At 36.5% G+C, this 72,089-nt stretch overlaps 1 protein-coding gene across 2 annotated transcripts; it reads right to left on the bottom strand.

The window, feature by feature from the left end:
- Positions 1-29,078: 29,078 nt before the first annotated feature.
- On the bottom strand, positions 29,079-62,410 carry epc1a (enhancer of polycomb 1a). 2 transcript variants are annotated; one of them, XM_030123040.1, is made up of 15 exons: positions 62,143-62,410; positions 61,230-61,350; positions 51,741-51,900; positions 50,087-50,232; positions 49,506-49,712; positions 49,140-49,288; positions 47,491-47,644; positions 45,867-46,025; positions 45,559-45,648; positions 45,188-45,336; positions 42,387-42,808; positions 37,229-37,353; positions 35,648-35,789; positions 32,636-33,041; positions 29,079-30,724 (listed from the first exon to the last, which is right to left on the bottom strand). In XM_030123040.1, exons 3-15 carry the CDS (start codon positions 51,838-51,840, stop codon positions 30,652-30,654), a joined length of 2,322 nt encoding a protein of 773 aa, XP_029978900.1. In that variant the 5' UTR covers positions 51,841-51,900; positions 61,230-61,350; positions 62,143-62,410; the 3' UTR covers positions 29,079-30,651. The 2 variants fall into 2 exon arrangements, with proteins under 2 accessions (XP_029978900.1, XP_029978899.1); XM_030123039.1 differs by lacking the exons at positions 61,230-61,350; positions 62,143-62,410 and adding an exon at positions 57,339-57,787.
- Between the last annotated feature and the right edge of the window lie 9,679 nt (positions 62,411-72,089).

Raw genomic sequence — 72,089 nt, 5'->3', positions numbered from 1 at the left:
TGTGAGAAAACATCAGATTAGCAGCATTAAAAATGTTTTTATTTCATAGTTTTCACACAGAATATCCGTCAATACATGTTTCTTTGCTTCTAAAATTAAACGTATGGTGTCCAGCTGGGTGGACATTTTTGTGATTCCATGAAAAAAAGTTCATAAAAAAATCAATTGCATTTTTTTTTTCATGCCTAAAGAGGAATAAAAACACTCCAGAAAAAAAATCTTGATTAAGGCTCTCATAATTCATGCATGAAAGTGTTAAAAAAAGAAAAAATACTTATAAAAAATATATGGTGAGTTGAGAGAGACGATCAGAATCCATAAAAGACATGACAAACTCTGAAGCTGAAACTGAAGCACTGTGGTTCTGTTTATCTGTCAAATGTTCATTGTGGTCAGTTTCAGATGCTGCAGCTCTTTCATAATTCATAGTTTGAGTTCTTGTTTGTTCAGTATTAATTGTCAGCCTTGGAAATCCAAGCTGGACTGACTGTACATATCCTGACCAAGGAAAATCAAATTCTCTCTTTGTGCAGTAATCTACACCTGGCTTTTCTGCCTCCGTCCATAATAATATACATTATATAGACTAAATGTCGCCTAAAATTAATGTTCATTTGCAACATATTATAGCAAACTATTACATGATCAAAAACAAATTCATTTTAGCAAAAACAAAAAAAACAAAAGTTGTCTCCATTTTGAATATCTGGGGTCGCCAGAAACTTGTGATGATAAAATGGGGTCACAAGCCAAAAAAGGTTGGGAACCACTGATCTAGGACCTCTGGCCATAATAATATACATTATATAGACTAAATGTCGTTTAAAATTAACATTTATTTGCAACATACTATAGTAAACTATTACATGATCAAAAACAAATTAACTTAAGCCAAAAAAAAAAGCCTCTGTCTGGGGTCTTCAGAAATTCGTGATGTTAAAATGAAGTCATGAGCCAAAAAAGGTTGGGAACCACTGCATTACAGATTACTTGTTAGTGTTATTAAAAAGTAATTCCTTACCTTACTATATTACTGTCTCAGAATTGTAATGCGTGACATGACTCCTGTATTACTTTTGAGTTACATACATACTCTGGTCATAAATGGTGCATGTGCAGTAGAACCCAACCACCCCCAAAATTACAAGAGATAGGAGAGGACCCTGAAGTACATGTGGACGGATAGCTCAGTAACTAATGCTACGGACTACGATGTTTGAATCCTAGCTTACATTTTTTTCAACATTTTACATGTTCAAACAGGGGGCGCGGCACTGAGGACACCAGTAGATAAATCTACAATTGCAAAAAAATTCTAACTAGTCTGAGCTCAAGTCCTTGCCATACCACCTCCAAAAACAAAAGTCAGTTAATGTATCATGTATATTATAGAAATCTAGAAAATTTGGAGTGATGATAATTAGAAGAAGGAGGAGGAGAGAGAGGGAGAGCTGCACTGACTGTACATATCCTGACCAAGGAAAATCAAATTCTCACTTTGTGCAGTAATCTACACCTGGCTTTACTGCCTCCACCCATAATAATATACGTTATATAGACTAAATGTCGTTTAAAATTAACATTTATTTGCAACGTAGTATAGCAAATTATTACATGATCAAAAACTAATTTTAGCAAAAAAAAAAAAAAAAAAGTCTCTCTTTTGAATGTCTGTGGTTGCCAGAAATTTGTGATGCACTGTAAAAAAAAACAAAACTGTAATTTAACAAAATTTTCACTGTTTATTTTACAGATTTTTCCTGAATTTTTAAGATACAGGAAAATATCAATGAAAGCACAAAAATAGACTGTGATTTTACACGTCAAATATAGTATAGCAAACTATTACATGATCAAAAACTAATTTAAGCAAAAAAAAAAAAAAAAGTCTCTCTTTTGAATGTCTGTGGTTGCCAGAAATTTGTGATGCACTGTAAAAGAAAAAAAAAAATCTGTAATTTAACAGACTTTTCACTGTTTATTTTACAGATTTTTCCTGAATTTTTAGGATACAGGAAAATATCAATGAAAGCACAAAAATAGACTGTGATTTTACACGTCAAATATAGTATAGCAAACTATTACATGATCAAAAACTAATTTTAGCAAAAAAACAAAACAAAACAAAAAAAAGTCTCTTTTGAATGTCTGGGGTTGCCAGAAATTTGTGATGCACTGTAAAAAAAAGAAAAAAAAAATCTGTAATTTAACAGACTTTTCACTGTTTATTTTACAGATTTTTCCTGAATTTTTAGGATACAGGAAAATATCAATGAAAGCACAAAAATAGACTGTGATTTTACACGTCAAATATAGTATAGCAAACTATTACATGATCAAAAACTAATTTAAGCAAAAAAAAATAAAAAAAAGTCTCTCTTTTGAATGTCTGGGGTTGCCAGAAATTTGTGATGCACTGTAAAAAAAAAACAAAACTGTAATTTAAAAAAATTTTTACTGTTTATTTTACAGTTTTTTCCTGAATTTTTAGGATACAGGAAAATATCAATGAAAGCACAAAAATAGACTGTGATTTTACATGTCAAATATAGTATAGCAAACTATTACATGATCAAAAACTAATTTTAGCAAAAAAAAAAAAAAGTCTCTCTTGAATGTCTGGGGTTGCCAGAAATTTGTGATGCACTGTAAAAAAAAAAAAATCTGTAATTTAACAGACTTTTCACTGTTTATTTTACAGATTTTTCCTGAATTTTTAAGATACAGGAAAATATCAATGAAAGCACAAAAATAGACTGTGATTTTACACGTCAAATATAGTATAGCAAACTATTACATGATCAAAAACTAATTTTAGGAAAAAAAAAAAAAAAAAGTCTCTCTTTTGAATGTCTGGGGTTGCCAGAAATTTGTGATGCACTGTAAAAAAAAAAAATAAAAACTGTAATTTAACAGACTTTTCACTGTTTATTTTACAGATTTTTCCTGAATTTTTAGGATACAGGAAAATATCAATGAAAGCACAAAAATAGACTGTGATTTTACACGTCAAATATAGTATAGCAAACTATTACATGATCAAAAACTAATTTAAGCAAAAAAAAAAAAAAAAAGTCTCTCTTTTGAATGTCTGGGGTTGCCAGAAATTTGTGATGCACTGTAAAAAAACAAACAAACTGTAATTTAACAGACTTTTCACTGTTTATTTTACAGATTTTTCCTGAATTTTTAGGATACAGGAAAATATCAATGAAAGCACAAAAATAGACTGTGATTTTACACGTCAAATATAGTATAGCAAACTATTACATGATCAAAAACTAATTTTAGCAAAAAAAAAACAAGTCTCTCTTTTGAATGTCTGGGGTTTCCAGAAATTTGTGATGCACTGTAAAAAAAAAAAAAAAAATCTGTAATTTAACAGACTTTTCACTGTTTATTTTACAGATTTTTCCTGAATTTTTAGGATACAGGAAAATATCAATGAAAGCACAAAAACAGACTGTGATTTTACACGTCAAATATAGTATAGCAAACTATTACATGATCAAAAACTAATTTAAGCAAAAAAAAAAAAAAAAAGTCTCTCTTTTGAATGTCTGGGGTTGCCAGAAATTTGTGATGCACTGTAAAAACAAAACAAAACTGTAATTTAACAAAATTTTTACTGCTTATTTTACAGATTTTTCCTGAATTTTTAGGATACAGGAAAATATCAATGAAAGCACAAAAATAGACTGTGATTTTACACGTCAAATATAGTATAGCAAACTATTACATGATCAAAAACTAATTTTAGCAACAAAAAAAAAAAGTCTCTCTTGAATGTCTGGGGTTGCCAGAAATTTGTGATGCACTGTAAAAAAAAAAAAAATCTGTAATTTAACAGACTTTTCACTGTTTATTTTACAGATTTTTCCTGAATTTTTAAGATACAGGAAAATATCAATGAAAGCACAAAAATAGACTGTGATTTTACACGTCAAATATAGTATAGCAAACTATTACATGATCAAAAACTAATTTAAGCAAAAAAAAAAAAAAAGTCTCTCTTTTGAATGTCTGGGGTTGCCAGAAATTTGTGATGCACTGTAAAAAAAAAAAAAAAAAAATATGTAATTTAACAGACTTTTCACTGTTTATTTTACAGATTTTTCCAGAATTTTTAGGATACAGGAAAATATCAATGAAAGCACAAAAATAGACTGTGATTTTACACGTCAAATATAGTATAGCAAACTATTACATGATCAAAAACTAATTTAAGCAAAAAAAAAAAAAAAAAGTCTCTCTTTTGAATGTCTGGGGTTGCCAGAAATTTGTGATGCACTGTAAAAAAACAAACAAACTGCAATTTAACAGACTTTTCATTGTTTATTTTACAGATTTTTCCTGAATTTTTAAGATACAGGAAAATATCAATGAAAGCACAAAAATAGACTGTGATTTTACACGTCAAATATAGTATAGCAAACTATTACATGATCAAAAACTAATTTAAGCAAAAAAAAAAAAAAAAGTCTCTCTTTTGAATGTCTGTGTTTGCCAGAAATTTGTGATGCACTGTAAAAGAAAAAAAAAAATCTGTAATTTAACAGACTTTTCACTGTTTATTTTACAGATTTTTCCTGAATTTTTAGGATACAGGAAAATATCAATGAAAGCACAAAAATAGACTGTGATTTTACACGTCAAATATAGTATAGCAAACTATTACATGATCAAAAACTAATTTAAGCAAAAAAAAAAAAAAAAAGTCTCTCTTTTGAATGTCTGGGGTTGCCAGAAATTTGTGATGCACTTTAAAAAACAAAACAAAAATGTAATTTAACAAAATTTTTACTGTTTATTTTACAGATTTTTCCTGAATTTTTAAGATACAGGAAAATATCAATGGAAGCATAAAAATAGACTGTGATTTTACACGTCAAATATAGTATAGCAAACTATTACATGATCAAAAACTAATTTTAGCAAAAAAACAAAACAAAACAAAAAAAAGTCTCTTTTGAATGTCTGGGGTTGCCAGAAATTTGTGATGCACTGTAAAAAAAAGAAAAAAAAAATCTGTAATTTAACAGACTTTTCACTGTTTATTTTACAGATTTTTCCTGAATTTTTAGGATACAGGAAAATATCAATGAAAGCACAAAAATAGACTGTGATTTTACACGTCAAATATAGTATAGCAAACTATTACATGATCAAAAACTAATTTAAGCAAAAAAAAATAAAAAAAAGTCTCTCTTTTGAATGTCTGGGGTTGCCAGAAATTTGTGATGCACTGTAAAAAAAAAACAAAACTGTAATTTAAAAAAATTTTTACTGTTTATTTTACAGTTTTTTCCTGAATTTTTAGGATACAGGAAAATATCAATGAAAGCACAAAAATAGACTGTGATTTTACATGTCAAATATAGTATAGCAAACTATTACATGATCAAAAACTAATTTTAGCAAAAAAAAAAAAAAAGTCTCTCTTGAATGTCTGGGGTTGCCAGAAATTTGTGATGCACTGTAAAAAAAAAAAAATCTGTAATTTAACAGACTTTTCACTGTTTATTTTACAGATTTTTCCTGAATTTTTAAGATACAGGAAAATATCAATGAAAGCACAAAAATAGACTGTGATTTTACACGTCAAATATAGTATAGCAAACTATTACATGATCAAAAACTAATTTTAGGAAAAAAAAAAAAAAAAAAAGTCTCTCTTTTGAATGTCTGGGGTTGCCAGAAATTTGTGATGCACTGTAAAAAAAAAAAATAAAAACTGTAATTTAACAGACTTTTCACTGTTTATTTTACAGATTTTTCCTGAATTTTTAGGATACAGGAAAATATCAATGAAAGCACAAAAATAGACTGTGATTTTACACGTCAAATATAGTATAGCAAACTATTACATGATCAAAACTAATTTAAGCAAAAAAAAAAAAAAAAAGTCTCTCTTATGAATGTCTGGGGTTGCCAGAAATTTGTGATGCACTGTAAAAAAACAAACAAACTGTAATTTAACAGACTTTTCACTGTTTATTTTACAGATTTTTCCTGAATTTTTAGGATACAGGAAAATATCAATGAAAGCACAAAAATAGACTGTGATTTTACACGTCAAATATAGTATAGCAAACTATTACATGATCAAAAACTAATTTAAGCAAAAAAAAAAAAGTCTCTCTTTTGAATGTCTGGGGTTTCCAGAAATTTGTGATGCACTGTAAAAAAAAAAAAAAAAAATCTGTAATTTAACAGACTTTTCACTGTTTATTTTACAGATTTTTCCTGAATTTTTAGGATACAGGAAAATATCAATGAAAGCACAAAAACAGACTGTGATTTTACACGTCAAATATAGTATAGCAAACTATTACATGATCAAAAACTAATTTAAGCAAAAAAAAAAAAAAAAAAAAGTCTCTCTTTTGAATGTCTGGGGTTGCCAGAAATTTGTGATGCACTGTAAAAACAAAACAAAACTGTAATTTAACAAAATTTTTACTGTTTATTTTACAGATTTTTCCTGAATTTTTAAGATACAGGAAAATATCAATGAAAGCACAAAAATAGACTGATTTTACATGTCAAATATAGTATAGCAAACTATTACATGATCAAAAACTAATTTTAGCAAAAAAAAAAAAAAAAGTCTCTCTTTTGAATGTCTGGGGTTGCCAGAAATTTGTGATGCACTGTAAAAAAAAAAAAAAAAAAAAAATCTGTAATTTAACAGACTTTTCACTGTTTATTTTACAGATTTTTCCAGAATTTTTAGGATACAGGAAAATATCAATGAAAGCATAAAAATAGACTGTGATTTTACACGTCAAATATAGTATAGCAAACTATTACATGAGCAAAAACTAATTTAAGCAAAAAAAAAAAAAAAGTCTCTCTTTTGAATGTCTGGGGTTGCCAGAAATTTGTGATGCACTGTAAAAAAAAAAAAAAAAAATCTGTAATTTAACAGACTTTTCACTGTTTATTTTACAGATTTTTCCTGAATTTTTAGGATACAGGAAAATATCAATGAAAGCACAAAAATAGACTGTGATTTTACACGTCAAATATAGTATAGCAAACTATTACATGATCAAAAACTAATTTTAGCAAAAAAACAAAACAAAACAAAAAAAAGTCTCTTTTGAATGTCTGGGGTTGCCAGAAATTTGTGATGCACTGTAAAAAAAAGAAAAAAAAAAATCTGTAATTTAACAGACTTTTCACTGTTTATTTTACAGATTTTTCCTGAATTTTTAGGATACAGGAAAATATCAATGAAAGCACAAAAATAGACTGTGATTTTACACGTCAAATATAGTATAGCAAACTATTACATGATCAAAAACTAATTTAAGCAAAAAAAAAAAAAAAAGTCTCTCTTTTGAATGTCTGGGGTTGCCAGAAATTTGTGATGCACTGTAAAAAAACAAACAAACTGCAATTTAACAGACTTTTCATTGTTTATTTTACAGATTTTTCCTGAATTTTTAGGATACAGGAAAATATCAATGAAAGCACAAAAATAGACTGTGATTTTACACGTCAAATATAGTATAGCAAACTATTACATGATCAAAAACTAATTTAAGCAAAAAAAAAAAAAAAAGTCTCTCTTTTGAATGTCTGGGGTTGCCAGAAATTTGTGATGCACTGTAAAAAAACAAACAAACTGTAATTTAACAGACTTTTCACTGTTTATTTTACAGATTTTTCCTGAATTTTTAGGATACAGGAAAATATCAATGAAAGCACAAAAATAGACTGTGATTTTACACGTCAAATATAGTATAGCAAACTATTACATGATCAAAAACTAATTTAAGCAAAAAAAAAAAAAAAAAAGTCTCTCTTTTGAATGTCTGGGGTTGCCAGAAATTTGTGATGCACTGTAAAAAAAAACAAAACTGTAATTTAACAAAATTTTCACTTTTTATTTTACAGATTTTTCCTGAATTTTTAAGATACAGGAAAATATCAATGAAAGCACAAAAATAGACTGTGATTTTACACGTCAAATATAGTATAGCAAACTATTACATGATCAAAAACTAATTTAAGCAAAAAAAAAAAAAAAAAAGTCTCTCTTTTGAATGTCTGGGGTTGCCAGAAATTTGTGATGCACTGTAAAAAAAAAAAAAAAAAAAATCTGTAATTTAACAGACTTTTCACTGTTTATTTTACAGATTTTTCCTGAATTTTTAGGATACAGGAAAATATCAATGAAAGCACAAAAATAGACTGTGATTTTACACGTCAAATATAGTATAGCAAACTATTACATGATCAAAAACTAATTTTAGCAAAAAAAAAAGTCTCTTTTGAATGTCTGTGGTTGCCAGAAATTTGTGATGCACTGTAAAAAAAAAAAAACTGTAATTTAACAAAATTTTCACTGTTTATTTTACAGATTTTTCCTGAATTTTTAAGATACAGGAAAATATCAATGAAAGCACAAAAATAGACTGTGATTTTACACGTCAAATATAGTATAGCAAACTACTACATGATCAAAAACTAATTTTAGCAAAAAAAAAAAATCAAAAAAGTCTCTCTTTTGAATGTCTGGGATTGCCAGAAATTTGTGATGCACTGTAAAAAAAAAATAAAAAAAAAATCTGTAATTTAACAGACTTTTCACTGTTTATTTTACAGATTTTTCCTGAATTTTTAGGATACAGGAAAATATCAATGAAAGCACAAAAATAGACTGATTTTACACGTCAAATATAGTATAGCAAACTACTACATGATCAAAAACTAATTTTAGCAAAAAAAAAAATCAAAAAAGTCTCTCTTTTGAATGTCTGGGGTTGCCAGAAATTTGTGATGCACTGTAAAAAAAAATAAAAAAAAAATCTGTAATTTAACAGACTTTTCACTGTTTATTTTACAGATTTTTCCTGAATTTTTAGGATACAGGAAAATATCAATGAAAGCACAAAAATAGACTGTGATTTTACACGTCAAATATAGTATAGCAAACTATTACATGATCAAAAACTAATTAATTTTATTAAAAAAAAAAAAAAAAAAAAATCTTACTTTTGAAAGTCTGGGGTTGCCAGAAATTTGTGATGTTAACAAGGGATCACAAACTAAAAAAGGTTGGAAACCACTGATTTAGGGCCAGGTAATAAAATGAACTAGACATGTGCACATTTCCTGAAGAAAATATAATCTGTGTTCTTACCTGTTGGATTTGTGGACTTGCGGCGAGGTGTGATACAAAAGCAAGAAACAGAACCGAAGAAGGACTGGTTATAAATAAAGTTAAACAACAAAACAAACTGCACAAAAACCATGAAAAGGAGTCAAACAAATAAAGGAAAAAGAAAAAGGAGACTGAAAATATAATTTATAATCACCCACTGAGACAGATTAAACAAAACCATGGGCCTTAAACAGTACTGAAAATGGGAGTCAGTGATCAGGATGTGGGTGGGGCAAACTGAGGTGGGAGGGGCAGTCTACTTTTAAAGACTTCAACTGACCAATTACAGCCAGGTGAGGAGAAACCTGGCAGATGCACCTGATAAGCACTAACGACCTGTGGACATGATCCAATCAAGAAGGAAAACAACTGTAGGATCTGAGTGTGGAACACATGACACTGAGAAGAAGAAGAAGGGAATTCACTCCCAAACACACACACAGTTTATATTAGTGCTGTCCGTTAACCCTTTCATGCATGAATTATGACAACCTTAATGAGTCCAAACACAGTAATGTCCAGTCAGAGAGAAAATTTTAATTGATTGCCATGCCAGCGTTGATTTCAATATAAAGTAGCTCCTTGTTTTGGATAATCCCTTATGGTCCAACTGAAGCAAAAATGAATGTAAAAGTAAAAATGTGGCTCAAATTGTCTCTAAAATGTCCCTTCAGAGAGATTTTCAATACAATTTTTTGACCCTAATCGAGTTATTTTTCCAGAGTGTTTTTATTCCTCTTTATGCCTGAAAAAACAACAATATCCCTTATGCAAAGAAAATATATTTCTCTATATTTTGACTGTCAATATATTACTGACTGAAAAATGTATTACTGTAAAATATATATTTATATTCAAAATATACAGAATAATATATTGTGTCAATATATTTTGTGTTATATTACAGTATATTGAAAAACACATAGGGAATTGCCACCTTCCATATATTGAAACATATATGACAATATATTTACTTATATATGTAAATATGTCATTATATATTTAGTAATACACTTCATAATGCATGTATGCATATATACATACATATATTGTCTAGTGTAATACTAAATATATGTAATTATATATTTAATAATACACTTCAAAAAATAGGTATATATATATATATATATATTTACATACAAGGGCCGTTCAATAAGTTCATGGCCTCACCCAGAAATACTGGTTGTTATAATACAGGATGTTACATTCTTTCGTGATGGGATAGTGATGCTTGAACATCGATGGACCAAGTGCATTGCTGTAAATGGAGATTATGTTGAATAATAAAATATAAATTATCAGTCTGTGTTGTTCTGGGTGAGGCCATGAACTTATTGAACGGCCCTCGTATATATATATATATATATATATATATATAGTCTTTTTCATCCTATGTTGCCAAAATGACTAAGAAGGCATCTTTTTTCAGTTAACACTTTTTTCATGTATATCACGATGCATATTTTCATGAAATATGTTATTATGCATACCAAGTAATGTAAGTGTTGATAAATATCTCCTTTATGTAAACTTGTGTCAATGGAAAGAAATTGAGTTTCAATAAAACTATATGTAAAAATATAGGGCAGTTTTTGTCTCCATTGCAATATATGTTTTATATGTATCAATATATGATTAAAGCATATATTGCAGTATATTGGAAAATATATGCACTACTTTCCCATATATGGAAATGTATTTTTTAATATAATGCATTATATTTTTCAATATATTGCCATATATTTTGTTTCATAAGGGACGATCGAGAATTTTTTAATAAACCTATTTTTCATGGAGTTGCAAAAAATATCCACTCAGCTGGACATCATGCATTTAACCCTTTCATGTATTAATTGTGAGAACCTTAGTCAAGATTTTTTTCGTCAGTGTTTTTATTCCTCCTTAGGCATGAAAAAAACAACGCGAACAAGTTGTTTTTTTTTTCTGTGGAGTCACAAATATATCCATGCATTTAATTTTTGAAGTAAAGAAACACATGTTTAAAATCCAATATCAGAGAGGGATATGAAAACAGTGAAAAAAAAACAAAACATGTTTAATGCTGCTAATCTGATGTCGTCTCACATTTTAACATATTCTAATGCTATTAATTCCTCACTTCATCGAGATAATGTGCAAAAAAAAAACCTTCTTGTCTAACAAATAACAACTGATTTACACTCAAACATGTTAGTGCAGATCAGGTTTATCAAGAACAGCAAAGTTACAGTAATGGTATGAATGTCAGGATATGAGATGATGCATAAGTGTCCACTGTGTTGGCTGATATGGAACTAAAACAACTAAACCCATTAATGTACAAGAGAACAGCTGGAGAAGAACTGTCCACTGGAGTGACTTATGCATGAAAGGGTTAATTTTTGAAGCAAAGAAACATGTATTTACTGATACACTAAGTGGAAACTATGAAATAAATTTTTTTAATGCTGCTAACCTGATGTTTTGTCACATTTTAACATACTCTAATATTAGTTATGAATCACTTTATAGAGATAATATGCATAAAAAAAACCCTTTTTGTTTAAGAAAAATGGTTAATTACAGTCTGTTAACAATAACAAGCAATTGATTTACACTCACATGTTAGTGCAGATCAGATTTATCAAGAACAGCAAAGTTACAGTAATGGTATGAATTACAATGTATGGGATGATGCTTTTTTTTTTTTTTTTTAATTTTATTTCGAACATGCAAAGAAAATAAGACATAACAAAGCAAATTAAGACACAAAAAAAAATAACATTTAAATGGACAGAATCTGTCTTCAAGCACATATAAGTCTGAATTTTGCATGGTCGAAAAGGAGTAAGAAGAAGTATAAACTTTGCATAAGCATAAGCGTCCACTGTGTTGGCTGATATGGAACTAAAACAATAAAAGACAGTGTATGACCAATTAGTTTATTGAAAGTCATGAGAATTTATTTGCCATGAGAAAATTGACATAATAGAAAATGTTTTTATTCTATGTGTCCTCCTTCTTTCTCAATAACTGCCTTCACGCGCTTCCTGAAACTTGCGCAAGTGTTCCTCAAATATTCGGGTGACAACTTCTCCCATTCTTCTTTAATAGTATCTTCCAGACTTTCTCGTAATAGTTTTGCTCATAGTCATTCTCTTCTTTCCATTATAAACAGTCTTTATGGACACTCCAACTATTTTTGAATCTCCTTTGGTGTGACGAGTGCATTCAGCAAATCACACACTCTTTGACGTTTGCTTTCCTGATTACTCATATGGGCAAAAGTTTCTGAAAAGGTATGGATAATAGTGTTAGGTATGATTATGACATCAATATATATTTGGTTTCAAAACAATTGACGTAGTGCCTGCTGAGAAAAAACAAGTAAATGTTCATTGTAAATTTTGCTTATGCATGAAAGGGTTCAAATCTTTAATCAGATTAATCACAGCATTGCTATGGATTAATTTTGATTAATCACAATTAAATATCATTTATTTTTAATCTATATTAATTGTGTTTCATTTCGCATGAGCAAGCATACTCAAGAAGGAAGGGAATATATATGCACTTAACATTTTTTTTTAAACATCTTCAGTAGTTTCAACAAAACGACTTGAAATAAAACAACTTGAAAAAACTGTTCCATCTTGTTTTTTTGTTTTTTTTTTTGTCCTCATATTTCCATCCAGAGCCAATGTGCTGTTTGTGTCTTCCATCTTTATGGGTTGGTTCTGCTGCCTGTCACTACCGGATCAACTGACCATTTATTCATGCATGACGCTAACTCTACTTGGACAAACTGCTTGAAATGCATTTGCCAGAGACGTTCAGAGTCATTCTGAGCTGCAGATGGGTTAATTACGTTAAAAACTTTAATCAGATTAATCAGGATGGTGGATTAATCCGCATTAATGTGTTAATTTGAAACCCCTGATAGATAGATAGATAGATAGATAGATAGATAGATAGATAGATAGATAGATAGATAGATAGATAGATAGATAGATAGATAGATAGATAGATAGATAGATAGATAGATAGATAGATAGATAGATAGATACACATGCATATTTGTAAGTTCACATACAAATAAATAAATAAAGGGAAAGAAAATTAAAAATAAATGAATAAATGTAACCCTCTGGTATCCCGTCCAGCAAGGCCCTTACTAAGCACCAAGTGTGCCTTTTTGGCACACATGTGGAATGATGTCAAAAAAAAAAATTTCATACAGTTTGGTTTTAATTGTTTTACACTTTTTTCTATTTCATCAACTTGAGCCGTAAATAAAAATACCAAATACTCAATAACTGTCACATTTTTTAACCCTTTAAATGTCGTGTTTGTAATGTAAACAAACCTTTTTTTTTATGCAAAAAAAACAAAAAATATATTTTTTTCAATATACTACATAAAAAGTGGATCACATATTATTTGATTTTTTCATCCTGGCATATGTCAATGATAAACTCCAACACTAGTTAATTTGCATCATTATTTTTGGCACTAGGTCAAATGTTCAAAATTACTAGCATCTGTTACCAAGTGTGCTAAAAATGCACACCTATAAATCAAATTATTAAATATTATATATTGATTTATTTTTCTGCTGTAATTTGATTTTATTTTTGCAACTCAAGGTCAGCCCTAATCATACATATCAAATGGAAGAAATAGTGCGTTTTAGGCACACTTGGGAGACAGATGCTAGTCTTGTAATTTTCTTTTGTTTACAATGTGCACATTTTAGTTGGTGTCCAGAATTTTAAAGATCATGCAAAAATGAACAACTTTTGAATTCTAACCTTATTTAAATTGTGAAAAATAATATGAAGTTTTTTAACACAAAGTGCAAAGTGTGCCTAAAAAGCGCACCCGGATACCAGAGGGTTAAAAAAAAAAAAAAAAAGTAAAAAGGTATATATATGTGTGTGTGTGTCTGTTCATATATACACGGGGGGAAGAGGGTTTATATATTTTTGTATGTAAGTATATTATGTCCGGCTGTATATAAACTTAACAAAGGTCCAGTACTAAGGGTGGGTGGAGTGGGGTGGGGGTGCAGTTGGATAGGAACTGGATACAACAGTTTCATGTTCAAGTTGTATGTTTCTTCGTAGACATTTGAAAAATAAGAATGAAACAGACCTTGATTTAAAAAAAAAAAAAAAGGCACAATACTGAGCCTAATATTAGACTAAATGGTGATATAATCACTTAAGAAAGGTTAAAAAAAAGACTTATATGTTAAGATTAAAAAAAAGATGAGTTTGATAGAAAATGTGATAAATGGATTAGATTTAAAAACAGACATGAGAACTGAAAAGGTAAGTAAAGTAAATTTTATTTATAGAGCACTTTTCACAGACAGAGTCACAAAGTGCTTTATCAATTCAAATCAGAATCAAATTAAGTCATGGTGACACCCTTATTTTCCTTTTATTGTATTATATATGGATATGTTTTGTTGAATACTTTAATCCTGAACTGGCCTTGCTGTACTGCTTGTTGTATTTTATGTTCATGAACATTTGAAAAAAAAAGAAAGGTTAAAAATTAAAAAAAAAAAATGAAAAAATGACTAATACCTTAAGATTAAAAAAAAGATGAGTTTGGTAGAAAATAGGATAAATGGATTAGATTTAAAAACAAAGACATGAGCGCTGAAATGGTCATGTGACGCCTTTATTTTCCTTTGTTTGTATTATTTATGGATATCTTTTATTGAATACTTTAATCCTGAACTGGCCTTGCTGTACTGTTTGTTGTGTTTTATGTTCATGAACATGTAAAAAAAAAAGAAGAAAGGTTAAAAATAAAAAAAAATGACTTATACCTTAAGATTAAAAAAAAGATGAGTTTGGTAGAAAATGGGATAAATGGATTAGATTTAAAAACAGACATGAGCGCTGAAATGGTCATGTGACGCCCTTATTTTCCTTTTATTGTATTATTTATGGATATGTTTTGTTAAATACTTTAATCCTGAACTGGCCTTGCTGTACTGTTTGTTGTATTTTATGTTCATGAACATGTAAAAAAAAAAAAAAAAAGGTTAAAAATAAAAAAATGTAAAAATGAAAAAATGACTTATACCTTAAGATTAAAAAAAAGGTGAGTTTGGTAGAAAATAGGATAAATGGATTGGATTTAAAAACAAAGACATGAGCACTGAAAAGGTCATGTGACACCCTTATTTTCCTTTGTTTGTATTATTTATGGATATCTTTTATTGAATACTTTAATCCTGAACTGGCCTTGCTGTACTGTTTGTTGTGTTTTATGTTCATGAACATGTAAAAAAAAAAGAAGAAAGGTTAAAAATAAAAAAAATGACTTATACCTTAAGATTAAAAAAAAGATGAGTTTGGTAGAAAATGGGATAAACGGATTAGATTTAAAAACAGACATGAGCGCTGAAAAGGTCATGTGACGCCCTTATTTTCCTTTTATTGTATTATTTATGGATATGTTTTGTTGAATACTTTAATCCTGAACTGGCCTTGCTGTACTGTTTGTTGTATTTTATGTTCATGAACATGTTAAAAAAAAAAAAAAAAGGTTAAAAATAAAAAAATTTAAAAATGAAAAAATGACTTATACCTTAAGATTAAAAAAAAGATGAGTTTGGTAGAAAATAGGATAAATGGATGAGATTTAAAAACAAAGACATGAGCACTGAAATGGTCATGTGACGCCCTTATTTTCCTTTTATCGTATTATTTATGGATATGTTTTGTTGAATACTTTAATCCTGAACTGGCCTTGCTGTACTGTTTGTTGTATTTTATGTTCATGAACATGTAAAAAAAAAAAAAAAAAAAAGGCTAAAAATAAAAAAATGTAAAAATGAAAAAAATGACTTATACCTTAAGATTAAAAAAAAGGTGAGTTTGGTAGAAAATAGGATAAATGGATTGGATTTAAAAACAAAGATACCAGCACTGAAAAGGTCATGTGACACCCTTATTTTCCTTTTATTGTATTATTTATGGATATGTTTTGTTGAATACTTTAATCCTGAACTGGCCTTGCTGTACTGTTTGTTGTATTTTATGTTCATGAACATGTAAAAAAAAAAAAAAAAAAGGCTAAAAATAAAAAAATGTAAAAATGAAAAAATGACTTATACCTTAAGATTAAAAAAAAGGTGAGTTTGGTAGAAAATAGGATAAATGGATTGGATTTAAAAACAAAGACATGAGCACTGAAAAGGTCATGTGACACCCTTATTTTCCTTTTATTGTATTATTTATGGATATTTTCTGTCGAATACTTTAATCCTGAACTGGCCTTGCTGTACTGTTTGTTGTATTTTATGTTCATGAACATGTAAAAAAAAAAAAAGGTTAAAAATTTAAAAAAATTAAAAATGAAAAAAATGACTTATACCTTAAGATTAAAAAAAGATGAGTTTGGTAGAAAATGGGATAAATGGATTAGATTTAAAAACAGACATGAGCGCTGAAAAGGTCATGTGACACCCTTATTTTCCTTTTATCGTATTATTTATGGATATTTTCTGTTAAATACTTTAATCCTGAACTGGCCTTGCTGTACTGTTTGTTGTATTTTATGTTCATGAACATGTGAAAAAAAAAAAAAGAAAGGTTAAAAATAGAAACCATTCATTTGGGACGTGCCACAATAGCAGCACTGGGTCTTTGTGGGTTCAGATCATCACCTGTTGTCATAACGTCTGTCAGTCCAGTTGCAGCGAAACCATTCAAAAACACCCACGTGGCTGATTCCATTGTCAACGTCCAGGTGAATGTGAAGGTTTCGCAGATGAATTTGTGAATTCCTTGAATGTACTGGATAATAAAAGGAAGCGGAGATGGTTTTCTGTGTCATTTCAGAGGTTTTTTTTTTTTTTTTTTCCTCTCAATGCCACAGCCGTACACAGTGTCTCAGTGCAGAACAGCTTCAAGGATGGAACATTTCACCTGCGCTTTACAGCCTCAGTACAAGCTCTTTGTACTCTGTCACAGAAACACTACTTGTGCTTCACCGCTGCTGTTCTGCACCTCAGCGTCCACAGCCTGTGACTCATTTCCTTTTACAGAGGGTCGGAGTACTTGAAAGACAAAAATACGCTCTTCTATCTCCAGCAGAGAAAACACACTCCCCAGTGTAACATGTTTGGCTGGTTCCACTCTGCTATCGCCATCTAGTCTGTAATTAAGTGTGTGTCATTTCCTTTGGTTGATTACCCTGAAAGTGGAGTCACCTTACACAGAACCAGACCGTCAGTCACCTCTTCCTCTTCCTCCTCTTCCTCCTCCAGCCTTGGCCTCACACCTGTCGACACACACAGGAGCGTGAACAGTGTTAACAGGCCTGGACCGGCGCCGGACCAATCACAACGCGGGCCGGGACATCCGATCCAGTGGTGGCGAACAGCTGCACCCTGCTGTTCAAACCACTTCTCAGATCTCCCAGCATGCCTTGGGAAGGATTACACTGGGTTACAAAAAAATGTTTTTTGCAAGTTGTCTAGGTTTTTCCTCAACTGAATTAGGACCATTTTGCACCGCTAAATCCAAAAATGACATCTGTTTTTCTCAATCAGGTCAGGATTTTTTTTTACCTCCGCCAAGGAGGTTATGTTTTTGCCAGGGTTTGTTTGTCTGTCTGTCTGTTTGTTTGTCCATTAGTGTGCAACATAACTCAAAAAGTTATGGACAGATTTTGATGAAATTTTCAGGGTTTGTTGGAAATGGGATAAGGAAGAAATGATTAACTTTTGGGGGTGATCCGGAAGAAATCCTGGATTCTGGATCACTTTGAAATTTTCGTTAACATTGTGGTAAATTGGGCCAAAATTTTCGTTTCCCAATATCTCGCTTAATTATTGACCAAAACTCATGAAATTTAACTCAGGAATTGACAATGGGGTCCTCTATCACATTTCAAAGGCTGATCCGGATCTGATCCAGAAGGCGGATTTTATTTTAAACTAGAAAAGCACTCGGAGAGCGCAGACCTCCGCCAAGGCTGATCAGTGGCCCCCCCTGTGGGCCCCCCCACGCCAAGGAGGTTATGTTTTTGCCAGGGTTTTTTTGTTTGTTTGTTTGTTTGTTTGTCTGTCTGTTTGTCTGTCCGTTAGTGTGCAACATAACTCAAAAAGTTATGGACAGATTTTGATGAAATTTTCAGGGTTTGTTGGAAATGGGCCCCCCCGTGGGCCCCCCCACCCCCGATCAACACCAAAATTTAATAATTTCTTCCTTATCCCATTTCCAACAAACCCTGAAAATTTCATCAAAATCTGTCCATAACTTTTTGAGTTATGTTGCACACTAACGGACAGACAAACAAACAAACAAACAAACCCTGGCAAAAACATAACCTCCTTGGCGGAGGTAAAAATAAATGTAGGATTTGTATCACCGATTATGTGGGGAATTTTTGTACTTGGCGGAGGTCTGTGCTCTCCGAGTGCTTTTCTAGTTTTGCTAATTTGATTTTGAAAAATTTGATCTTCTCACAAAATTGATTACATTTTCATTTAATTAACCCTTTCATGCATACTGGTCACTACAGTGGACAGCTATTCTACAGCTTTGGTTTTGGTTTTTGGTTCAGGTTCCACATACAGACCAATGTGATCTCAAGTAAAAATAACAACACAATAACGACAACTACAAATTTTCTGTGGAAAAAATTATGTGGAAAAAATTGAATTACACTGTGGAAATATTTACATTTACAAAACTATTCTTTCACAATAAAATGAAAATAAATACATGAATATAAACAAATAAGAACAACCTGAAATGTGCAAAATTTCAACAATATTCTGCCTGTTACTAAATGTTTTGTGCATTTATGGATCCACTGTGATCTGTAGTAGTGTTAATAATAAGAGATGTAATATTGTAGATAGAAATTGTTCAAATTTTAGTTCCAAACTCCAAAATTTTAACTATATTCTGCCTGTTACCAAATGTTTATGTAACATTGTGTGTACAGGGTGGGGAAGAAAAATTTACAATGAACATTTAGTTGTTTTTTCTCAGCAGGCACTACGTCAATTGTTTTGAAACCAAACATATATTGATGTCATAATCATACCTAACACTATTATCCATACCTTTTCAGAAACTTTTGCCCATATGAGTAATCAGGAAAGCAAACGTCAAAGAGTGTGTGATTTTCTGAATGCACTCGTCACACCAAAGGAGATTTCAAAAATAGTTACAGTGTCCATAAAGACTGTTTATAATGGAAAGAAGAGAATAACTATGAGCAAAACTATTACAAGAAAGTCTGGAAGATACTATTAAAGAAGAATGGGAGAAGTTGTCACCCGAATATTTGAGGAACACTTGCGCAAGTTTCAGGAAGCGTGTGAAGGCAGTTATTGAGAAAGAAGGAGGACACATAGAATAAAAACATTTTCTATTACGTCAATTTTCTTGTGGCAAATAAATTCTCATGACTTTCAATAAACTAATTGGTCATACACTGTCTTTCAATCCCTGCCTCAAAATATTGTAAATTTTGCTTCCCCACCCTGTAAATATATAGACATGAACACAGATTATACATATGTGTACGGTTTATTGCACAGAATTATGTGGAGAACTCAACGCGTAAAGACCCAGTGCTAGTTTTGTGTCAGTTTCCAAATTATTTTTCTTTCTAGTTAACCTTTCTTAAGTGATTCATCACCATTGATGCTCATATTATCCTCTATATTTTGCATTTTTCACTGTAAGTCATGTATTTTCCTATATTTAATTTCCTATATTTAATATAGATGTTCATGAAACACAGTTCATTTTAAAGGTTATATCAAAACAGAGAAAACGGAAGATAAAGTGAATTTTTCAGCAAAGATATGGCATTATCCTCTGTATTTTGTTTTTTTTTTTTTCTGTGTAAATCAAGTATTCTCCTGTATTTAATTCACTGCTCGTGTCGATGTTCATAAAAGCTCAGATTCAGCTCAAATTTTCTTGTGGCAAATAAATTCTCATGACTTTCAATAAACTAATTGGTCATACACTGTCTTTCAATCCCTGCCTCAAAATATTGTAAATTTTGCTTCCCCACCCTGTATATTCATAGATTTTGTTGTTTTCGTTGTTTTTTTTTCACACATAACTTTATTAAAGTTTTAAGACACTACATATCTTTTCTGACATGAACTGGTAACATTATGTAGATCTCTCCTGAGCATAAACCCCCAGAATCACAAGACCTCCCCATAGTTTTCACACAATTTATTAGTAAATACATGTTTCTGTGCGTCAAAAATTAAACGTGTGGTGTCCAGCTGAGTGGACATTTTTGCAACTTCATGAAAAATAGGTCCATAAGAATTTTTTTTTTTCATTATTATGTTTTTTTGTATATTTTTTTTTACATTTTTTTTCTATTATTTTAATTTAATTTAATTTTTTTTATTTATTTTTCAGAAGAAAATTTTATGTTGCATCGTTTTTTTCATGCCTGAAGAAGAATAAAAACACTCAGGAAAAAATTTTGATTAAGGTTCTCATAATTCGTGCATGAAAGGGTTAAAGTCTAATAACAAGTAGCAATTGATTTACACTCAACATGTTACTGCAGATCAGATTTATATCACAACTGTGAGTGTTCGATCTGCACTTTTTTATTTTATTTTCATTGATTACTATTTATGTTTATTGATTATGTTTAATTGTAATTGTGTGTTTTTAACCTGTCTTTTCCATTTTTGTTAAAGCATGTGTATGAAATGTACTATACGAATACATTTGCCTTATCAAGAACAGGAAAGTCACAGTAATGGTCTGAATGTCAGTGTATGAGATGATGCATAAGTGTCGACTGTGTTAACTGATTTGGAACTAAAACAACAAAACCCATGAATATACAAGAAAACAGCTGTCGAATAACTGTCCGCTGGAGTGACCAGTAGGCCTGCAACGGTACACAAAATTTTCGGTTCGGTACGTTTTCGGTTTTGAAAGCCACGGTTCGTTTTTTTTTCGGTTCGGTACGGGAAGAAAGAAAACCCCTCAAAATGTCTTTAATACATTTATGAAGTTTTGAAAATTTTTCCCCAATTTTTGGACACAATGGAATATAGAAAAACAGGAATAATATAATTCTGCTGCTATAAATCAAATAGAAAATAAAATTAATTATTAATATTACTAAATGTATTTTAAACATTAGTATTGCACTTTTCCCTGAAAGGTACTTTTGAACAAACAAGAAAAATCTAATCACAGTTCTGTCAGTTTGCATTCTGCAGAAAAATACAAAAAAAATTCCACATGAAGTGCAACATTAACAAGAGGACAAACTGGTATTCTGTTTAAACAAACTGAAGAGCAACATTGACAACAAAAAATTAACTGAATTATTTATTTTAGGACAGATAACAAACTTTTTAAGACACTTTGTGTACGTGAGAGTGATTGTGCAGGGTGCGATTTGTCAGGGGGATGTTTTTGGTTTTTTTTTTTGTTTTTTGGTCGGAGCCAGGGGGGTGGGGGGGTCCATAACTAATATAACTAACGTTGGCGTGAAATGAAAGTGAAACTTTATATACTTTCAACGTCCAACTCCAGGTTCTACTCCTTTGTTATACAGCGTGTGTGTGTGAGAGAGAGACACAGACAGAGCTAGTGTCAGTGTTTTAGAACTACCATAGTTCATAGGCGGTAAACAGCGTCCGTCTTATTAACCCTCCGGTATCCCGTCCACCAAGGCCCTTACTAAGCACCAAGTGTGCCTTTTTGGCACACTTGTGGAATAATGTCAAAACATTTTTCATACAGTTTGTTTTTAATTCTTTTACACTTTTTTCTATTTCATCAACTTGAGCCGTAAATAAAAATACCAAATACTCAATAATTGTCATATTTTTTAACCCTTTAAATGCCATGTTTGTAATGTAAACAAACCTTTTTTTTGGATGCAAAAAACAAAAAACAAAAAAAAAATTTTCAATATACTACATAAAAAGCGGATCACATATTATTTGATTTTTTCATCCTGGCATATGTCAGTGATTAACTCCAACATTGGTTCATTTGCATTGTTATTTTTGGCACAAGGTAAAATGTTCAACATACTAGCATCTGTCACCAAGTGTGCATAAAATGCACACCTATAAATCAAACTATTAAATATTATATATTGTTTTATTTTTCTGCTCTAATTTGATTTTATTTTTGTAAATCAAGGTCAGCCCTAATCACACATATCAAATGGAAGAAATAGTGCATTTTAGGCACACTTGGGAGACAGATGCTAGTCTGGTAATTTTCTTTTGTTTACAATGTGCACATTTTAGTTGGTGGACAGAATTTTAAAGATCATGCAAAAATGAACAACTTTTGAATTCTAACCTTATTTAAAATGTGAAAAATAATATGAAGTTTTTTAACACGAAGTGCAAAGTGTGCCTAAAAGGCGCACCTGGATACCGGAGGGTTAACATCTTTTTCCTCGTTGTTGTCTTTCACCTGAACCTGAACTGATCCCAAACTGGACTGTACTGATGGTGGAGGGTCTTCAGTCTCTTCCTTCCAGGTTCACATCATATTTGTTGTTTTTTTTTTACCTTATATCAGCTGCTATTTCATATTTCAGGTCAATGTGTGCATCCTTCAATATGTCCATGTGAAACTTGTGCGGATTTAAAGTTCTGCATCAAACAACGTCTTTCAGTCCTTTTTCTTTTTCTCATCAGACTGTGCCGTTTTGGTACAGCTGTGTACCGAACCGAACAGGTGTGTACTGAAACGGTTCGGTACGTGTACCGTTACAGGTCTAGTGACCAGTATGCATGAAAGGGTTAAAGTACCAATCAGGTGAAATTGGACGATCTTCCACGGCACACCTGATGATTTCTCATGGCACACTTCCGGCACCGTGGTCGGGAACCACTGTTTTAGGGATGTCCGCCAAAATCGGAGCCCCTCCTCGGTGCTGTAGTTTTTGCGTAATCCTGCTGAGAACACAAACCCACAAACAAACATGGGTGAAATACATAACCTCCACAGCAGAGATAATTATAGCAGCAAGGAAGGGAAACAAACTGCAGATTCTTCACGCACATGAGTCATTTTACAGGAAGAAAAATGTGTACGGAGTTTAATAGAAAAAAAGCAGATATGAGCTACAGGAGCAGCTATCTCCTGCAGAAGACATCAGTGATTTATTTGGGCTTCAGAACAACTTCATTTCGAGTGTGTGTCGAATCTGGACCCTTTAGTAATGAGCGTAAACACCTACCTGGCAGAGTCAGAGCCGGGCCTGTTGTCGTACCGCCGTGTGATTTTTCTCCTGCGACATAAATAATGTTTGGGTGAAGAAAGCTGGCGGCGCTCCAGCTGGGCTAAATTGAAAACCTTGGGAGTAATTTGGCTGCTGATGAGAAAGTGATCTGTGCAGCTGAGTGGCCACACAAAACTTTTATTCTTCATTTTCTATTTGCGGTGAGTCACTGATGCGGCGTATGAGGTGAGCAACCTAATGAAGACATGAATACATGAGTAGTTCGCACATCCACGCTTGTGTTTTCTTACAGTGTTGAACAGGTTTTCAGGCTCCAAATGCTGAACACTGCAAAAATCTAAATCTTACCAAGTGTATTTTTTTTCATTTCTAGTCAAAATATCGCATCGCACTTAAAATAAGACATAATCATCTGAAGAGTAACTTGTTCAGTGAGATATAAGAACTTATTTTTAAACAATAGATATTGAAAATTTTCTTTCAAGAAATCTTACAAAGATAATTTTCACTTGTTCCACTGGCAGATTTTTTGGCGTGAATTAAGCAAAAAAAAACAAATCTTGAATTAAGCACAAAAAAATATCATGATTTAAGCAAAAAAATATTAAATTATGAAAAAAAAATCTTGAATTAAGGAAAAAAAAATAAAACAACAACAACCTTGAATTAAACAAAAAAAAAAAAAAACCTTTAATCAAGCAAAAAACTCTTGAATAAAGAAAAAAATATTGAATTGAGCAAAAAAATCTTGAATTAAGAAAAAAAATCTTGAATTGAGTTTTAAAAAAATCTTGAATTGAGCAAAAGAAAACTTAAATTATGCAAAAAAATCTTAAATTAAGCACAAAATTTTTTTTTAAATTGAGCAAAAAAAAAAAAATCTTGAATTAATAAAAAAAAAACTTGAATTCAACAAAAAAAAATCTTGAATTAAGCAAAAAAAAAAACACCTTGAATTAAGCAAAAGAATCTTAAATTACACAAAAAATCTTGAATTAAGCGAACAAAAAAATAAAAAACCTGAATTAAGCACAAAAAAAAACTTGAATCAAGCAAAAAACTCTTGAATAAAGAAAAAAAAATCTTGAATTGAGCAAATAAAATCTTGAATTAAGGAAAAAAAAAAATCTTGAATTGAGTTTAAAAAAAATCTTGAATTGAGCAAAAGAAAATTTAAATTGTGCAAAAAAAAATCTTGAATTAAGCAAAAAAAAATAAAAAATTTGAATCGGCTTGTGACTGAAGGATCGCCGGTTCACTTCCCAGTTCAGACTGGCAGAAACTTGTTGGCTGACGTGCCCTAGAACAAGGCATGATCACAATTACATTGTCCAGTTTTATTTTTAAATTTAGTCTTAAGTTTTATTGCTTGTTTTATACTCTTCTTGTTAACTGTACGGTGTCCTTGAGTGCCAAGAAAGGTGCCTATAAGTAAAATGTATTATTATTACCTCCGCCAAGGAGGTTATGTTTTTGCCAGGGTTTGTTTGTTTGTTTGTCTGTCTGTCTGTCCGTTAGTGTGCAACATAACTCAAAAAGTTATGGACAGATTTTGATGAAATTTTCAGGGTTTGTTGGAAATAGGATAAGGAAGAAATGATTCAATTTTGGTGGTGATCGGGGGTGGGGGGGCCCACGGGGGGGCCCATTTCCAACAAACCCTGAAAATTTCATCAAAATCTGTCCATACCTTTTTGAGTTATGTTGCACACTAACGGACAGACAAACAAACAAACAAACCCTGGCAAAAACATAACCTCCTTGGCGTGGGGGGGCCATGGGGAGGGCCACTGATCAGCCTTGGCGGAGGTCTGCGCTCTCTGAGTGCTTCTAGTTAGATTTATTATGATTTGCTCCAGGGGTGCTTTATATGGAATCCCCACTGTTCCTAGTTCTGCAGTGTGTGGTGTGTTCATGCATGTTCTAGTGATGGCTTAAATGCATGAGTTCAATATCAGTGTGTGAGGCATGTGATCTATATACTGACAAAATAAATAGTTACCTCTGCCAAGGAGGTTCTGTTTTTGTCGGCGTTGGTTTGTCTGTCTGTCTGTGTGCAAGATAACTCAAAAAGTTATGGACGGATTTGCATGAAAATTTCAGGAAATGTTTATACTGGCACAAGGAACAAATGATTAAATTTTGGTGGTGATTGGGGTTGGGGCCACTGATCTGCTTTGGCGGAGGTCTGCGCTCTCCAAGTGCTTCTAGTTTATATATAAAAGAGTTAATCAAGGTTTCAAAACCCTGTAGTTCGGAAGTGGTTGGAGATAAAGTCATACTGTAAATGACAAAAATATTGGGTATGACACAAAGTTTATGATGGGAGCAAATTTACTCGTCTAATTTGCATATTGTGACATCACAGGGTGGAAGCCATATTGGATTGCGTAACTTTTTGGTAAAATTTTACTTTGCACATATTTCAAAGGAGTTTTGTTTTTGTTTTGTCATGTTATCCTTAAAATAAATGAACTTAAACATGAGTAGAAATTAAAATGCAGTCAGTTTTAGTTGCTTTTTAACCAAGCAGCAGAGTAGCCGAATCTGTCCTTATCTATCAAAACTAAAGCTAAATAAACTTCAATTACTTGCTTACTAAACCAACTCGGGACCACGCCTTTCAAACTGGATTTTATTTTTCACTTTGGATAGAAACATGTCCTGGAATGGTGTTAGGATTGAAGGGGGACAGCTATCTGGAACTATGGTCTGTTTCATTCAGTTAAGTTGCTTGTCACATTGCGACTTTGGTGCTTAAAGGGTTAAAAAAGTTAAAAATTTGTCAGCAAGAATCACATCAATCTGTCTTCACTGTACAAGTTATAAGGAAAGTGCAATAAACAATAGGTATTACATGGTTGCCCTCATACAAGATCTATACACAACAATAAAACAAACACTAAAAAACAATTGTCCTTTTAATGGTCATATTCGAAATACATCAGCAAATTTAAGGATTAGTATAAGTATTTTAATCCTTTAAAGTTTAAACGTTTTTTTGTTTTCCATCCACTAACAGTTATCCGTTAATGGTGAATCCGGCCTTAACATCAGGAAATTTGAGGCAAAAATAAACGTGACTCATCCTGTGTGAATGAGTTACATAAAACAGACATGGTGGTTTATTTCCAGGTTGTATTAGTTCCACCTGAATGACGCTAAAAGTAACACTCGATCCTTTGTTTATCGCTGAAATGAACACATTTAGGGGGAAATGTGATTTTCACTGGACAGGAAGGGCATGAAAAAATAATCTGAAAAGGAAACAGTGACTAAAACTACTGGAGTCCAAGTTTAAGATTGTGTAAAACAAACAATCACATAAATGGAACATGCCGCTATGATATAAAAGAGTAAAAAAACAATGAGAAAGTTAGTAAAACGTTCGTAATAATGTGTAGATGTATCGGCTAAAATTTGCTTAGAGGTCTTATTTCTGTCTTTGTGCATAAGAAATCAATAGAAGTGAATCCCCAAATGAACTTTGTGTTGGTAAATACAAGTTCTGCAAATTTACAGGATTTCAGTTCTGTTCAACATGTTGATGCTCATATGAACTATGTTTTCAGCTCAAAAATGTCCAATTTCATCACAATTAATGCTATATTTTCATGTCACAAATGGCCAAGTTATATTTGAACTGAATTTACCTGAAAAACAAATATTCTATTCTTTTAGATTCCCCAATTTTTCTAACAAGATTCTCTCCTACATATCACGTTTTATTTTTACAGGTTCAATATGGAGTATGGTGCTGATCCATCCTGCTTATGTTACACCAATACATACATTAAGAATGTCACACGTCACTTTTTAAATCAACAGTTTTCTAATAATAAGCATTTTATAAAGAAATAACAATTCTATATTATTTACTCTTTAGTATGATGATAAACTATACAATAAATAATTATACTACAGGGTGGGGAAGCAAAATTTACAATGAACATTTAGTTGTTTTTTTCTCAGCAGGCACTACGTCAATTGTTTTGAAACCAAACATATATTGATGTCATAATCATACCTAACACTATTATCCATACCTTTTCACAAACTTTTGCCCATATGAGTAATCAGGAAAGCAAACGTCAAAGAGTGTGTGATTTGCTGAATGCACTCGTCACACCAAAGGAGATTTCAAAAATAGTTGGAGTGTCCATAAAGACTGTTTATAATGGAAAGAAGAGAATGACTATGAGCAAAACTATTACGAGAAAGTCTGGAAGATACTATTAAAGAAGAATGGGAGAAGTTGTCACCCGAATATTTGAGGAACACTTGCGCAAGTTTCAGGAAGCATGTGAAGGCAGTTGTTGAGAAAGGAGGAGGACACATAGAATAAAAACATTTTCTATTACGTCAATTTTCTTGTGGCAAATAAATTGTCATGACTTTCAATAAACTAATTGGTCATACACTGTCTTTCAATCCTTGCCCCAAAATATTGTAAATTTTGCTTCCCCACCCTGTACATTAAGAATGTCACTTTTTAAATCAATAGTTTTCTAATAAGTATTTTTACAAAGAAATAATTACCTCCGCCAAGGAGGTTATGTTTTTGCCAGGGTTTGTTTGTCTGTCTGTTAGTGGGCAACATAACTCAAAAAGTTATGGACAGATTTGGATGAAATTTTCAGGGTTTGTTGGAAATGGGATAAGGAAGAAATGATTAAATTTTGGTGGGGATCGGGGGTGGGGGGGCCCACGGGGGGGGCGCAGACCAGAAAATTTCATCCAAATCTGTCCATAACTTTTTGAGTTATGTTGCACACTAACAGACAGACAAACAGACAGACAGACAAACAAACCCTGGCAAAAACATAACCTCCTTGGCTTGGGGGGGGACCCACAGGGGGGGCCACTGATCAGCCTTGGCGGAGGTCTGCGCTCTCCGAATGCTTCTAGTTCTATGTTATTACCTCCGCCAAGGAGGTTATGTTTTTGCCAGGGTTTGTTTGTCTGTCCGTTAGTGTGCAACATAACTCAAAAAGTTATGGACAGATTTGGATGAAATTTTCAGGGTTTGTTGGAAATGGGATAAGGAAGAAATGATTAAATTTTGGTGGTGATCGGGGTGGGGGGGCCCACAGGGGGGGGCCACTGATCAGCCTTGGCGGAGGTCTGCGCTCTCCGAGTGCTTCTAGTTTCCTCTTTAGTCTGATGATAAACTATACAATAAATAATTCTGATCCTTGTTTTTGCACAGAAATCATTAGTGTAAATGGTGACATGGCTGCCCAGCATCAGTATGATGGGATCTGTAACAACCATGTCACATCCGTCCACTTCCACATTTTGTTTTTGTGTCAGCTGTTATTGTTTTAGATCCACAATACTAACATTTATGAATAAGAGGAGAATTAGCAATAGTAAGTCTATAAGTTTATTCCTAATAAAGTACTGGTACTGACCAGAGCATCATGGGTAATGTCACATCCGTCCACCAGCAAAAGTTTTCACATACACGTGCTATTCAAAATCCAATATTTCTGAAAATAGAGCTTCTACTGTCAAATAATATCAGTAGTCTGTGCACAAATGGATCAGCATTATTTCAACACAGTTGTATGAATTTCTTACAACTTTTTTTTTTTCCCAAAATTGCCACTCATTTGACCCCCTAAGTAAATTTTAACTGGTATATAAATCAATGACACAGGAGTCTGAACAGTTCACATTTAATGCCCTGGGCTTTATTGTCTTATTTTAGTGAGAGTTCGGTCACATTTTTTTAGTCTTTTCAGCCTCCAGGTGGGACAAGTAAACCTCAAGGATATATCCTGCCATTGGACTGGGCATTCAGATTCTGACAAAGACGAGAGGCACTACTAAGTAATGCTGCCTTTGTGCCTAACTCTTCACAGAAGAGAGTACATAAAATTCCCCAAAGGAAGGCACCCAATACTTGTGGTTTTTGGCCTTGCAGCCGTCTGGAGATTCTTTTTTCAAAGAAAAAACAACATAAAGAAAAAAAAAAAAAAGAGGAAGCGAGGCGAGAAAACCGCAGTTTTCCCATGACCCCCTGCATCCCCCTAATTAGCATTTTTTGTTATTAAAAACTGGAATGATGAAACACGTACAGCGATTTCTGCCCTTTCACCTCCCCTATCACCTATGTATGACAACAAGTAACAAATGAACAAAAGAATGAAGTCTTTCGATAAACAAAAAGCTTACAATCAAGTTTACCACAAGAAAAAAAAAAAAAATACAAAAATAACTGAATTTTTTGTTTTACAAAAGTCCGTGGGATAAAACAAATACAAAGGGGATTTCGCTTGCATGAAAATAAAGGATGACCCCTTTAAAAACAAACAAAATATAAAAGCAGCATTGATATTTATCAAAACCATAAACAAAAACAAAAAAATGTCACAAAAAATAGTGCTTTAATCAGAAGCAGCAGAGGCTTCTGGGAAGAGACTTCATCCCTGCTTTGTTACTTGTGTTTGGGACGTTGTTGATGGAAGCTCCCAGGACGAGAGGAGCGCCTCTCTGTACGGGAACCACAGTCACCGGCCGACACACCGCCTCCTCTTCATCCTCCTCCTCCTGGTTCTCCTGGCCTCACAGTCTGTATGTATGTCACCATTGATTTTCACATGATCCACAGAGAGAAGCACAGGGACCCGAAAATTAATGTTGGGGTGGGGGGGGGGCCTGCTTTGTGTTCACAATATACAAAAATACCCAGGAGTCCGTAGCTACCTAACATTTACTACAGCACAGGAACCAACAAAGGTACAGTGTACAAATAAAAAAACAAAACAAACCAAAAACAAAACAAAAACCTGTAAACACAGCACAATAAATAGATAAAAACAGCAGGCTCCGCACCATGCACATGATGTGATAAAACTCTTCTCTATACAACTCCCACATCTCTCACACTCGCCACAAGTTACTTGGCTTACTTTTTTTTCCTTTTAGTTTGACTCCCAAGTGCAAAACATCACAAATGGACAGTTCTGTATTCAAGTAATATATACACGGGGTTATTACAAATATGTAGTTACTGTACAGATACTAATTTTGCCATATTCATAATTTACAGATGTCAATCTTTTTCTTTTAACAGTAACAAAAAAACAAAACGAAAGGTTTAAAAAGTATGAGAGATGAGAATTGCAACGGAGCGGCCTCGGTCGCTCGTCATTCTGTCAGTCTGCAGAGTCCTGCTGTCCCTTTTGCATTCCCGATGCTACGATGCACAGCACCTGAAGAGTGGACTCCTCGCTGCACCGCTACGTCACCTCCATGGCCACTGTGTTGTCTGCTATACTGTTCAGTGCTGGCTTGTCTTCATCGTGATTATCCCTGCGGAGACGTAAAAGGAAACCTTAGCACCGCTGTTCTTCCAGCTTCAACAAGAAAATCTTAAGAAATCAACTTGTGCGTATTGAGGCTTTGCATCTCCTGCGTCTCCTTTCAATACCCGCCCACCTTTAGAACACGCTCCAACGATTTCGTGTTGCAGGTGGTGGCTGCTTTTACCGATCTCTGTAAATCCAGTTTTATTTATTGTGCACCTGCAACCTGGAACAGCATGCAGGAAAGAGCTTCAGACTGCTTCGCGTTTACCTCCAGGGTAATTAAAACTTTTAATTTCACTTTATTTTACTTCTAGCTGTTCTTGTTCTAACTGCTTCATTTGCCTTATATTTTAATTGTCTTAATTGTTCTATATAGTTTACATGAATTGCCTTCGGTTGTTTTTAATCAATGTTGGTTTATCTTTGTTTTTGCAATTCCTTCAATTTGTCTTTAGGTTGTCTTTAATGAATTACCTTTTTATTGTTTTTAATCACCATTTTATCTTATGTCCTGACTATGCTGGTAGAGGGGCATCTATCTGACATGTTCCCAGATTTCACCCACGAATCAAAGAAGGTGACACAGGGTTCAAAGTAAGATGATCCATTTATAGGTATTTTTAATGGAATTTGGAGAGTTTTAATGACAAATCCAGGGTGTGTTGAGCTCGCCTGTTCTCTCAGTTCAGGGTGGGGTTCCTTCTGTTCCCCCACACCATCAAAAACAGGTATACATAGGTTAAATCTCCTGTCAGTGCTTTTGATTAAGGTACTGATGAAGATCTGGAGTTGATCTTCAGTGGCAGCTCACTGCTCCTAATGTGCAATACTAATCGCTAATGCTAAGTGCTAAGTCCTGCAGGGAAGTCAGTTAACCTCAATATCCTGCACTAACTTTGCATCCAACAAACCACTTCTTTTCTTCCAGATGTGTTTTGGTGCTCAGATAATTTCGAAAAAGAGTGGTTGTAAAGGTTTGATGGTTGTAAGTTGGTGGCCATTCTAAAGCTTGACATAACATTAAAAGGGTTTGTTTGTTTAGTGTTTTGTAAGTTATGTTGGTAATCTGACTCTGGTTTCCTGTTGATTATTGGTATCTTGTAAAACCCATTATGGAACAGACATATTACATGGATGATTAAAAAAAATCTAATCTGTATTGCCGCATTTCCCCTGCGTGGTACCAGCTCGACTCGGCCTTTTTGCGTTTCCATTACGAAAAAGGACCTGGAATCTGGTACCCGGTACTAGTTTTTTGGTAACACCTCCGGAGAGGTTCCAAGCGATACTAAACCGTGACCTTTAACACAGCAGACCATTGATTGGTCAGACAGTCGTCTCTGTGACCCGCCGTTTAACAGAAAACAGATGTGGAAGTTTACAGTATAATAGTGGTACATTAATCCACATGATAACAACCCAAAACTACACCATAGTCGGTCGAGGAGATTCAGTCTTTGGTTGCCGACGTAAAAATTCAGATGACAACACACAACAAGCGAATTTTCAGCAACTCTCTGAGCAGACGAAATGGAAATAACGTGCCGCATTGCTATGACGTCCAGATACTGTAAAGCTTCCTGTAAAGTATCCTGTTATGGAAACAGTCTCCAGGAATACCGAGTCGAGCTGAGCTGGTTACACGTAGTGGAAACGTGGCGTAAGTTGCCTCCAGAAGACCTACACATTAGTTACCAGTTACAGGTACTGCCACAGGTGGGGTTAACCAATATCGCCTTTTTAACAGGTAACGTGAATACATATTAGAGGAACCAGGACACTGACAGCCTGTTTCCTGGGCATTTGAAGTAAAGGTCAAATGAGCCTGTGCAGCTTTAGTTCGAGTGGTTCCAGTCTTTAACGCCACTATATGTTCACGCGTCTTCTTTCATCAATTCGACTCTGGAAGCCTCACCTTGAGCCCATGTCCATGGACGATGCTCCGGAGACCTTGGGCATCTGCAGGTTGGTGGTGGCGGACAGCTTTAAGGCAGAGGGTGGCACGTTGCCGAGGGTCCGGGGGATGTGGCGTCCGGCCAGGGTGGCGGCCGACGGCACGCTCAGACAGATGTTGTTCCCGATGAGGACCTGAGTGGTGGCGGGGGTGGCGTTGGCAGCGCTGCATCCCAGGAGCCCCAGTGCTGCTGCTGCGTGGGCGTTGGGCGTGGTGAGCTGGGCGGGGACGGCGTTGGTCGAGGGGGTGGCCGAGTTGGAGGAGGGCTGGAGGAAAGTCTGGGCTGTGGTGGCGGTAGTGTGTGTCGACTGGTTGGTCTGGTGAAGGGCTGAGGCGGTGCTGGAGAGGTGCAAGCCTTTGAACACTCCTGGAGACCGAGACAGGTTCATTAAAGCTACACATTAGACGCGTTTCAACATCTAGACTTTAATTAGAAGGTACTGAGCGTTCATTCAGTGACACAAAACCATAAAATTACTTCTGTGTTCACATGCTTGGCTAATAAAGCAAACTCCCAAACAATACAGCTCTGAAAGTAGACAACATGGATGGAGATGTACAGAAGCTACACATTCTTAAAAAAAAAAAAAAGAACCAATGGCCCTGTAACTCTCTGGCATGTTCTATCAACAATCAATAAGTTGAATTTGTGAGGTTGTCATGTTCTGCTGTTATGTTAAGAGTCCAGTGGTCTTGATGCAGGAGATCAATCTCCCAATAGTAGTGGGTGGATTTCACTGGAGGAGAACTCAACTAATTAAATGAAAGTCCATATAGGACTTCCTATCAGTGCTCAATAGTAATTATATTGATATCTGTAACGATTTACATGTTGTAAGCCATCAAAATATGACCCATTATAAGTAAAGGCAAAAATTCTTAATTTCTCAAAACTGTTAATGAAGATTGAAGACATGAGGAAGACAGAGGCAGGTAGAATAATGAACTCTTGCTGAACTTGAGCCTGGAATGCACTTTAAATTGGCACTTTACTGCTGTGCACTTTAGAAATAAAACTTTTAGTCATTTATCGGTAATTTTTAGGGGGGTATTTTTATTGCTATTTTATATCAGTATTTTATTATTTTATCGGTAATCTATACTATTTACTAAAAGGTGCTAACAGTCGAGGACCTGAGTACAATGCTTCATTTCTGTGTATTTTATATGCTAAAATGACAAATAAATGTGAATCTGTATTGTCCCCAGGAAGCTACATTAAAAAATGTGTAATGAATCTGAATGGTAGTTTCGGAGAAGACTGCTCATATCTAGATCTTGGTAACCTTGAGTTTGACCCTTCAAGGTCACGCTAGGTAAAAGGTCATGGGCCAAAATTAAAGTCCATATATGACTTCTTATCAGTGCGCAATAGTAACTACATTGATATCTCTACCCATTCAAATGTTAAGCCACTAAAATACGGTCTATTATAAGTAAAGGCAAATATTTAATATTTCAAAAATTTGTCAAAAAACAAAATTTCTCAAACTAGCAAACAAACTTTATAGACACTGTCCCAAGGAAGGTACATAGAAAATTTGACATGAATCTGACCAGTAGTTTCATCAGAGAAGTTGTTTTAAGATGCTAATGAAGACGATAACGCTGGACAGCGTCTTCCCGACAGCTCATGGACTATCAGCTGGTGAGCTAACAAGGAACTTTCAGACCATCACCAAACATGTATTATATGAGGTTAGAATAAACCACCAGCTCTCATTTCATCTTCAAATGCAAGTGAATGTTTGTCACATTTGAGTAAATTCCCCACAGTGTTCCTGAGGTAACACATTCACACTGTATTTGCATGAAGATTGGAACGGACCAAAAACCCGAAATCATAATGTCAACAGCATAATAAAAAAACAAACAAAAAAAAACACTTTCTCTGTGGCCATTTTCTGCTCAATTTCAAGATTTTGCCGTATTTAGTGACAAAACTCCAGTTTCAGAGGCTCATCAGGGCAGTCTAATGCAATCCAACACAATAGCTCTGCAATAAATCCCTTCTTTGTGAAGCTTTACATGTTCAGGTTTTGTTGACTGTCAGTGAGATGTTGATGCAACACTCCAGTAATTTCTGAAGCTGTTGTCAGTGATGTTGTTGTAATGGACTGCATTATGTTGCACGGTGCCTTTATTGTTTTTCCAGCCCAGTTTAGTTACACGATGAAGAGGAGAGCACTGGCAGAGTCAGTCTTTAGCTTCACTTACTGGTGTAAAACTCTGGTCACTTGTATACTAGTGCCGCATACTTATAAGTTACAAGCTCTGGAAAATAAATGGCGACTTCAGTGTCAGGCTGACATTTTAATGAAGTGGAGGGGGCGTGGGTTCTCTCTGGGTACTCAGGCTTCCTCCCACTGCCCAAAGACATGCAACCTAATAGGTGAATTAGTCGATCTAAATCACCCATAGTTGGAAATGTGAGCGTGAATAGTTGTTTGTAGGTCAGCCCTGCAATGAAATGGCGACACATACACACAGTATACTGTGTCTTCACCTAGTGGTAGCTCAGATAGGCTCCACCACCCCCATAACCAACACATTTTAGTGCTTAGCTGCCAACATATCAAACAAGTGGTGCCAGGCACAACAAACCCCGCCCCTCCCATGTATTGTAACTTATTTTGGCATTGATCCGGCTGATGTCATCATGTCTATGCGTGTGGTGATGTCAGCACATCAATTGCCTCTAAATATTGCTGTTTTATAGACATTTGAAATTTTGCCCATTATAAGTAAATATGAGAAGAAAAAAAAAAGATTTAAAAAATTTACAAAAAATGTTTAACTTTGACCTACTTTTCCCAAAATGGCAATCTATATCTACTGACAATCTATAAACCCAATTTGGTATGAATTCAACCAATAGATTTGCTACTAGTGTGTTAAACAAACTGAACCAAAAACAATACCCCTTGCCTCCCCTTCGGGGGGCAGGGTAATAAACTACACCAAGATTCTCACCTGCACCTGCCAAAACCCCGTTGACTCCACTCGCCAGCACCAGCTCCTCTTTGGACTTGAACGCCAGTAGCTGGTCACTGGTGACCAGAGCCGAAGCAGCGAACTGAGCGCTGGCCTGGTCCAACGTCTTGGACACGAGCGCCTAGATGGAAAGCAGACAAACACACACACAGAGAATATGTGGGTCTGAGCCAAAGACTTGACCGCTCTGCTAAAATGTCTGAAAGTGCCCATCTGAATGAGCTCAGCACTTTTGGTGCCAAACAGGAACCGAGCCAGTGGCATTAATACTTCTCATGGGAATGAGGATCTGTCCCATTTCCTAAGGATGGGTGAACTGACCTTCAACTGCAAATTATTTCCATACTGGGAGAGCTGCAGCAGATTTAGTTAAATCAAGCACCGATTTAACCCAATTTGGTAATAACAAGAAAGTCCAGTAACCGGTCCAGGGTGACCAGCCAGTCTTAGACGCCTCCTGGCTGTTTCCAGATGCTTGGATCTGGACCGTCTGTCTCATCTCTTTCCTTTCCCTGTATTCAACATGTCCCTCTCTGCTCCTGTGTCTTCATTACTTTCTCCTTCCTAAGTGAACAGTGTGCTTTGCATCGTGCTGTATGTGGGTTGGATCCTGCCAGTTATGTCTTTTCTTATACAGCACCATTTAATTCTTTTACAAAATACTGTTCTTCATTAAAGTTAACAGAAGGTTGCTACTGTACTAATAGAAATGTATGTTTTATGACAAGTTTTATAGACCTGCACTTGCTTCTTACAGCTTACAAGGGTGTTACGCAATGTCATCACCACACTAGCTAATAGCATCTGCTCTGGAGTGTCCTTGTGTTCTTGAGGAAACCACTTTTACAAAGCATGCAGAGCACCATTTCATTAGATCTGTTGCTAAAGCATTTCCACTTTTGACAATTGGGTTTGGGCTTTTGGGATAAACCATGCTCATTAGGCATAATTGGGAATGGATGTAAACAGTGTAGTGCATCGATGAAGAGTTTCAAACCTCTGTACCGTCTCTACATTTGAGAAAATACAATCTCTGGTGTTGAAATGCAGTTTTCGGATTTGTTATGGTCGGCTGTCACTTTCTTATCTGTTCCGCTAGTAATATAGATGTCTTCTCCATTTCTGTTTTCCATTGTTTATACCTCGTTTCATTATGCTTTTCATCATTCAGTGAGAGACCGATTCCACTTAACTCCACCTTATAACCACATACTTATAATTACACACAACTATATTTTTGCACTTATGTATAGCTTTTACTTCTTTAATTATCATATTGATTATACATTGTCTAGTATATATTGTACAAACTACTGTTGTAATTTTGTGTCAACTAAAGTGTTTAAATATGTATATTTGGTACACATAAATATAGATTTTTTTTTTCCTTTTTTGTTGTATTGATAATTTCTTTCCTGCTACTTTATTATACTTGAATGGAGCGACTGTAATGCCCAAGTTCTGTCTGGGCATCGTCACCTGCTACATTCAAGTTTTTACTGTCTCTTGTCATCACGCTTGATTCCTCCTGACAGCATAGGTGTGTTCGTCCTTACTGACCTGTGTGTTGGGTGTAGATGCTGCAGAGCTGTTGGCTTGTTGCTGCTGTTGGCTCTGCTCCAGTTGCTGCTTCTGCATGAGGGCCAGCTGCTCCTGGTGCTGCTGGTACTGCTCTGCTGTGAACACTGTGGGCAAGGACAGACACACCGTCAAAACCTGGTCAAAGGATGCTCAACGGTGAGGATTTGTGAGTTCGAGTGTAACTTCGAGAACATGGCTACACACCACAAGGCTGACCCTAGAAAATCCAGTTTGCAAACTGTACAACTCAGAAACTGATTACAGCAGCAATAACTTATGCCTGATATTGACGAGCAAGGAGCTAATTTGGTGTGGCCCGATAAGCATGTCACTGGATGTTACGTTATCCTACAGAAAGTAGCACTACAATGAAACTGTTTGCACAAAAACTCATTTGAGAATGAAAATAAGCACTTTTCTTATGGTATCCAGATGGGTGCGTCTATGATGAAACTGGTTCATAAAAACAGGACAGGGGCTGAAAATTCAAATAGGATGTAGTCTAATGTTATGAAGCAAGTTTGGAAGCACTTTGGGTCTATTTAAAAAATAAATATTTACTGAGATTAAAGAGAAACTTTTTCTGATAAAACACATTTTAGATTATTTTTATACAAAAAATCTGCATGTAACACGGTAAAAAGGACATGAAGATTATGTGCTCCTATTATCTACTTTTTATGCTCTCATAGGTACATTTTGGGAATTGAACTAATTATGCAAGGCTGAGTGTTTCACAAAAATGAGCACTGTTGCAAAATCACTCTGTTTAAATGGGCAGGTTCTGCATGTAACGCCAGTGGACATGATGGGTTCCACATGAAACCTGTAATGAGACTGCCAATTCATGAAAAAGCCACATGTCTGGATTAGAAAAACCACTAGGATCATCAAATTTAACAGTGTCTATTTACAGCGCTATATAAGACCATGTCAAATGATGTTTTCAAGATAAAATGCACTGACACTTAGGTAGCTTTTCCTGTCCCAATTTTGGACCTTTTTTTTTTTATTAAAAATTCATTAATTTTGGGATGTCTCAGAGCAAGACTACAATTTTTTTGCATTTATCTGAGGTCATCATTAGGCACATCCTGGGGGGAAATATGTCTAAATTTCTCTTTTCTTATTCGGTCTAAAAAGCTGGCCAAGTGCCAGACACTAAAATGAACCCAGTTTCATAGAAGCACCTAAATGCAAGAGAAGTATCAGTGTCTCTATCTGTTGTAATCATGTTGTAGTCCACTACGAGGGAAAAAGCCAGCATATTTGTAGCTACATCAAATATTATCAATAACAGAGCAGATGGGAAGCACAGGGTTTGGCAAATCAGTTTCTATTTAACTGTGTTGTGTAATTTTATGCATAGAAGTGTCTTAACCTCATGTTGCTAATTTCAAGTTTGGGAATGTAGAATTGTTTGCTTAAAATGATTAATCAGCTTCTATAAAAACATTTCTTCCAGTTCTTAACAATATTAGTTTGAATCCATTGAAAGTTTTGCTGACGGTGTGCACCTTCTGCAACACCTCTAATGTTACACAGGGAAAAGGAGGGGAAACACCGTATTCATCACTCTGACTGTGCTGAAATTAGTCTAAAATCAATGGCTCCCTCCAGTACCTCCAACACAGACTAACGCCTCATCACGATCTGGTGCTGGGGGGCATACTCCATACAAAATTACATTTTTCAAAGTCTTCTCACCTTAATTACTAAGAAAACACTGTAGGCACTAAGTAATTAATACTTCTGCAAATAAAAAAACATCACTCGCAAAGATTTAAAAGGGGCAATGAATTCCTAAGGCCACATACAGATCTTACATCATTTTTAACAGATTTTGAATATTGTCTGGTCTCGGGTTATTATGGTAAATGAGTCTGGCTTGCTGAATAAATCATATATTTCTATCCCACAGTGGCAGGATTGGCATTCTCCTTCTGTCCGGTATGAGCATGGCGCTATTAGAAAGTCTGCCAGTCTGAGCTGCAACTATTAGCTGAAAATGGTCAGTTCGGACAAACATTTAATCTTTTCAGTGCTGCGGTGCACTTCCTCACGCACGTATGTTCCATCAAAACAACTTCTCTGCTGACACTATTTTGCCAATGCCCTGCCAGTGTCCTGTGCTCAACACCACCCAAGATGATGCTGATAGGATTAAAGAATTAGCCACACAACCCATAGAGATTTTACTCTATTCCAGACTGATAGTAAACAGTGCCAGGCCTATCGCCAGCGCTGGCACAAAGATAACAGTGTGGAGATACTTGTCAGTGACCATTACTCTACACAAAAAAGATTAAACTACTCAAAAAGTTAACTAAATAGAGATAACACTGTATGAAAACCTTCAATAAACAGTAGTTTTGTAAACTGCATCTGGAATCATGCATCTTTTTTTTTTTTTTTTTTTTTTTTAAATCATATCCTGCAAAGATACAGCTCTTTCACACCATTTTAGAGCAATATTATAGTTTGAGGAGTATTTAGGAAAAAGGGTAAAAAACTGCAAAACAAGTCAAAGCCATAATTCTAATTTTACAAATCTCCCACATTTAAAAAGTTTAAGAACTAACACCACTTCTAGAGTGTGCCCTGCCTTTGTAAGTTAGTAACCAGGATATGCTCCACCACCCCCATGACCCTCTTGACAACTAAGCATTTTGAAAAGGGAACGAATGACTGAATTTTCTGGGGAAAAAGTATTCGTACATTTCCTCTGGAGTGTTGATAATGACATCTTCGGCCTTTCATCAGCCTAAGCGCTGCGCAAAAACACACAGGCCCTGAGTGTAACTAACAGATGTACATAATTCTAATTATCAACCAAGAACTGAGTATGAAAAGTAGGGATGTTGCAAATCTAATTCTGACCCAAAGAGCAGGTTTGGTTACCAGGGACACAGGCTTTAATCTATAGGTCGATCTAAATAAACAATAGTTTCAACAAATATACTGGTTTCAAAGCAAATGAGTGAATGTATACATGTATTTATAAGCATTTTGAGAAGCAGATTTCCTATTAAATCATAACTGGTGCTGGATTTGTGCTCTGTATCAGATGATGCCCAACTGAACTGGGCATCCCTAATCAAAATGTCATACTGAAAGGCTATTCGACTGAATCTTAAAAGAGGAAAAAAGGTGGTCCAAAAAGTATTTCCAAAGCTGCAGAATAGTGTGTTTACATTTGAATAGAAGGTACACTACAATACACCTAAATAGTCCCTGCAGTACACTGCCTTGCTTCTGTGCTGTTACTTCCGTCTGCTCTGTGAACTGGTACATGCTAGTCATGATCTATTGTAGGTACACCGACAAGTACCTCAGACAACCCCACTTCAAAAAGCCCAAACTAACCATTTTAAGTATTTTCAGGGCTGGGTGTGCCTTTTTGACAGCGCACATAAAACAAGGTTAGGTACACGGGGGATGACATGGGACACATTTTCCCAAACTGGGAATCAAACCAAAGGATGGTCTGTGTTATTCACCGCCCAGCCATGAATGTAGCTCTTCCCGTATAATTTGTGTGGCGCTTTACATTCTCCTTGTGATTCAGACGTTCACCCCGTCACCTCTCTATAGCCACCAGACTCAAACCGGCATGACTCATGAATACATTTGTACAAGACCATTTCTAATTGCCTCCCTCAAGCCAGGCGAGCGGGAATTAATGCATTCTAATATGAAAAGAAGGTCTGAAAGCAGAAAGTTTATGTGATTTACCAGCAGCGAGGGAGTGGGAGTCCAGACTAGAGCACAGCAATCTACCTCTGAGGCACCTCATCAAAATGTGTTACACAAGAACAGCAGCAGCCTTCAACTAACCAACAGTGAGATGGCTAAAAACCTCTTCTTCTTACCACTAAATATTCACACGCAGGAAACTAATGACAACCGCACCTTCCTTAGTTTATGTGGAGATATTTCACACCATGCACAACACAAATGGAATTCTGAGAAATGAAGTCAGAGAGGTTCCACTTATGGTGTTTGTCAGGAATAGCATGGCGAGCTATTTAAAGCAGGTCCTTTTCATTAATTATATGGTTGAGAAATGCAGTAAACATGAAGACAATCACACACAATCACATGATGATTAAGAAAATAAAAAGGAAGCAGAATAACAATAGCATGGACCAAAGTGGTGCCAGGCACAACAACCCCCCACACACAAATATTTCACCCATTATAAGTAAATGGTCAGATTAAAAAAAAAAAAAAAAAAAAAAAAAATCATAAAAAATTTTAACTTTGACCTACCTTTCCCAAAATGTAATAATGTAATCCCATCTATTCTGGGTCACTGGCAATTTACAAACCCAATCTGATATGAATTCAACTAATAGTTTTGCTGCTAAGGTGCTAAAGAAACAAACCAGCACATCAATCAATTTTTTAATATGAGGGCCACATCAAAAGTCACCTGAAGAATTAAACCAACACTGGAAACCACTCAGACCAGGCCTAGATATGCTGCCTACTTTCTGCCAATCCTGACACCTCACTTGTGTTGAATCATTTCAGTTCCCAATTATGGTCCAATTCTGGGTTTTACAATGTCATTTACCTGCTGTGTTCAAGTTACTGATATTTTCTTTCACCTTTTTGCGTGTCTTTAACCACAGACATAGAAATTAGTACCAAACAAAAAGAAATTCAATATAAAGGTGTATTCAGCCTTTAGCTTTACCTGGTGTACTATATGGCATCCAAATATACTTCAATCACGTGTGGGTTTTTCCACCACTTTGTAACATAGAGGATTTAAGACAACACAATGTTCTAAATTTGCAAATGAATGTTGACAGTGGATAACTGCAAATCAAACTGATCAACATATTTTAAACAACTTATCTGGATATATTTCATTTAAAATATTAATTTTCAAATGGCCTTCACAATTTTAATAACATCCAAGATGAAAACGTCAAATTTCATGTTTTGTCAGAGCATCCGAAGACATTCAGACTTAACCATAGAAAAGTGTCAATATCCCTCAGCTCGTAGGACAGAATAAAAATGATACCAAATGAACTCTGACATACTCTTACACTTAATCTAAGATATGAATTTGTCATCGTGCAAAGGAAAACCCTATGCATGGCAGAGAAGGCCACTGACTCACCATTAACGGGGGCGGGGGCCAAGCCAGCACGGTTCTGGGAGTTGGCTCCTCCAGATAGGGTCCGGGTTAGTCCTGACGCTGCCCGGTTAAAATCCCTTAATCCACTGCGAGACAAGTCTCCTCCACCCAAGGGGTGACGGGATAGCGTCCGTGGTCTGAAGTGTCTCCAACGGCAAGATTTAATGTTCAAAAGAATCTGACTGAGGTCCACAGGTGTTGGCGACGGTGCTGATGAGGGAGATGAAGCGGAGGGGAGGTGGGGCAAGCTGATTGGGTGCGAGGTATTGGTTTCTGAGGTACTGGTGTTGGAGTTGCGGAGCGGAGAGTTTGGAAGTGTCGAGGCGAGTGGTTCAGGCTCCGGGTCAGAGTCCAAGCTCTGGCAGATGCTGTCTAGGTCTGTGTGCGCTCTGTCCAACAAGATCCTGACACAAAATCAAAAAAAAAACAAAAAAAAACAACAACTTTACAAATTCAAGTTATTCAAGGTCAAATCAGAGGAATAACATGCTGTAGCCATTATCAGGCCATTACAGACCAACCATCAGGGGAGTATTACACAAGCAAAGCTATTCTTCACATACCAGTCATGTAATTATAATGTCCAAGGGGCCAGTAACAAATATAGCTGGGTATTGCGCAAGCACCACAGCAAAATGCAATTCTATCATGAGTGCTTAATTGAATTATTATGTAATGAAACAAAATTCAAGGTTTTTTTTTGCATTGCCTCAGCCTCACATGGCAATTCCAGTATCAACCAGAAAAAACAAGACAAGTTTGGTCGCCTACATTCTTGGAACTACTGGGGAAAATTTGTAGGGAGTGATGAGGGTGCCAGAAGGAAAGCCTTTTTTAGCTAAATCATGAAGGCTTACATAGTGCATTGGTGTTTTTATTGGAACACCTGGGTGTCTATGCTGGAGAAAATACAATGAAATACCCAAAGTCTTCTGTAAAATTTCATACATGCTTGTACAAGCTTTCACAACATTTCATCCAAAATGTTATACAATTTCTCCACACTGATCCCAAACTGGTTGTACAGGTAAACCACAAGTTATGGTCTTGTTGTAGGTGTTTTACAATAGTTACACATCATATTTAGAAGGTGTGTATCAGTTCTGAGTGACTGCAACTGAATCTACAACCCAGCTATATATGGTCTTCAATTTGTTGTACTTTCATTAGATTGCAAACAAAGACATTTTTATTTCACACTTAACACTATACCATGTTTAAATCACAGGAAAATTTTGGTTTGGACATAGTGAACTTGTAAATACTACACATTTCAGCATTCTGTACTGTAACTGCTTGCGTAATTTTACTACATTGTTATTCCAATTAGCTGCTGATTTCATAAAACCCATACTATTCCTCTGTTTATATATTCAGCACCTTACCTCATGAATGAAAGCAGTTAGTGGAAGACATTAAGATAGTTTTGCTCCCTCTAGGCAGCTCATGTAAGTGTTTGCAGACACAGAAAAAGAACTTTGCCAATCAAATGTCTGTGAGACAGATACCAGCTGACCCAGTTGGTCTGTACAACCACCCCTGGCACCGACGAAGCTGCTGGCCAGCTCCCCCCGTCAGACTGCTTTAGTCACTTGTCCATTTAATTACAGGAAAATGTATCACACAAAGCTGCGGGACATGCTGCCGCTCTAAACTCAATGGAAGCTAAATTTGCTGACTTGTGTAGAGGCCACTGTGGCAGGTGAATCCCAAAATGGGATTGTCATGTTCATCACTGCACCAGCCAGCTTGATATCTATAATAGAATGAGGCTGCCAAATGATATCTGGTAACCTGCCAAAGAACCGGTATGGTAAACAACCTCAGCAGCTACACACAGAGCTTGGCTGACGGTCCCTGCTCGGTATTGGCAATGGAAGCATTTCTACACACATTTCATATTAAATTTATACATTTTCTTGCGGCTCATTTTCTTGACTTAGTTTGTGGAGCATCATGACTCCAATGTAAACTAATCGGTACAACAATAACGTGCTTAATAGAGTATAATACCAACCTTTCCAAAGTCACAAGGCATAAAATGGGTCTGGCACCTGAGTCCCATATAACAGCAGGGTTTCTCCACAACCAACATGTTGATTTTTAGACATTTGAATAAGTCTAAATGCAATTTAAGACCAGTCAGATCTTGTTCTATTGGGGCAGCCATTTGCACATTTATTTATGTTTTCTCCTGGGCAACAAAATGCCTTAATTCTCAAAGACCTAAACAGCTACAAGTGACCAAAAACATCAACTGATCTAAAATGTGTAATACTTTTGAGCCACCAATCAATACATGTAAATAATTCAGGTAAAATGCAGTTTCTCTGTTTTTCATGGCCATTGGATATGAGCTATTTGGACTAATTCAGAGCCTCCATAGTGAATGTGGAAATGGTCATCTTCTGTAACTTTGTTTCACCAATAAAACCTATGTAATTTGATGAATGACAGTGGTTGTAGATGCTTGCTATTGCATTGAGTCTTCAGTTTTCCCTGTTTTGCTAAAATAACATATCAATTCACTCAGAGCTTTTATGAACATCTACATGATCAGTAAATGAAATATAGGACAATACCTGATTTTCAAATGCAGAAGATATTAGAATAAGGGGTTGGCAACCATATAGCCTGCATTTTCTTGCACAATGTAACTGGCTTCAAAATCTTTACTTTCCCCATGCATCAATCAAGTACTGAATTCATTCAATCAGCTGTCTGTGCATCAGACCTGTACCTCAATAAATGTGAGAAAACCAAAGAGTGCAGCCTGAACTCACCTGCCCCCTCTGCCCACGCGGCGCCGAGCCAGGCCTATGCAGCGCCGCGGCATGTTCAGCGAGGTCAGACAGTAGCGGAAGCGTGGGTCACCAAGTCCACCCTCTGACGGGCTTACCCAGGGCCAGCTGCCACTCTGATCCGGACGAGACTGCGGGATGATGAAAAAAGGCGAGACGGGGAAATAATGGGAAAAGAGATTACATGTTAAAATGAAGTGCGGGGAGAGATATTGGATGAGAAAAGGCAAGTCGTCTTTACTGCATTATTTTGTCCAGCAGAGTGTGAAAGACTAAACAGCCAGGGCAGCAGACTGGGCAGCCTGCTGTTGGCACTAAAAATAGAAGCACGGGAGTCACAGGAGGGCACTCACAGCGTAGTACTGACAGCCGGCCTTCCTCCTGAAAGCATAGCAGCCATCTGGGTCATTCTCCTCTTCTGCCTCTGAGGAACCTGAATGAATCTGTGTAATAAAAACAAATGAAGTAAATAAACTGCTTAGGACAGAAAAACAACTGTATTTTATTTAGCTGCCACAGTAAGTGTGTTATGGAGTGCTACTGCTGAACTAAAGTCAATACTGGTTGGGGGATTGGACTTTATGCAGTCATTAGAAAGCCAAACACAGTGAAACCACGCCACAACAAAGATTACATTCCTAAAAATAAATAGCCATGTTACCTGTGAGAAGGGTTCTTCGTCTGAGCTGGGGAAATCGTACTGGTTGAGGTCCTTGGGATTGAACACAGAGGGCCCTGAATGCTGGGGTGCCGACAGAGGCTGGATCTTGGGTTTCTTTTCGTATTTCCTTTTGGTTCTCACCGCCTCTGTTTTCTCGGGCTGCGAGAACAGGAGAGGAAGGAAGCGGTAATAAAATGTTTGGAGTTTGCATAATCAAAAAGTCATTTCACACTGCAGGACATGCCTAGTATTGTTGGTGGTGCGTGTGCAGGCGAGTGTGTGTAGCAACAACAGTGAGTAAAAGAGGCATTGATATGCAGATGGCAGCACGTGCCAGATGCCACTGCCTGGCCAGATGGCTGCACTCCCCTCCTCCTTAATCCACTCTGTGCCACCGATCGCCCCAACTTCCCCAGTGGGATGACCCCTCCCTGACTGAACAGACTCCAGCTCCGCTAGGATTAGTCAGAGCCCATTCAGCTCTCAGACGTAGGGGACAAAGCAAACAGGGAGGCAGGGGCTCTACAGGGAAGAACTGCTGTGTCAAATCAATGGAAGAAATGCAGGTCGGAGTAATGATGGTGGAGGGGGCAGAGTTAAGCCAGGACTGAGCCCGAGTAAACAAAGGGGAAAAGTCAACCAGCTGGTACAGGAAAAAAAGTAAGGGGGGGTAGGGTGGGATGGTTGCTCCCCTACAGGACAGGGGGGAGGGCTGCTGGACACTGGAGATAATGAAGTTGTAATGAGTAGAGGTGATGCAGAGGTCACTCCAGTGTTGTGTAATGAACTGTGACTTTATCAAAGCATATGGCCATCCTGCTTTAAATTAAATGGTCTGAATTAGAATGAGTCAGCACATAAACCTTCGACTCTTCACTGTTCAACAGCAAAACTGAGTGACACCTGTCAGCTATATCATGTCTTCGATAAATCATAAAAGATGTTTAAGAAAATTTCACATCAACAAGAAAACTGGCATGTAGGGGGTTGGAAACTGACAACCGTATGGATTCAATCTACTTCAATGAAACTGTGTGTCATGGTTATGCCACCGTTGTTCTGTTTCCAAAATTCCCACAGTAACTTCTTAATAACACAAATGATTTCAAATGTTGCTGTCTTTCCTCAGTCAGATATAATGATACTCTTTATAACAGCAGAGAACATGACTTGTAAAATGCTAATGTGAGCTGTAACCTCTGTGATATGATAGGCCGTGCCACAAATATTTTCCCAGTCTTGTCATTCCAGACTTTTATGGAGAAAAGACAACAAGACAAATGTCTGATTAAGTGTCAGAATGTGAGAAGTGCACACTAGGATGTGGTCTTCAACTCTTTTACAAGAGAATGAGATTCCATCTACTCTACGTGGTGTACGGTGCTGTTTTGGACTCAGTGTGGCCATGGAAAAGCAATGCACCTTTTCGTCACTGGACCATTACAAGGTTCTGAGTAATGCAAGGTATACTGTGTGAATTCCATCTAGTGAAGGACAAACATGGAGTGAATTACGTTTCCCAAAAATTCTGCTGACATTCAACACCCACAAGTACATGTTACAGAAAGCATTTTCAGTGTTTCTGCAATGTTAGCAGGAATGTTGTCACTGTATGTGGCCTTACCTTCTTGTAGTCCTTCATGTCCAAGTGGTCCTGGTGTCTGTACTGGTTACTGTTGGACAGGGGAATGATGGGGATGGTATAGACGGGCTTCACCAGAGCCCGCTGGGCCAGTGCCTCAGCCATCACCTCACTGCCAAAGTCTGGCAGGGAATTCCTGATGGGCGTAAGACAGAATGGCAACCTATCAGTTGAAAAACTAAGGCTTTTACCTATAATGCTGACCACCTCATAGAAAAAGACAGATTGTAAAACAACAGGTGCTGCCACGATACAGCTTAACCTGACCAAATACAGTATATGTGAACAATTCTAGGAAGGTTCTAAGAAAACTGCAGGTTTTAACAGTCTCATTGTTGACTCCCAAGCAAAATGATCATTATTTCAAGTTGTCTTTGTCATTACATGGAGAAAATAAATATTACTAATTTTATTTTTGACAGAGAGAAACACAAAAACAGCAAATGCGACATAAAAACTGAATATTAAAAATAATGAAATAAACAAATAAGAGGAATATTTCTTAAATGCTGAATGTGATGAAATATTTAGCAGCCTGAATGCAACTTAATGTTTGGTTGTCAACGCATTTAGAGTCTGTGAGGCAAGAACCTGTATTTGATGCACAGAAGCAGCCCGCGACAAAATACTGAGAAGCTACACACTATTCAGCACACCTGGGTAACTCTACACCAGCATAATATCATGAAGTGGGCCAGTGAAGCTATCTACTGAGAATAGACTGGCCCAATCTGGGAGTGAGCACTGGCACTGATGCGCAGACAGAAACCAGGCCGGGATAACAAGAGGAAATTGAAATGTCACTACAAATCAAAAGCACTTCAAGGAGAAGAGTCCAATTTAAGCTCACAGTGACAGCTACTTTCAGAGGAAATTCATTCCACTCGGTTGTCATGTTTAGATGGATTGCAACGGCGCCGCTTGGGAAAAGAAAAAAATAAATAAATTATGTTACAAAATAATACAAACATAGTCTATTGTGCTGCCTTACAGACTTAGAAAAAGACTGGCTGCCACAGAGAAGAGAGTGAGCTAATTTGCTCCTGAATAAACAGGGTGAACTCTAAATTGATAATGTATGCAAAAACAGTGTACATAACTGTGCCCCCAATTAACACAAGCAGCGAGGCCTGACTTTACAGAAAATTTGCGGTCAATTTTTTCACACCATCTGTCTTGCAGCCAACAGTCCTAATGGCCTCCGCCGTGGACTGTGACTTGATGAGTAAACAAAAGTCTAATCAAACATGTAGGTTAACCACATAATCCATCCAAAACACAGCTCGTAGTAAAAGGTCTGACACAGTCGACTCCTCCGCTCGCAGAGTAATGGTTAGTTTGAAAACCATATCAGAACCACTTCCCAAACACTCATCAAGAGGCAGGAGGCTGGCGCAGCTGCAGAACGTTTTCCTCAAAACAATCTGTTCATGAGCATCTGTCACCCAAGCAGACAAGCACAGCATTCCTCAAACTAGTGCTTCCCAAACGCCTGTGAAAAAGCTTCTTTAGTAGCAGCCAGTGTGCCTAACAAGGTAGTTGATGCAGTGCAGACTGCGCTCACTCCCTGCTAGTTTTTTGAAGAAAGTGGACAGACTCTGGGCTCAATTTTACGCAATGTTACCACCTACCTTTTCTCCACAATCTCCAGTGTGAGGTGCAGGAGTTCCCTCTTGCTTTTCTCCCTCCTTTTGATCATCTCAAGGATGGTCACAGCTCGACTCAGGTCCCTTCGCAGCTTCAGCATCTTCTCGTAGGATGCCTCATCATTCTTTCGGTTCTGAAGAGGAGAAGGGTGAAAATTCAAATACTTCCCCGAAGTATTTATGACCAGAGGAAAATAACTAACAACACAAGCTATGCAACAAATTTCACTAGTAAACACTGGTAGAATGACTAAAAATGGTAATTAAAATCTGATCATCAATGAGCAGTTTCATCTGCAACACTGATGGACACTGCTCTCCTTGCTGTCTTCCTGATTGCAGATATCTTACCTTCCTCGTTTGCATCTTCTCAGTCCGTCGGCGGAAGGCCACATAGGGGTCGCTGGTGCTAGAGCCATCCCTCTTCTCCTGTTTGACGTTGGGGATGAGGGAGCCACCTTTGCAGGTTTTCCTCTTGCGGCTCCAGTAGTCAAACACCTCCTTGATCAGTTCATCGTCCTCCTTCAACAGCAGTTTGGCCTCCTGGAGACTGACAAGCTGCAGAAACACACATCTTTCAGTCCAGCAAACGGGAAGAAAACTGCTCCTCTTGGGCTTTAAATATAGTGGAGGAGACTTTCTGCCTTTAGCCATATCTCCTAAACTTATTCTTCGAAGTTTGACAGTTGTGTGAATTTAAGTAGTCTATTTATTAGTTGAAAACACCAGTGGCTATGGAAAAAAAAACAAAAAAACAGTAGTTGAAACAAACCACTGTAGCAATGAAAAACCTCAGAAATTACTAAAAGAGTACAAAGTGGATTTTATGCAACAGAAAGTCAAGAACAGTTTGAATCAGTTGTGTTTGTTCTGCTGCATCTGTGCAAACACAATGCAAATGAGCGCTTTCCCCCACGCAGGATGACAAATACCTGCTGGCCACTGCCTTTCTCCAGTCGGTCTATCATTTCTTCAAACTGCAGAGCGGTGATTTCCATTTTCTTCCTCAGCTTATTCACAAACGTATCATCCTCGGAATCTAGGTCGTAGTCTGGCTGCTCTGTATCCAAACTGAAAGCTGCGAGATGAAGAGGAGATGGTTACTGGAGAGACCTCCACAGCCTTCATTAATTCGAGAGTATCATCAAGAAGAGAACTGTCTCAACTAAACATAACATTTCTATAATCACTTGCAGAGCTGGCAACGCTTTGAACAAACGAGTCATACTGAGGCACTAAAAATGTCATTATTCTGCTGCAACTGACAAGTCTCCGAAATCTGTGGCACATATTGATTAGACATATCAGAGGGCATGGTAAGTTATTGGTTTAGTCTATCTGTGAACCTCCATCTACCAGAGTGAAATGATATGATTTACAATAGTCATCTTTACTTAGCAGCGGTACTTATCACATGAAGTCAATGAATGAAAACCACAGGATATGAAATGCTGACGCCTTTATCTCTAGACACCAAAGCCCAATGTTTATTCATAAAATAAAGGCGATGCTTTTCCATGACAAAGCAATGTACTTATGTTCGACTATGTTCTCACAACTTCAAATACAAAACACCACTATCGATGTTTAACCAGCCATTTACTGATAAATACCAGAGCTGTCCTTCCAGTGGGTCTGAACAAAAATGCCACGATACAAGTGTCTTTTGTAAAAGTATGTTAGATGCATCACCTGGAGAAACTTTATCAATACATAAACCTTCATTTGAGAGACTATTCAGGAATCTATTCAGCTACACATTCACACAGGTGAAGACAAAATGACGTGGGAAGTGTTTTATAACCTCTACAACACTTTAAGTATTAAGCGTCCCTTAAGTGTTGCAGTACATCAACTATCAGTGCACCCCAACAAATGTGATGCGCTATGTTTGTTACTCTCGATCTATTTGTTTAATTGCAAATAGACTGAAACTAACAAGGAAAGAGCTTGCCAGTCGCTGTGGAAAGCAGGAAACAAATGAGAATTAAACGGACAGCGATCAATAATATAACACTCCCGACCAGCTGCCAAGAGCAATGTGAAGTGGTGGGTGTCAAAATGTACTTGAGAAGGCTTTGGTTGCAAACGTTTTAATTAAAAAAAGAGCTATATTTGGTTTTTAGTGCAGTCTGTGCAATATTTCAACCTATAACCTACAAACCCTAATTGCTATCCCCTATGGAGACAACTCAAGTTCACACTCTCAGATCTCTGAAAACATGCATCTATGAAATTCTCAAGGGACGACAACAGTGACCTATTAATGGAATCCACAACACTACCCACATCAGGAAGTGTTTTTTTTTTTTTTTTTTTTTTTTTTTTTTTTTTACACACTGCACAAATCTTCCAGGACTGGCAGTGACCAAAAAACCAGTAACATTCTAGCCAGCTTCTGGTCTGTTTTTACTTCACCTAATATACACAACGCCCACTCAAGCACAAATCTCTCAATTAGCAGCCTAAATCTGCAGAAACCATCAGACACCCGGTGCATCCAAATGGCAACAACATTACTATGTGCACTCAGACCACTAACGCAGCTAAAGAGGATAATCCTGTTGCAAGCGGCCTGCTACTCACGCTGTATGTGAATAAGCTGCTTTGGCATCTTGAACTCCCCGGGGTAGAGGGACTCGTAGTGCGTGATGTTGCACTCTGCCTCGGGGACGGGGATAACCATGTTGTCCCGCTTCTCGCCGTACACCTGCTGTGCCGAGATGGCCCGCTGGAGATGGTGCTCCTGGAAAAAGACAGGACAAAACACTTGTGATTTAAGGACTTTTGCAGACAAGTCCTTATCCTGTTCAAGTGGTTATTTTTTACATTTGTTTGTATACTTCAATTTCAGGAACCATCTAACAAGACAAAGTCAAAGTCAGTATTATCAACCAGCAAAAATACACCATTCAGTTTTATATAATTTTTTTTTTACCCTGGTGTGTTAGGAATTTCCTGCAAATGTTGGCAGCGGTCAGAAACGATGATATTAAGATTGTACAGGCAAGAATAGAAACCAAAATCCCACTTAATACTGGAAAAGTTGACAACCCTGAAATCTTATCTATAATGTTAATCAGCACAAAAATTCATTTAAAATTAAGCTCTCACAAAGGCACAGATGTTGGCAGATGAGTCAGTTTGACTCTTGAACTCTGCAAGCACAAACTGTTTTTATGTTACATAATCTGACGCAGTCACCTAAATAGCTCTTGCATATTTCTCCGCTCCTATTGTAACAAATAGGCTACATTTTGGATTTTACGTAATATTCTTCTTCCTCTCTGCGGGTTTAGGAGGTCAGCCTAGACCTAATTTTACACCAGTTTTACATATGCATCCAAGTGGTTGCAGCTTATTACAAATATATGCTCATTCTGCGGGACACAAGCCTTGTAGGCCAATTCGAAGTGGTTGATGCAACAGATGGCCAATCCTGCCGCTAACAAGTATTTTAACAAGGCTCCTACTCACTTTACACATTACGCACTTTTTTCTTTCAAGACCGCACTTTCTTGGCTGCATTTCTGAGATACGGGTCAGTGTACAGTGACATGCCAATTGTGGCTAGCAAACTCAACATCAACGAAACCATATCGGCTTCAGACTATTTCCCATTACTTGAGGAACTTTCAGTTTCAAGTGCTTCTAAACTTGCGTGGGAGTTTTAAGTGGTTAGGGCCTTAAGTTTAATTCAAAGCCAAGTGGAGCTCTGCGAGGAGTAACAGGAGAACCATATCAGAGCTGTGAACTGGCATAAAAGGACTCAGCGGGTGTCCAGAGCTGAACCATCTGCCCCTGTAAGCTTATCAGCAAGCCCGGTGTTGTACACTTTCTCTACAACCAATACACAAAGGAAACAGCTTACCGAGTCAACCAGACTAGTGTGAATACAACCTTGAAGGACTAGGGACTAAACCAAAACAGTCCAACAGAGAACACTCAGCCAAAAGCAAATGTGTAGTTTCTCCACTTATTAATGAGTTTTCGATGTGGATATACATCTTGAACTGCCACCTATTCACAAACCACTAGTAATAGTGTCACCAATTTGAGCTGGCAAGTTTCCCTGAAAGAGACTACATTTGGTATATTCGCAGCCAAATCACGTGTTTTGGACAAAAACAGAGTGCTGGATTTGGCTACGTCTGTTGCATAGTGTGCAGGCTGTCCAGACAAACTTGTTGAAATTTCACACAGGCTTGTTCGCTACCCACAAATACTCCACCACATGCAATTTGTCTAAAACTTGCAAAGGTTGTGGTTCCCTATTACCCAGATTTCAGCATTACAACTTTTAAATGTAACAAAAACAAAACACTTTCCACACAGACTTCAAGCAGCAGAGCGTATACAAGCTCTCTATTTAATAGCTGTTTGACATCCTGTAACAACCCAGTAAATTCCATTTTATCTACATCACACTGCCAGCCTTCACTGCATATAACCACAAAAAAAACAACAAAAAAACCCAAAACTGTGTAATTAAGGTTAAAGGCAGTTCTGTCTGAAATTGGGAGGAAAAAAATTTGAACACGTAACAGAACATGTGGCAGAGACAGTGACGATAATATTAATAATTGAAATGGTTTGACTTAATCGCATTGTGTCTCAAGCGTATAATCTACAAATCCTTTTCTGCATATCTTCAGACTGTGGGAGAAAATTTGAGCCCTCGGGGGAAAACAAGCCTAAATCCCATGCCAGTACCGTATTAAAAGCCAACTAAACAACATACATTTCCTGCAATCATTCAAAAATGTTAATAACACAACTACTCAGTGGCAGTCACCTGGCATGGACCAGCACTCTGATGACAGACACAGGCGTGGAGACACATGGACTTGTCTACATATGGACCACAACCTTATGCAAACTCTTCCAACCAACATAATTCATGAGTTTGTCCACATACAACTAGTCATACACTTAGTTTAAAATCAGCTTTTGCCCATCCCAGGGTCTGACATGCTGATGAACCCTGAGCTTTGAGAGTAGGGGAACCTGCATAAGAAGTGCACGCAAGGAACCAATTAAAGTCAAGCTTGACCTAGAGCTACCTTGCACGCTTCTGTGCAGGATAGCAGTGAGGCAGACTACTCTGAGCCATGTCTGACATAAAGATATCCTGATCTTTCACGGCTGTGATCCTCACAAGCACGGCTCACAGCCTGGGGTTTCCTCTGCTGAGAAACAGGGCAAAGTGGGATGAAGTGGGATAAAGGGCTTTTGTGAATGGCACACACACACAAGTCACTCAGGTTATTCTAGGATCCTGAAGTCGGCCCACGCACCTACGTATTTTTAAGATGCTAAAACATTACTACTTTGTCTCTTGGCCACAGATGCAGACAAGAAACGAAAAACTATTTTTCACAGTGCCATGTGTTTCTTCCATTACACTCGCCCAAGAAAAGCAATGACTCCAATAAGTTGCCATGGCAACAAAAGTTTGGCCTTCAGCAGGTGTTTCTCGCCTCGTGCTGAGTGGAGGAAGGGAACCGGCTCAGGGAGTCGAGGCATACCCCCATCCCTAAACTGCTGTGATGCATGAACAGAAACTATGTATAAACAAGTTATCCCTGCATTTCTTTACAGTCTGAAGAACCCACTGTTGGGAATCACTACTCCCTTTAAAATACTGCTAAATACCTCAATTTCATCATCATCAAGTAGAGAAACTTATACTTTGATGATAACAGCTTTACAACTATATATAGGTATGTTGCTTCAGCATAAACTCATGGGGTATTTGTGGGTAATTGTTTTTATCATTTTCCCTGCAACGTATTTGAACTCGGTTCTACAGGCCATTTTAAAAACACACAACTATGTAATAAACAAATATTTTATGACGACGAAAACATGGCTTGTAAATATCTTTTACAGAGGGACAATACACACATTGCTTACCCTAGTCACTCCCAAGTTTACAAAATAAAGCAATCATGCACAAAACAGACAAGACATCTGCTTATCTTTAGTTTAACACCTATTGTGACACTTGACTTTGAGACATACTGTACCTCCTGCCAACACTTTATAAATTAAGTACAAGTGTTACTCTTTCAGACTCATTGACTGTAAAATAGAACAAAATGTCCCTACTTGTTCTTCGGCATATTGCAGCTATAAAACTGTGATACAGCATGATTACACAAAGCCTTAAAATTGAGGATGATTTAACAACCCAGTAAATTCCATCTTATCTGTATCGTGCTGCTGGCCTTGACTGAATGTAACTAGCAAAATCCAATTGTGGTTGAAGGATCCGACACAAATGAGAGATAAAATTTTAACATACAACACTTTAGCTGCATTTCTTTACCAAGTCAACTAATATCTCTGTTGTATTAGATGGAAATTGGACTCTGAAGGGAGTTGCAACACAGATTATAAATAAAGTACTGTATATCCAGCTTTCCATTCACAGTCCATATACAGACTGTTCTCTCCAATAATCATGCAATCAATACTAGAACCTCATCCTGATCACAGAGCGTGCTAATTCGCTTCTTAAAATCAGCATTGTGCTGAGGCTAGAGTGTGGTCACCAAGTAATACTCCATTGTTGCAGGACAGGATGTGGGTCAGGGGGGTAAGCCATGGGCAGCCTTGTAGTAAAACTGTCCTCTTTATCTCTTCTGTCACTCTGTTATGTAATGCTGCTGTGTGTATGTGTACAGTAGGTGGGGGAGGGCTGGCAGGGGGGCAGGATTTCTGCTGAGTTTGCGGCCCTGTCTGCACTCTCCTTGTGTTTGTGTCTACTGAGGCATCTCGGCGGCACAGGGGGACTCTACCGTTGGTACGGTGACTGAGAGAAACTGGCAAAGCAGGCAAGAAGGGGAAATAATAAACACTAGCTCCTTCATAAGACAGGATGCTTCACCTAAGGCAAACATAATCATGAGCTTTTAATAATAGCAAAAACTAATAAACTGACAAGTTGCTGTATGTGGCGGGCTGGTAATACATCTATTCAGCAGTGCCATCAAAACAACAATCACTCATTAAAAAGCTGAACTGTGAACTGTTTTTACACAACCTAGCAAGTTGCGATTTCATATTAACTATAATTGAGTGAAATACCCATGAATATAATTAACAATTAGATATCTCAAAGCATACACACTCAGTGAACCAACAAAATTCTAAACAACCAATGTGTGGTAGAACTTAAAATATTAGAAATTTCCACAAAGAGGTTATATTTAAGCTTACTTACCCAAAAAGATTGGAACAATAACCTAACCATCACCAAAGCATGAACCTGCAATATGAGTTAATTTAATGCTGCAAGGGCCAAGATCTGCATAAAAGAAGCATCCAAATATGATAAATGCCTGTAATCATGTTATGCCTGCAAATATATCCCAATCTCAACAAAATGATATAATGCAACCCGGATATTAATATCTAGGGACAATTAATTGCTTACGAACTCCATAAAAAGTCAGCCTAACAATGGGTTCTTATTAGTTTATAGCCCTTTACACTTTCCATTAATGAATGTCCTACTTTCAATATGACTTCCCTAATATACACCGCTAACGTTGTGTATTATTCGAGCCTTGAAATGCATATTAAAAGCAGCTAATCATTTGGTATTATCACCGCCTGCCAAAATGTCATTATACATTGTGCCTCAAGGCCTGTATTCCTTGTCTGGGAATAAATAAATGGCGGAATGTGAAACGCTCCGTTTTCCGCCGAGCAACCGAGGCCAAATGCAGCACACATGGCAGAGCCGAGGCTGTCAACACGCAACACCTAGCTGTCAAACCGGGCTGGGGCTCAGAGTCTCCCCCTGGCATTTGTTCACGGAAAGTACACCACGTCCGAGGCCTATCCCCGCTCGCCTTCACCGACGAGAAAGTCAACAAAATGGAGGAACAGATACAGGTCACGTGACTTCTTTGTGCTTTCGAGCGCAATTTCAAGTGAAGCAAATGCACACAACACGGCTTACGAATAAAATATCACATCGTTAGGACCTTATAACAACAGTCCCGGTAAAACGGGGTTGGAATATTTCGTATTCGTCGAGATCCGTCGTGTACACGAACGAGCAGATATGGCGGCCATTTTGCACAGGCTTGCGCAGGCAACATAGTGGCGCCCCTGGATATGAACATACTGCCAAAGTGATCCACCAACAGTCGGCCAGCAATAAAAACATACCGATTCCTCCTCTTTTTCCATCCCGGTTGGCATCTGCGGAACTGCCCGGTTGATAGAGGCATATTCGTGCAGGTCCGGCAAATCCTCGCAGCGGAAGACGGGTAGAGGCTTACTAGCATCCAGCGCCCGTGCCCGAAACGACAATTTACTCATTTTTATATTAAAGATGCAGCATAAATCTATACGATCTGCTTAGAATAACAGCAGGTCTGCTTCGAGTTCTCATGGATGAATCTGTGACGGTTTCTAGGAGTCAGCCGGTCGATTGAGGGCAGGCTTAGGTCCGTTGCAGCGCGAACAGAGCCGGGCAGGCCCGGATCTCGGTCGCTCTCTGTCGGTCTCTTTTTTCCTAGGCTCCGCTGTTCCTCCCCGGTTCAATACGCCATGGCCAACATGGCGGACATTACAAACTCATGCAGCTCTCCGCTCGCTCCACGCGGCCCAACCCCCTCGATCACACAAACAGCCATTCCCACGCAGTTTCGCACGCGTGCGCGCTCGCGAGAGCCTTGGGGTACGGGAGAGGAGGGGGCGTGCGGACGGTGGGGGCTGGAGGCTGGATGCGGATGAAGAGATGGGAACTTCTCAGGCTCGGGATGTTCGCATCCTGTAAAATGCCAGGCTCATGCTGACGTACGAGAAAATATTTATACTCTTATGTAAAAATAAATAAATAAATAAAATAAATACTGAAATAAAAAACCAAATGTGGCCGCCTGCTTTCCTGCCTGTCGCAAAATCATTTCAAAAACAGATTCTGTTTATTATTACAACACATCACCACTCATACACAGGCTATGCAAAACAGCTTCTTACCTTGTCAGTATAAACATTTGGGCTTGAATTAATTTGCAAAAAAAATTTGGCACGTTCTCCCAATTAGACTCCATTATTTTGCAAATATCGCCACCCTGTGGTAAAAACACATTATGATCTTAATTAAAATCTGCACCATTATGTCAAAAGTTCCCTCTGGTTAATTTTGATAGAAAATAAGGGTGCAAAGTGGTTAGACAATCTTACAACCATAACTGGCATGTCATATTCACTACCACGGTCTATTTTATTTTATTTTATTTTTCTTACATTAAATTTTTGGGTGTTATTGTAGATGGAAAAACTGAATTGGAAATCTCATATTGATCTTGTCTGTCAAAAAATCATGAAGTCAATTGGCATTTTGAACAGAGTTCGTTCATTGATAAATCATTCTTGTTTCTTGACTTTTTATTATTGCTTAATTAATCCTTACATTATTTATTGCAATACTGTTTGGGCAGCAACCTGTCCCACTTATCTCAATAAGATTCTCCTAATTCAAAAGAAATTTTTAAGAATGATCAGTTTTTCTAAGACACTCGACTCATCTGCTCCTCTTTTCAAAACATTCAAACTTCTCTTGGTTTCTGATGTGAACGTTTACCAGACCTGTGTCTTCATGTACAAATATGTTCACTTAACTCATATTCTTCCTAAAGTTTTTCAGAATTTCTTTATGTTGTCTTCTGTTATTCACAACTTTTCGACACGATATTCAAGCAAATTTTATCTTCCGTACTGCCGAATTTCAGTCTGTCAGTATTCTCTGAAATATCGTGGACCAAATCTGTGGAATAATCTAAGACCTGAACTTCAATCAACATTTACTTTATCATTGTTTAAAAAGCATCTGAAAAGGACTTTTATTCATGGAAAAATGTAAGGCTGTATATCACTTGATTTGTATTTGATGATTTGTAATGTGGATTACATTTTTATTGTTTTTATTTTAGTTTATTATTTCAGTTATATTGTATTTTTTAATTCTTTTTTTTGTATATTGTTCATTTCAGGGGAGGTATTCATATAAGCCTTCTTTTTTGGCTTTTAGCCTCTCCTGCACAATTTTGTTACTTGTTTGAATGTTGTTTTTTCTTTGCTGTTTTTATTATGTGCAAATAAATAAATTTGTTTGGTTTCTCTTCACACTTAAAGTGATAAAGTATTTGGACTTTCACACTGTTCGAGACCCATTGGATTATGGTGAAAACAACATTAACACTTAAGTTTAAAGATGCTCTTTAAACAATGTGTTCTCTGGTAATAAATGTATACTACATTAACTATCATGCATACATATACAGTAACATAACATTCAGAATATGCCAATATATTTGTACTCTGCACAGGCCATCCTTTTTTATAATATGAACAAAAATAACCGTTTGACATTTTTACTTGTAACAGAGAATGATCCCAAATAATCCTTCTGTGCTTATGTGGTCAATTTTTTTGACTTTGTTTCAACTTTAATAAATAATATGGGTCTGCAGTTCCACTAGCAAACAAGAAAGTGAGAAAAATTATAAACTGTGACTGTAGGGATGGTGAAGTCTAGACAAATCACCACCTTTCACAAATTGAAGTGACAGTGTTAATGAGAGTGCTTAGTGTGAAGTGTACACTGTTCATTTTCATTTAGTTTTTTAGGTTCTAAAATCTATTTTACTTATTTATTGCTACTGTTGCACTTTGTCACTAATGGTGAAACTGCTGTACCGTATGGCCGGATCCTTCAGTTGCTAAAGTTCTGTCTTGTACATTGACTGATCTATGTGAAATGTCGAATATGTGCCTGATGTTCTGTCCTTTTGCTGCGACCCATGTCTGCAAACTGAATTGCCCCTTGAGGATAAATAAAGTGTTCTGAATCTGAAAAATCCAGTATTGAGCATTACATTTCATTAGCAGTCCTACAAAAGACAAAGACAGTCAATCACCACCTTTCACAAAATGAAGTATACAAACTTATTTGAGGAAAAAGTCTTCATAATTCTGCAAAAGCTTTTGCATCAGAAAAAATATGTACCTTAGTATGTGGTGCATTTGTGTACTGCATACGGAGCTATGAAGCAATGAGTCCCTAATATGATAATTCAACACCTACCTGTAGAAGAATCAAAACAGGAGAAATGCTGCAGAAATAACTTATTTAAAAATGATACAAAATACACACCTTCCTTTTACTGCTCTCTCCTCTCGTTCCAAATCAGAAGACTAAATACACATATAGATGAAATGATAAATGTTGTTGAAAAGAAACCACTTTTCCCAGCTTCTATGTGGAGCCACAGTGCAGAGCAGATCAAGAATTACAGCTGTCAACCATAAACTGTACCCCTTACCTGTCTTAAACACAGATGAGTGGCCAAAACCTCCCATCACAGCCTATACTTTCAAGAGAAGGGGGTTGAGTTATTTTTTTTCCTGTTAGATTTTTTTTTTGTGCAGCTTTAATGTTGAAATTTAGCCTATATCAACCTGGGACTAACTTTCTACTTGCATGGCAATTGGAAGTCTGATGATGAGTTTTCCAAGCGCCTTCACATCCATTACGACTCATCACTTGATTTTTGTAAGAAATCTTTAACATTTAAGTCTTAGCACATATTATAGACTCTTCCCTATGGTTTCCCAACTTTTATGTGACTAATATGAACAGTAACACAGTAAATATCACATTGTATATCCTCCTGAGACCCAGGAAAGTGCAAGTTTTAGCTTTTTTTTTTCTACATTAAACAGTTGTCGTGATTGGAAACTGCATAATGCAACAGTTTTTACAGATACATTTTAAAAATTATTTTAATTAATTTATTTTTTAATGGAATGTCCTTCGCAATGAGCAGCATTTTTTAAGTAAAACTGTGAAACTTTCGCCCCCTTCAGTGGACAAAAATGCATTGCTGGGTCTCAGGAGGATAAAGCATGTGCAATGTTGAAAAATAAGGTACTTCCAGGTGACATTAAACTCAAGTTTGTCTGCTTTATCTTTACACTGTGATGTACAAATTCACACAAGACACGTTTTAATCTTCTGCCTAAACTGAGAGACATAAGAAAGACAAAAACCTTTTGACGAGGGTGGGAATTCCTGCGGGCATGACTGAAAGATCCAGATGGAGGAGAATGACATGATAATCATCATCCATTGGGGAGCAATAAGTTCACATCTGTGGACCATAATGGAGGCCTGTGGAACCAGAGAGCAGCAGAAAGAGACACAGTAATATCAAACAATTAATAGACAGTAATCATTCCTAAATACACGTTAAAAATGATTTAATAGAGATGCATTGTATCTCCATTTATACTGTAAGATTCTTTTTTTTTTTTCTTTCTCCATGGTGCAATAATAGCTGTTATAAACTGAGTGGGATCACGGGGGAGAAAATTTGGAGCAAGTGTTGACAATTATCAGCAACACACACCCACATGAACACTGTCAAGTTCATATCTGCTGCTTTTTCCTAATTAAATAGCAGAACTGATTTTTTTTCGCAGCGATTGCTTTAGGACTGTGTTTAATAATGCAGAACAAGTTTAGTTGCTACAACAGAAGTGCAGATTAGTGCAAAGCCTTATATGGAAGAGTTGGGGGGTTAATAGAGCAGAGCACGACCGAAAAAAAACACAGCACAGGCAAAAATCGTCTTACCAAATGCAAACGACAGGCATGCACAGCTAAGAAGCCGATTACAAAGCAGCTTTTAGCGGGTTTGTAATTCGTTTCGAGCGCAAAGATCGGACACAGCTGTGTTTGCACAAGGAACAGCGACACCGAGGCTAGCTGACAAATGCTAACGCTAGCTTAGCTCAGTTCCCCTGACCCTGCGCCATTTACCAGCCTGCTAACAGTTTACAGACAGACTGGCAACAGTTTAATTCAACTCGTAACTCACTGGTTTGACATCCAAACGCGTCGTTTTCGCCTCCCCGACAGATGACAAAGAGGAAACTAGCTTGTGTGGGAGTTGCAACTTACCTGCTGCTAGCAAAACCATAGGGGAGGATGATGATGATGGCAGCTCTTCTTCTGGTTGTCATGCTAGCTCGATGCTAACGCTAGCTAGCTCCCTTCAGGACGCCTCAGAGGAGCAGGAATTTCAGTGTTTTATTCCTCAAAGTGTGGTTAACTCACTGTGAGAGGTCGTCCGGATCAAAAGCGGGGAAGAATAAAGTTGTATCCTCTTTCTCACGGTAAACTTGGATAGTTCGCTAAGGTTACTTCGACCAGAAAAAAAAAAAAAAAAGATCCAAACTGACCACCAAGCCACTTTGCAGGCGAATTGTGATTGGAGGGTGAATGCCACCAATCACCTGTGGAGAGCTCCAGGAGGATGAGCTCACTGGTCCCTCCGCCTACCCAAAATAAATCCAACACTAATAATCCTAATGGCGGCATGCATTTTGTTGTGGATTGCATTTAAAAAACTTGCAATATTGAGAAAATGTTATTTAATTGAACATGAGCTATCTGTTACAATCCCACTGCTTCTCATTGGCCAACAAGTGCTGAGATGTAATAGCTACAGCATCTTTAACACATGATTGCAGAATTTGTTATGTAACTGTACCCAGGGCCAGTCACCCCCCCCCCCCCCCCACACACACACACACACACACACAGACACACACACACACAACCCCCATCCTTATCCCTGCCCCTTCACATCAGCAGGACAGTGCTGCTTTTGCTTCTACCTACTCTGATTCTATAATATTTGCATTGCATTTTTCTTTTTTGTTGTTGTTGTTATGATCAGACACAGATGAAAGAGAATGCTGCATAGTGGAAGAAGCATATGCTGTCATTTTCTCAGATGCTCCATAACCACCACCTCCACCCACTGACTGTTAAAGCTGCATGCACGCCTGCCCAGTGACTCTAGGAATGGAAGAGGCATCGGTATGATTAATATGGCTTTGCTCAACTCTCCCAGCAAGGTCATCAGCAGCCATCTGTAGACAGTGGAGAAAAAAAAAAACAAAAAAACCCTGAATATCCATTTAGATTTGAACGTCCCATTGTTTCTCTGAACTTACATGATTCAGCCCAATGCACTGGCAAAGTATCTGGCACGTACCCTAGCTGCTCTTTTAAAGTTGTACACTAAGTTGCACCGTATCAGGTCTGCAGTGTTCTGTTTGATGAATTCACGCATGCTTTTTGGAATACCAAAGCGCCGAGAGGCTGGGTTTCATGTTGGCGACAGAAATAGCATCTTCTCTGAGCGTGTTGAACTGTAACTGAATAGGAAGCTGCCTCATCATTCTCAGCAGGATGACACTTTCTCCTTTTCTCATCTAGAGGGCAGTGGAGACCCATGTAAAAGGCATGTGTTTTTTATTGGCATTACAATGCATAATGCAGGATGCTCACTTCACTATCTCATGCCTTTTGAGATCCAACTTACACAGCTGAGCCAAACATCAGCATATATGGGAAAATACTCGTTGAATATGCCGAAACTATTACATTATACGACTGTAGATTTTTTTTTTTTTTTTCAGAATTTCAACAATGAGAGAGTACTGGCTTCGCATGTATCCCTCAGATAACTAAAGCAATGTAGGAGCAGTTTGTGGGTGATTCTTTTTGAGTCTGTGTTCATGTTGTGCATACAGAAAAAAAAAGGCATGAGTTGGAGACGGGAGTACAGGGCGGCACATTGAGATCAAAGACGCGTTAGTCAGACATCATCATCTGTTTCATCCCTTCTCAATAAGTTGAACCAACTGCTAACAACAGTTCAGATGAAGGATGTTGCTTCATTGTGTTGCACAAGGGATCCTGATTGAAATCTTTCCAAACATGTTATTACTGCTCTTTATATTTTCTGCCTGACAGTTGGGATGTTACTCTTATATAGAGCTGCCAATCAATCTGTGCAGTTTTAGTAGACAATCAATTTGTGTCACATCATCACTGACGTGGATTGAATCAGTGATTTTTAAAAAAAAAATTATTATTATTCTCTGTTGTATTTCTGGCCATTTATATTGTATCAAGGTTTCCCTGCAGCGTTGTCAGCCCGTGCCTCTGTACCATGTTTATCATATGTTGTCTTGTGTTACCTTGTGTGTTTTCAAAATAGCCATCCATCCATGTCACCAAGACGAACCCTCGCATTTGTTTCACAACCTCTACACTGACAAAGGGGTTTGTTTTGGAAAAGGCTCGTCCTATTCCGGCGTGTCTGCTTTAGCTCTCGGTGAAAGCGGGCAAACTCTCTGCGGTCATGCATGGTGGTGAGTAGTTTCCATAGCAGCACCAAAGCCACACCCAGCATCACAGCAGATGCTGGGTGATGCAGTGATAGCACTGCAGTAATCAGGACCACGTCTGGACCTAACGTTCTTGAGAGGCAGAGGAAGCCATCACTCTTTGTCTGAAACTGTCAAGTTGAAATCTTCGGAAAAAATACCGCATCTGATATTAGCATGTTCGCTCAGTCTCACAGTTCAAAGCAGCAACAGGCACTTAAAAAAACAAGCAAAGAGATCTAGGTATTTTAAGTGGTATTAACTAGTGCTTCCTTCGTAGAGTGCCCTTATAAATGAGTTTGAGCAACTAAAACAATCAAGTAGAGTGTACTTGATAACTTACTTTAGATGTACTCTCGACTCAATAAAGACTACTCAGAATTTTTATTTTAATCTACTAAATCTTTGCATGTGAAACTTACTCTGTCTTTAGTCCCTATAACACACTTAACTAAATTAGACTACCTTAGCATTTCAAAGTTATATTTACTTGAACAGCAATCTGACTTACTTGCTAAAACCATGCAAACTGATTGCCTTGAAAACAGCAACTAAGTGTTACTTCAGCAATCCAAGTGTCTTAAATGTCTATACAGGAATGAAAAACAGGTTCAATTCTCCTAAAATAATCTGAATTACAATTAAACATAATGAATTAAGGTAATAACACAGTCGAAAGTTCAATTATATTACTTGTATTTTTATTTTTATATCAACTACTTTTTAAAAGATTGCCTTTAATGACATTCACAAACACAGGTTTAATACTATAAAATCAAGAATGCTGTAAACACAGCTTTAAAACTGCATGTTTTGGAGCAACATAAATCTGGAGAAAGTCTTCTAGCATGAAGTGCACTGTGCAGACTTCCACGTCCACTTCTATACGTCTAGAAAAGGGCTGTTGCTAAGACACCAGTCTCTCCAAGTACAATAAAGTTCAGGTGCGAACACCTCATGTCACACTCTCCTCAGTTTAAAGCTTTGGGAAACAGTCTTGCACAAGATACAGTCTCGGTGGAAAAGAATTCCCAGTACTATATATCAAAACATCATCCTAATACAAACTTTGTATGAAGAAAAATGCACTGAAAATAAGAGTTTGCCTTTCAGCAATAAAATAATGGCATAAATAAAGTTTTTTTTATCATTATTAGCAGTGGATATGCATAAATATTAATATGTATACTTAGTGAATTTCCCCCAGAGGATAAATAAAGTTAATTTCATATGTACTTTTTTATCTTGTGGTGCGCTGCATAAAATCATTGCCATGCATGAAATACTGTATTATCTTCTCCATATGAAATTAACATATTTTTGAAAACATTTTTGACATATCTGCAGAACATCCAGTGTTCATTTGCATTTTCATATAAAAATACCTGAACCAGAAATGTCAAACTACTAGTACAAGGTGCAAATGCAGGGACGAAGCTCAGAAGTTGGACAGTAGATACGACTGTGGTGGCATTTGCAGATACCGCTGTGGCACACACCTCTGCCAGAACACATCTGTCCGTCCTGAGACATACAAGACTCTGCACTGAGATGGCATTTCCACGTCCAACACACATATACAGCTCCTACAGAAACACCTGCCCTGCCTCGGTGTGGTAACGGATCAAAGTGAAGAGTGCATTTACAGTTCTGTGGATATTCACCTCTCAGATTAGGTTACCTATTGACCCACAGACCACGGTAAAGATTACATATGAAGTCCCTCAACAACCCGTCACACTCAAGACAACTTGCTACTCATGTGACAGAACACACTTTCTAAAAACACACTCTCCTGATGCGGTAGCACAGCAGAAGTAGTATGGATCAGCCTTCACCAGCAGTGTTCTAGAGAGTAACCTGTTACAAAACTAATGCATTACAGTAACTGATTACTTTTTGCAGTAATGCAGTAGTGTAAGGCATTACTGATCAATTTTCAGTAATATTTTTCTCAGAACATGTTCAATAGCACTTGCGTTACAACACACTTTTTGCCCATAATTTAATTGCTCAAATGAAAAAAAAAAAACAAAGACCACAAAACGTTAAGGCAGGGGTGTCAAACTCATTTTAGTTCAGGGGCCACATTAAGCCAAATTTGATCTGCAGTGGGCAGGACCAGTGAAATAATAACGTAATAATATATAAATAATATCAACTCCAAACTTTCCTCTTTGTTTTAGAGTGAAAAAAGTAAAATTATGCGATGAAAGTGTTTACATCTACCTTCTACCCTTAAAAAACAATGTGAATAACATGAACAAACTGACATTTCTTAAGAAAACTCAGAGCAATTTTAACAATATTCTGTCTCAGTTTATCATTTACACATGTAAACTACAATGTACAGTGGATCAACAAATACACAAAAAATTTAATAACAGACAGAATATTGGTAAAATTACACTTCAGACATTTCAAAATGTTCATATTTGTTGAGGTTATTCGTGTTTTTCTGAAATGATAGTTTGTTTTAGTGTAAACACAATAAAATGACTTGAAAATATTTATATTTACAAAGAGAAAAATTTCGAGTTGTGAGTATTTATAGGTTATTATGATAGTATTTGACTGATCTGACCCACTAGAGATTAAATTGGTCTTTTTGTGGCACCTGAACTAAAATGATTCATATCTTCAGTGTAATTTTTGCATTTCACAAATTCATCCCAGGGTCCAGACTGGACCCTTTGGCGGGCCGGATTAGGCCCCCGGGCTGCATGTTTGACACCTGTGCGTTAAGGAATGGGCTCTATGCATAGCAGCTCCTTTATTTCCTGTCTTTCATTACTGGGCACACTGATTAATCCAGGCGTGCCTAATTAATCAGTACTCGCAACAAGAAGTAGCAGACACACCTGGATTAATCAATGTGTCCAATAATGAAAGATAGGAAATAAAGGAGACACCTGAAGTTCAGGAAGTAGTGGGGCTGTGCACAGAGCCCATCAAAAATGCATCTGTAAAGTTCTATTTCCTGTTGGTGTTCAGCCAATGGGTGCAGACGGCAGAAGACAGTCCATTGTCCACATGGACGTATGCTCATTATTAACCCTAACCCTGCTTTAAGAAGCTAGTTAGCATTAGCATGATCCCTGTGATCAGCAATGACAACGTAAGCTAACATTTCTATGACTAGATAGAATTCTTTTTTTTTTTTTTAAGTTTTGTTTAGTGCTCGACAAAATATTGTGACAGGGGTAACAAACAAACAAACAAACAAACAAACAAAAGAGAATTCATAAGACATAGACATTAAGCAAAACAAAGATGGGTGCAAACAAAGGACCATTTACAGGTGCATTTTGTGCGAATAAATAAATAAATAAATAAACAAACAAACAAACAGTTATTTATGGGGTTTTTTCTTTTGTGCGGGTTTTGCATATCCAGGTGGAAACACAGGAGAAAATGAGAACAAAATTGCTAGTTTAACCCTTTCATGCATGAATTGTGAGACCCTTAACCCTTTCATGCATAGTGGTCACTACAGTGGACAATTATTCTGCAGCTGTTTTCTTGTATATTCATGGATTTTGTCATTTTAGTTTCATATCAGCCAACACAGTGGACGCTTATGCACCATCTCATACACTGCAACTGATAACATAACTGTAACTTTGCTGTTCTAGATAAGCATGATCTAACATGTTTGAGTGTAAATCAATTCCTTGTTATTATTATTATTAGATTGTAATTAACAAGAAGTTTTTTTTTTTTTTTTGTTTTTTTTTGCATATTATCTCCATGAAATGAGTAATGACTAGTATTGAGTATGTTCAAATGTAAGAACACATCAAATTAGCAGCATTAAAATGTTTTTATTTCATAGTTTTCACACAGTATATCTATAAATGCATGTTTCTTTGCTTCCTCAAAAATTAAACACATGGTGTCCAGCTGAGTGGACATTTTCTCAACTCCATGAAAAATAACTTCATAAAAAAAAAATGTATTTACATTGTTTGTTTTTTTTTTTAAAGCTTAAAGAGGAATAAAATCACTCAAAAAAAAAAAAAAAAAAAAAAAAATCTTGATTAACCCTTTCATGCACGAATTATGAGAACCTTAATCAAAATTTTTTCCTGAGTGTTTTTATTCCTCTTTAGGCATGAAAAAAACAATGTGATAGAACATTTTCTTCTGAAAAAAAAAAAAAAAAAAAAAGTAATAATGACAAAAAAATTCTTATGAATCTATTTTTCATGAAGTTGCAAAAATATCCACTCAGCTGGACACCACACGTTTAATTTTTGACACAGAAACATGTATTTACTGATAAATTGTGTGAAAATTGTGGAGAAGGCTTGTGATTCTGGGGGTTTATCCTCAGGAGAGATCTACATAATGTTACAAATTCATGTCAGAAAAGACATGTAGCATCTTAAAACTTTAATAAAAATATGTGTAAAGAAAAAACAAAAACAAAAAAACAACGAAAAGAACAACAAAATCCATGAATATACAAGAGAACAGCTGCAGAATAGCTGTCCACTGTAGTGACCACTATGCACGAAAGGGTTAATTGACTTTTGTTTTTGTAGGTGGTATGGCAAGGACTTGAGCTCAGACTAGTTACAATTCTTTATCAATTGTGGATTTATCTACTGGTGTCCTCAGTGCCGCGCCCCCTGTTTGAACATGTAAAATGTTGAAAAGAATGTAATCTGGGATTCAAACATCGTAGTCCGTGGCATTACTTACTGAGCTATCCGTCCACATGTACTTCGGGGTGCAAATGCGTCCCAAGGCTCTCCTATCGCTTGTACTTTTGGGGGTGGTTGGGTTCTACTGCACATGCACCATTTATGACCAGAGTATGTATGTAACTCAAAAGTAATACAGGAGTCATGTCACGCATTACAATTCTGAGACAGTAATATTATAAGGTAAGGAATTACTTTTCAATAACAGTAACAAGTAATCTGTAATGCAGTGGTTCCCAACCTTTTTTGGCTCATGACCCCATTTTAACATCACAAATTTCTGAAGACCCCAGACATTCAAAACAGAGGCTTTTTTTTTTTTTTTGGGCTTAAGTTAATTTGTTTTTGATCATGTAATAGTTTACCATAGTATGTTACAAATAAATGTTAATTTTAAACAACATTTAGTCTATATAATGTATATTATTATGGACGGAGGCAGAAAAGCCAGGTGTAGATTACTGCACAAAGTGAGAATTTTATTTTCCTTGGCCAGGATATGTACAGTCAGTCCAGCTTGGATTTACAAGGCTGACATTTAAAACTGAACAAACAAGAACTCAAACTATGAATTATGAAAGAGCTGCAGCATCTGAAACCAACCACAATGAACATTTGACAGATAAACAGTACCACAGTGCTTCAGTTTCAGCTTCACATTTTGTCATGTCTTTTATGGATTAGGATTGTCTCTCAACTCACCATACATTTTTTATTAGTAAGTTTTTTTTTTTTAATCAATTACTAGAAATTTCAGGCGACCCCATTTGAATTCCAGGTGACCCCACGTGAGGTCCCGACCCCAAGGTTGAAAAACACTGCTGTAATGGATTACAGTTTGGAAGTAACTTGTGATTTAGTGATTTATTCCGAACATGCAATGAAATTTAACATATATGCACTTGCAAAACATACATAATAATACAAATATCAAAAATCATAACAATCTTAGTCAGAAGAAAAGCACGATAATTCCATTTACATGCCCGAAAAGGGGTGGGAAGAAGCATAACTTATTTAATCCCACCCCCTCTCCCTACAATATTATTATTAGTATATGTCCCTCTTCCTTTTACAGTACTCTTCTATATTTATAGATCTATTCACACACACACAAACATACATACACACACTCATTCATCCATATGCACATATATACGTTTATACACATACACACATACAAAGTCACATATAATCCATTACCAATGCCTTCCTTAGTTGTGCTAGCGAATAAATAAACAAATAATAACTAACTCAAGGAAGGAAATATATACATAAACAACAGTGAACACATGGTGACAATTAACCCTCCAGTATCCAGGTGCGCCTTTTAGGCACACTTTGCACTTTGTGTTAAACAACTTCATATTATTTTTCACAATTTAAATAAGGTTAGAATTCAAAAGTTGTTCATTTTTGCATGATCTTTAAAATTCTGGCCACCAACTAAAATCTGCACATTGTAAACAAAAGAAAATTACCAGACTAGCATCTGTCTCCCAAGTGTGCCTAAGACGCACTATTTCTTCCATTTGATATGTACGTATATGTATGTATATATATGTATTAGGGCTGACCTTGATTTACAAAAATGAAATCAAATAAGAGGAGAAAAATAAATCAATATATAATATTTAGTTGTTTGATTTATAGGTGTGCATTTTACACACACTTGGTGACAGATGCTAGTATTTTTGAACCTTTGACCTAGCGCCAAAAATAATAATGCAAATTAACCAGTGTTGGAGTTTATCATTGACATATGCCAGTCTGCAAAAATCAAATAATATGTGATCCACTTTTTATGTAGTATATTGAAAAAAATATTTTTTGTGTGTTTTTTGCATCCAAAAAAATGGTTTGTTTACATTACAAACACATCATTTAAAGGGTTAAAAAATGTGACAATTATTGAGTATTTGGTATTTTTATTTACAGCTCAAGTTGATGGAATAGAAAAAAGTGTAAAAGAATTTAAAACAAGCTGTATGAAAATTTTTTTGACATTATTCCACAAGTGTGCCAAAATAGCACACTTGATGCTTAGTAAGGGCCTTGCTGGACAGGATACCGAAGGGTTAATAACCCTCTTCCCTATATCTTGTGAAAAACATGTTCTCATAAGTGTTTTTGAATTGTCTTATGTTTGAACTTGCACAACACTGTTCACCAGTGACTGCACTTGATCACACTCAGGGATCGGACACTCCCCTCTTGACTCTCCTCCCATGAAGCTGCTTCATCTACCTAAGCCAGGGGTGTCCAAACTTTTTTTAAAGAGGGCCAGATCTGATAATGTGGACATTGCCAGGGGCCAGTGGTCCCTTCAGACATTTTTTAAACAGTAAAAATTACATATAAATGTGCTGTTCTACAATAATTTTATTTTCATTGTCACAATATAATTTTTTTTAATGGCAATGTAACCAGACCTACGCCACTCAGGTGTGAACAAATTAAAAAAAAAAAAAAAAAAAAAAAAACAATTCTGCCTTCCTTTCACATCTGGAGTCAGATTACATAGAACAAACTGTATGGAGTATCTTAAACTTCCAAAAAGTTGATAAAAATCTTAACCCCACATTCATTTTAAACATGACTTATATGAGTAATCATTACTCATATATTACTCAGTAATGCGAAGTCTGTTAACATTTTAGATGAAGACATATGACTCTTACTCTTGTCTTTCACAAAATCATTCAGAAAGTAATATTTTGTGTCACATCTACAAGTACATAACACCAGCAGTTAGAGGCAACTAACCTGGCAACTTGGTAGCCTGCCTTGGTGGTGAATTCATTAACTCCCAGGTTCACATGAAGAGTCACTGTTGTGAGTTTAAAGCAGCTGGAATTTGCTTCACTTTTTCGGAACGCTCACTCCCTGCTAGCTTGTCGAATGCGTTAGCATGTTTTGTCTGCTCGTGTCTCTTTACATTGAATTCCTTAAACAA

This window comes from Sphaeramia orbicularis, chromosome 20, assembly GCF_902148855.1.
Source record: "Sphaeramia orbicularis chromosome 20, fSphaOr1.1, whole genome shotgun sequence".
NCBI classification, from domain to species: Eukaryota; Metazoa; Chordata; class Actinopteri; order Kurtiformes; family Apogonidae; genus Sphaeramia; species Sphaeramia orbicularis.
This window is presented reverse-complemented; position numbering and strand designations above follow the sequence as displayed.

Excerpts from the sequence above, each read along its gene's own strand:
- epc1a (XM_030123039.1), bottom strand. The coding sequence starts at position 57,491 with ATGAGTAAATTGTCGTTTCGGGCACGGGCGCTGGATGCTAGTAAGCCT. Across the intron at positions 35,790-37,228 it reads CATCTACACCCAACACACAG|GCGCTCGTGTCCAAGACGTT; the intron begins GTCAGTAAGGAC and ends CTTTCCATCTAG. Across the intron at positions 30,725-32,635 it reads TCCATGGACATGGGCTCAAG|GGATAATCACGATGAAGACA; the intron begins GTGAGGCTTCCA and ends ACGTCTCCGCAG.